At 38.1% G+C, this 71,076-nt stretch overlaps 3 protein-coding genes across 3 annotated transcripts in view; all 3 read left to right on the top strand.

Annotated features, from left to right (window-relative positions):
* Positions 1–32,688: 32,688 nt before the first annotated feature.
* On the top strand, positions 32,689–33,168 carry LOC143021847 (histone-lysine N-methyltransferase SETMAR-like). Its single transcript, XM_076179614.1, has one exon. The coding sequence runs from the start codon at positions 32,689–32,691 to the stop codon at positions 33,166–33,168; it is 480 nt and encodes a 159-aa protein (XP_076035729.1).
* Positions 33,169–33,234: 66 nt separating this feature from the next.
* LOC143021846 (histone-lysine N-methyltransferase SETMAR-like) lies at positions 33,235–33,717 on the top strand. The gene has a single exon (XM_076179612.1). It carries the CDS (start codon positions 33,235–33,237, stop codon positions 33,715–33,717), a length of 483 nt encoding a protein of 160 aa, XP_076035727.1.
* Positions 33,718–52,398: 18,681 nt separating this feature from the next.
* Vps24 (vacuolar protein sorting 24) overlaps positions 52,399–71,076 on the top strand; it is a 24,761-nt gene continuing 6,083 nt past the window's right edge. Inside the window, exons 1-3 of the mRNA XM_076179617.1 lie at positions 52,399–52,650; positions 57,662–57,722; positions 58,111–58,290. Of these exons, the coding sequence (XP_076035732.1) occupies positions 52,606–52,650; positions 57,662–57,722; positions 58,111–58,290 (286 nt within the window). The 5' untranslated portion in view covers positions 52,399–52,605. The remainder of the gene's footprint in view (positions 52,651–57,661; positions 57,723–58,110; positions 58,291–71,076) is intronic.

The raw sequence follows: 71,076 nt of genomic DNA, 5'->3' as shown, positions 1-71,076 counted from the left end.
ATAATCATTGAAGAAGAACATACAATAGGAGATAGCTACAAATATATTTCAGCTGATTTTGGTTCAACTGAGTTTCGAGACGACATTAGAATGTTCTCGAACATAGCGGGCGCACCGTAGCTCCGCCCACCCATGACGTCACTAACACATTCGGACAGAGGCGTAAACTAAGGCCATTAATTTTAAGAGTAATAGGAAAAATTCCCAACTTTCAGTTCAGGATTCCACTAGAGAAATAGTTTAGAGAGAGATTGTAGCAGCTAGGGGCTCTGTTGAGAAGCGAAATGAAGTTTTACGAAATAATACAACAGGGAGGTTAGTAGTTTACCCATAGATACGAACACATAGCCGTCTCGTTCTTTTTGTGCGCAGCTAAAATTTTAATCTGATGCCAAAAACGATTCCGATAACAGGTATGATACGTTCTGTAAGATTAATGAAAATAAATGTCAATATGTGAGTTAAATGATATAGTGCAGATATAGTAGGTAGATAGTTATTATTATTATTAAGTTTTGAATCTGATGCCAAAAACGATTCCGATAACAGATATGGAAAAAGGGGTTTAAGGGAGTGTACTTCACAAACACTTTGCGTATATACATTAGCTATGAGGGTGTAATCCTTAGAGTACAATTCTGTCTGTGATCGTTCTCTAATAAGAATACGGGGTTGAAGGTAGACACAGTGCTGGAAGTAGACACAATATTGTAAGTAGACTTATACAGTGACCGGAAGGTTGGAGCGTAAATAACTACGTTTTTCCACGTGCCTGTGACCTTACTTATGATGCCCATAAGCAAAAAAAACTGTGTTATTAAATGTCTCGCATACCCATATATTTTTCATATTGTAAGGATCAATAGATTGTCTAGTTGGAGAAAACCACAATATACTTTTGTATTTCCTTACTATATTTTTGCTTCAGTGTAATAATCAACACATAGCAGACCTTCACTTATATTCTTTTACTACCCCCCCACTTGGGCATAGGCCTTTTTGCTACCCAGAACCAACCCCGAACGACCTGAGGAAAGGGGACGGAGTCAGACGTGAATGACAAGGAGCAGTTTCCATTTATAGTCAGATATATCCATATAGACGATTGGGTGGTGGCAGCGTATACCTTGATTTTTTTATTTCCCAAATCGTTCTTATGTGGGTATCTCTGATCACTCCCATTGGAGGTGCTCTTGGTTAAACACTAATCAAATTGACGGCACCACACAAGGCAGGCGTGCCACCAGTGTACAAGCTGTGGTACAAGCAATGGTGGTTTTGCTAGCGAGATAAAGCCTCTGCCGGACTTTCTTAAATTTATTAAAAATATGATCTGGGTTTACAAAGACTACAAATAGGTCTTTTGACCAAATACTCTAAGTGCCGGACCTTGACCTCGACACTACCCTGGGCAGATGTCTGCCCTCTGACAGGTGCGCGACCTGGGCAGATCTGTCTGTCAGGCTTGTGATCTGACCAGCTCTGGCGCTCTTGGCGACACGTGTTAGTTAGTAATTATTGGCACAAATGTTAGTTCTGTATATAGGGGTTAGTCGTATGGTTGATGGGTGTGGTTAGACACGGTGTGTCTATTTTAAGTTGAGGAAATGTAATTGGGGTAGGTATAAGAAGGGGTTCAATGGGTCTGTCTGCTGACATTAGACATCTTGTCTGGCGACACTGTGGGACATACTGTTGTCTTACTTTGTGTTTAGTCAGGTGCTTTGGTCAGATGTTTTGGTTTGGGAAAGTGAATTCTGCAGGATACAGGCCTTGCTCAAGACAAGTGCCATGTCGCATGTCTGTGAATCACGTGCATGGTTGGTGATGGTTAGTAATGGTTTTACAGGATCTAACGTGCAAGGGACGCGTCATTGTCTCCGGACCTGAACAGTGACCAGAGGAGACGGCCTTTCGGTCAACACCCGAACACCTGCTACGACAAGAAATGTTGCCAACCGTTTCGACAAACCTTTTCCCGATCAGCATATGGCACTATTTGTAAATGTTGTATAAATTATATATTTTGGGAAATCCAAGAGTTTTCCTCGGAGCTTGCATGCACTTGTAAGATAGAAAAGACTAGCTTAAAGCAAAAACAACTCACAGAGTTTCTCTCACTAAACCCAGTATTTAAATGTAGAACTACAAATCTATTCTGGTGGCCAGCGGTGAAAGACGAAATTTCAACAACTCTACAATACTAATTCTTCCAAAGCAACAACTCTGCAACAGCGGCTAAGGATTAGCGGATTCCACGTGCTAAGAAAATACATCAGAGATCTACACCCCAGTTGAACATAACCAATTCCCATCCCTCCAGAAGTTTTACAACTTCTACACGGTTCACCTATTGCTGCACACCCTGGCACGGAGAAATGCGTTACACAAGCCAGATTGTACTACTTCTGATTAACCGTGAGGAAGGAAATACGCGCCCATATTGACGTTTGTCACCCTTGCGCGGTCATGTTCCAATTCTAACTTATCCTACACCTTGTAAACCATTCGACACAATCGCTGTTGATCTTAGGTATCACTTACACATAGCTGAAACCAATACCTCTTTGTCTGCGTCGACCATTTTTCACGATTCAGTATTCTTTCCCCCTACCAGACAAGACAGCACAACACGTAGCAAAGACCCTTATTGACAAACTCATATGCCCCTTCACTACACCCAAAACTCTGATTTCTGACAACGGGACTGAATTCAACAATGAGATTCTTTCGCACATTTGTAATTACTTTCAAATTAAAAAAGAAAGATCAACATTACTGCTTATCACCCTAGTTCAAATGGCTTAGTTGAACGCCAGAATAGAAAGATTCTCAATATTCTTAGACACCTTGCTTCTGATCTTCACCCTTCTTGGGATGAACATGTCCCCATGATTCAAGCTTGCATAAATAGTTCCATTAACAGGTCAATATCGGAATCACCTCATTTTGTTCTCTTTTGCTCGGAAAAAAGTCTCCCATGTGACCTTCTTCTTTCAGAATTACCTCCCACTTATAATTTCAATGATTATGTCAAGGTCAAAGTAACAAATTTCGATAGTCTTTTCAAAAGAATCCATAATACTCTTCATCTAAGGACGAAATGGTCCGTTTGTATAACAAATCACCCAGAGCTTGTACCTTTGAAAATGGAGACATTGTCTACACCCTTAATCACACCCCCATCTCGAAGCTCTCCCCTAAATGCTCTGGACATTATCGTATCATTGGACATGAGTCAAAGAACAAAGTCAAAGCACTCAGGTTTGCACGATCTTACAAAGTCCGTCTTGCACAAAGATCATATCAAAAGAGTCACCCGCAGCCTCGACATAGAGACTAGCCCTTCACAATCTCACACTACCCCTACAGTAGAGGACCATCACCAATCCTCTCTCCCAAAACCTTCAGTTCTCCTCCCCCGCTATAATCTTCAAAACTGAGCGATACCTTCATAAGAGCATATTTTCCCTAGGTGAGCCAAAATAATATTTATTTCCGCATGCTCATACAATTAAGTCAATTTCATTTTAATCACGAGTATTTCCCGATACCACCATTGTTCCAACATTATGTGTATGTGTCTTCATACTAAGGTTCAGCATAGGCCTTGTATCACTTCTTATTTTCCATAAGTTTCGATCTCACTGTGGACAGTGAGTGGTAGCTGAGCCGAGCATCTATTGCAAGCTACCTGCACACGCGCGCGCGCATGCATATGGAGTGAGTGTGAACTCTAATGTCTCTAGCCAACTCTCAATGGATTCTCCATTGTAAAACAAATCAACTACGAATCATATTCACACAGTCCGCCAACTAATAGAGAAATATTACGAACATGAGGCAAACTAAATTTCAGATAGGCATATGATAGTGTGCACAGACCATCAATGTGGCACCTAATGTCAGAATTAAGTATTTCCTCATCAAAACGTACTACATAGGAAGCAGGTGTACAGTAAGAGTTAGAAGGAAAGAGACAGAAAGTTTCAATATACACAGTGGTCTTAGGCAGGAATATATACTGTCACCTTTACTATCTAACCTTACACTGGAGAAAGCAGTCAGGCAGATCACCAAGCATCCAGGGGGGGCTAAGTTATCCAATGGTCAGAAAACCCACCTTGTTTACGCCGATAATGTGGGTGTGGTGGCCGAGACGGTGGAGGAAATTAACGAGACCTTTACAGTATTCCAGAAAACAGCAGAACAGACAGGCCTAAAATGCAATGAACAGAAAATGGAAATTATGAAACTAAGTAGAAATGGCAATTATACACCAGAACAAGAGCAAGTTGGATCACTAAGTGTGAAGAAAGTGGATAAGTTCAAGTACCTGGGATCCATTGTCAGTGAGAGAAATGAACTGGACATAGAAATAAACGAACGAATAACTGTAGGAAACAGATGTTACCATCCCCTGGCATCTGTAATGAAGAACTGGACCATTAGCAGAAGAGCTATGATAAGAACATATATCTTTGTAATAAAATCAGCAGTCCTGTACGGATGTGAGACATGGACACTGACAAAATAAAGGGAGAAGAGACTGAAAATCTTTGAAAACAATATCCTAAGAAGAATCCTCGGCCCAGTATACGATAAACAAGAAGGGAGATGGAGACGAAGACATAGCAGGGAAATTAGAGATCAAACCGGACAACCGTACATTTAGGATGAAGCACAGGGAAGAAGAGGAGGGCTGGACACTGCATCCGAATGAAAGCAGATAGACTACCAAAGAAAGTGATGGAAGGAGGAGTAAAGGGCAGACGGCCATCGGGGAGACTCAGGTATAGATGGAGGGCTAGAATAGAAAAGGACGTGGAGAAGGTGGCGCCAGGAGAGGACTGTAAAGAATTGGCAAAGGATAGAACCATCTGGAGAGGCATAGTGAAAGCGGTGAAGGGCCGTCCGGCCTGACAACCAACAGACCAGGACTGGATATATATATACATATATATATCTATATATATATATATATCTATATATATATACATATATATATATATATATGAGTGAAATTGATGGTCAAAAAAGGCGAGCTGAAATACAAATACTTCTTCATAAATAATGTTTACATATCACAAAATAAATTAATTTCATATTTCTCAAAAAATATTCCCTCTTTTTGTCAACGCTTCACTAGCTCCTTGTTTGAATTACGAACAAGAAAGAATTTTTTTTTTTGCTACAGGGAATGGTAGTGGATCCCCTGAGCATACAAAATTTTGAACACCTTTCTTTTGTTCTTCTCACAGAAAGTAAAACATTTGGGTTCAGTGGTCCATCTTGTATGAGGTCGACAATGTACAAGTCAATATATTCTATTCTTTTATTTATATTTGTTTATCTTGTTTATTTTTTCATCTGTTTATTGTGGTTTATCTATTTGCACTTCCATTTTTTTTTCTTTTTTTCGTCCATCTCTTTCTATCCATTTATTCTATTGTTGGGGAATTTCTAGAGCGACGCAGTCTCCTTTCTACCTAAATCTACCTACATCTACTTACATCTACCGGCTCTCACCCACAAGACGAGTACGCGCATACGTATGCACATGCATTGTGCCACAACGGGTGTAAGATGGTAGTCAAGACCTGACGTACACCGTCGCGATCAAGTCTATTGTCATGAGACTTCAAATTATCGAGTCATGACCTCGGACGCGCACAGCGGTCACCAAACCCTTGGTTTCTGCTAACGAAGAGATTGTCACTTCGACAATAAATTTCCACAAGGTTATTATTCGCACCAGTCTACATTCGGACACATATATATAAATAATACAAAGTGATGCATCATCATGACTTGTTGCCCCCATATGTAAATTAAATAATTTCGATGTCTAGTCTCGCTGGAAACAGCGACCATGTAAATATTTTTCCCTTGTCGGCAACCTTGCCGGATTGATATATATAATAAACCGTTCGGAGAGCGGGAGATATTCACTCGTTATAAGAACTAAGGATTGTTTTCCACGCCTCCAGAGAAGCCGCTTCACTCGAGCGCAACCATATGTTGTGAACAACACCATCCAACACTATCTTTGTTTATCTATGTACTCATTTATTCATTTATTTATTCATTTTGTTATTTATTTATTCACTTATCAGCTGACTGACTTATTTCTTTATTCTATTTTGTTTATCGATTTTATTTATTCCATTTATTAATTTATTCTATTTTCTTTTATATACTTGTTCAATTATTTATACTAATATTATTTATTTTATCTATTTATCTATCTTATTTTATTGTTATCATATTGTTATTATTTTCTCTTTCTTCTGGCTTTCTGGTTTGCCGCTAACGTATTGCCAAATGAAAATCTTAAGTTGGCTGCCACCTCTCTGGCAGCGTTTTCGTCGGCAACGAAATAAATCTTCTCCTGCAGAGGGGGAGGGAAAGAGAAGGAGGAAGAGGGAGAGGATGACATCATTCCCAGGCTACTTTGATCACTGTCATGGCACTCCAGGACTTTCTTTCCATCATTTTGTGTCTGTTTATTTGCCTGTGTACACACGTACACACACACACACACACATACACATACACGCACGCACACACACGCAAACACACACGCACACACACACACACACACACACACACACACACACACACACACACATACACACACACACACACACACGGACGCACACACAAGAATAGAGAAAAAAATGGAAATGGATGCCAACCTCCCCCGATTAGCAAGTCTAGAGGAAAAACTAGAGAAAATGATCGAACACTGGGAGGTTAGGTTCAGCCAACTTACACGGATTACGCAAAGAGTTGATAAACTGGAAGAACTAAAGAAGGAGAACCAAAACCTAACTAAAGAAATTGAAGAATTAAAAAGACAGTTAAAAAAAGTAAAAGATGAGAATGAGGAATTAAAAAAGAAGAATAAAGAGAATAAAGAGTCCATAGCAAAAGAATTACAGGGTTGGAAAAAAGTCCAAGAGAACAACAAAATTGCAGTTAGAGATATAGTGATACAACAGATGAAAGAACAAACCAAGGACACAGTTATTAAAGTGATGACAGAGAAGGAGAATATAGTAAGAGACTTAGTGGACAAAAAGAAATATATGATTATATTAGGGAGGGAAGAGAAGCATAATCCAAATAGGACTACAAGAATACAAGAGGAGAAGGAAAAAGTAAACAAGATATTAGAAGTAGTTCAAGAGGATGAACAAGAAACAGGGAAAGAAATTGAAGAAATATATAGAATAGGGAAATACAATACAGATAAGACCAGAACAATTAAGGTTAAATTCAGGTCACAAACGACAGTAGAAAATATCTTAGCAAAAACAGGGAAACTAGCAAAAAGTGACCAATATAAAAAGGTATGGATAAAAAGACAAATTAATAAAGAGGAAATAGAGGATGAGAAAACAAAAAGACTAGAAGCTAAGGGGAAAAAACGAGAAAAGAACAGAGTCAGAAAAAGAGAAATTATATTGGAAAGTAGTGAATATGAAAGTGAGGAAATGGTCCATATCAGAGAAAAACCGGAAAGGAAACAGAAAACACGATGGAAGTAGCAGAAAATTAAAAGTGTCGTACACAAACATAAATGGCTTAATAACAGTCTTGAACGAACTGAGTGATTACCTGAAGGAAAAAGAATCGGACATAATGGGAATTGTAGAGACAAAATTGAAAGGTCCACTACCACCCAACAGTATAGGACATGGTGCATTATTGGATTAGAAACAGAGAGGTAAAACAAGGGGGTGGAGTTATGTTCCTGACTAAGAAGGATTTAAATGAGAGGAATGTCATGTATGGAAAGAATAGAGTAGAAGTGATTATGATGGAAGTGGAGGTCAGGGATGGGAAGAGCAGGAAGTTTGTAGTAAATTATGTGCCACCTAAAACGGCCTCGTGGGAAGAGAGAGAACACAAAAATATGTTAGAAGACACAAGGATAACACTAAATAAGATCATGGAAGATGGAGGAGGAATGATTATAATGGGTGACTTTAATTGTAAAGAAATCTGCTGGGAAGAGATAACAGTGAAGGGTGGAGACGACCTATGGGGAAATGTACTACTTGATATGATTATAGAACATATAATGACGCAATGGTATAGAACGAGAAAGACCCAGCGAGACTGGACCTAATAATCACATCAGAACCTGAAATAGTGGACAAGATTCAATATAAGACACCAATAAGTAAAAGTGACCACATATTAGTTGAACTGGAACTAAATGAGGAAAAATACATGGAAAAAAACGAACAATATAGAAAGGGACGATTTATGCATGGAAAAACAAATTTTGATATAATAAGAAAATTCTTTCAAAAAGCAGAGTGGGAAAGGATACACAAGGAGGAAACAACAGTAGAAGAGAAATGGAATATTTTGACAAAAAAAAATAATAAAGGAGTGGAACAGTATGTTTCAAGACAAAAACAAGAAAAAGGATATGTAAAGTGTTGGTACAATAAAAGATGTAGGGAGTTAAAAGACAAAAGAGATAAAGCTTGGACCAAATGGAAGAAACACAAAAGACCTGAAAAATGGAATATATATACTTGTTATAGAAATGAATATGTACAAGTGTAAAGAGAAGAAAAGAGAAAATACGAAAAAGATGTCATAGAAAAATGTAAAGATCAACCAAAACTGTTTTATAGATTTGTAAATAACAAACTGAAAAACAAACAAGAATTAGAGAAACTACGACAATGAGGAGTTGAATACACAGAGGAAATAGAAATGGCAGAAATTATGAACAAGCCTTTTAAATCGGTGTTTACGAGGGAGAACATACAACCTAGAGATATCAAGTGGGAGGAGAAAGTCCCCCCCTGTGAAAGAGACAGAAGTAACAAGGAATGAAATAGTGAATCACATGAGTAATCTCGATGTCAGAAAATCGCATGGACCAGATGAAATGGCAAACTGGATTTTGAGAGAATGCAGGAATTAACTAACAGACAAAATACATAGTCTAATAAGCAGTTCATTGAAAGAAGGAAAAGTTCCAGAAGATTGGAAAAGAGCAAATATAGTACCAATATATAAAGGGGGAAACAAGGAAGACCCTACTAACTATAGACCGCTCTCTCTTACAAGTACGATAGCTAAAATTTGTGAAAGAATTATCAAAATTAGATGGGTAAGGCATTTGGAAATAGAATTTACTAAATCCAAAGCAATTTGGATTTAGACAAGGACAATCATGCATCTCAAACTTAATGTGTTTCTATTCAAGGCTAATAGATGTAATACAAGAAAGAGATGGATGGGGTGATTGTGTATTTCTAGACCTGAAGAAAAAACTTTTGATAAGGTGCCACATAAGAAATTGCAAAAGAAATTAGAAACTGCAGGAGGAATACAGGACAAGCTGCTGAAGTGGATGGAAGACTCCTTGCATGAAAGAAAAATGAGTGGTGATAAGAGACAAATACTCTAATTAGGATGAAGTGATTAGTGGTGTTCCACAAGGAACAGTTCTGGCCCCAATAGTGTTTGCTATATATATTAAAGATATGGATAAAGGAATTGAAAGTTACATGAGCTTCTTTGCGGACGATGCAAAATTGTTGAAAAAGTGAACACTGTAGAAGATTGTGAGTCGCTGCAGAGTGATCTCAATAAAGTATGGGAATGGAGTAGGAAGTGAGAGATGGAATTCAATATTAAGAAGTGTAGTATAATGGAATTTGGAAGAAGAAAAAAAGAATAGTGGGATCATATAAATTGGGAGAGGAAGAAATTAAAAAAGTAGAAAATGAGAAGGACCTGGAAGTCATTATTATGAATAATATGTCCCCTGAGAAACATATAAACAAAATTTTTGGAAAAACTTATAATCTAATAAGAACAATCAAAGTGGCATTTACATACCTGGACGAAGAAATGGTGAAGAAAATACTGGTCACTTTGATAATACCAAGATTGGAGTATGCAGCGACGACGTGGTCACCAAGTACGCCTACAAAAAAATGTATAACAAAACTTGAAAGAATACAAAGAGCAATTACGAAATTGGCACCAACACTCTCAGAACTATCATATGAAGAGAGACTAGCAAAACTTGAGCTACAGACATTAGAGCAAAGAAGAGGGAGAGGAGACTTGATAACTATTTATAGAATTATGAAAGGCATAGAAACTATTGAAAGAGAGGATCTAATAAAATTGGATAGTAGAGATACAAGAGGACACGGAAAGAAAATCAAGAAAGACAGTTATATAAGACCTGAAAAAGAACAGCTTTCCCCACAGGGTAATAGACGTTTGGAACAAGTTAGATGAAAATGTGGTGTGTGCAAAAACGATACACGAATTTAAAAACAGTCTAGATAAAACGAGGTATGAAGACGGGACACCACGAGCATAGCTCCCCTTCCCGTAAAATACAACTAGGTAAATACACACACACACTTGCTAAAATCAATAAAAGTGGCTTTTACTTACCTGGACGAAGAAATGGTAAAAAAAAAAGTACTAGTTACACTGATAACGCCAAAATTGGAGTACGCAGTGGCACTACGGTCACCCAGTACTAAAAAGAATATAAGGAAAATTGAGATAATCCAGAGAGCAACTATGAAGATGGCCCCAGCACTCTCAAAACTGTCATATGAAGGCAGATTGTCTAAACTAGAATTACCAACACTGGAACAAAAAAGAGAAAGAGGTGACTTAATGACCATCTACAGAATTATGAAAGGTATAGAAGTCCTGGATAGAGAAGATTTACTAAATTAGGATAAGAGAAACACAAGAGGACATGGAAGGAGGCTCAAAAAGGACAGTTATAGAAGACATATGAAAAAGAACAGCTTTCCCCCAAAGTGTTGTGGATGTATGGAACACACTTGACGCAACAATAGTGTGTGAAAAAACAATACATGAATTTAAGTACAAATTAGACATGGCCAGATACAGAGACGGGACACTACGAGCATAGCTCCTCTTCCCGTAAAATACAACTAGGTAAATACGCACATACACTTGCTAAGATCAATAAAAGTGGCTTTTACTTACTTGGACGAAGAAACAGACAAACAGACAGACAGAAAGGGAGGGAGAGATAGACAGACAGACAGACAGACAGAGAAAGGGAGGGGAGGAAAAAATATGCAAAAGAGGAAGAGGAAAAAATGTGAGGAGTGGAGGGGAATGAAGTAGGCAGAGAGAGAAAGAAGAGAGAAGGGGAGAGGCAGGTAGAGGGAAGGAGTGAGTGTGTGAGATACGAGAACAAATAATCTGATACCTATAGAAAAGAAAATTCTAGAGACTGGAATCAGTTTACGGCAAACGCTGGTAACTCAAAATAGGAAAGGGAAATACTGGATAAAGAAGGAAAATAGGAATAATGGAAGAAGAGGAAAGCAAAGAAAGGGAAGTAAAAAAAAAAGAAAATTGTGGAGACGTGGGAAGGTAGAAAATGAAGAAAATATATTTTTTTTAATGTGATAGAAGATGTGGAAAAGATTTCTTCTGCGCAAAATGAGAATGCACAGCTCTGTCAGGGTACTCTCGAGTTACGGCGTAAGGCTATTTTAGACGCAAGTCGGAATTACCATAGCCTAATTTACTTACCTAACCTAAAACTCCCTGAAGTCATACGTATATATCAAGAAACAGAATTAGGCTTTAGGAAAATTAAAAGGATAACATAACTCTAATACAGAAAAATGACAACAATTAAACTGTAATAAAATAACAAACATAAAAATTAAAACAATCCCCAAAATGACAAATAAAATTGTACATTCTGTATCGTCGTAAAGTCGAAATGACGCACGTCGAAGACGACGTAGGTCGAAGATTCCCTGTATATGGAAAAAATATTTTATATAACTAAGAAAAACGTTTTATACACCTAAATGTAGTCGCCACGTGAAACACATTCACAGGGTTCAAAGCACTTTACTCATATATTTCAATTACTGTCACTCTTGTTCGATTCTATATGAAAACTGAGAGTTTCAGCATAAACGCCTTGCACTGAGATTCGTGTGGAAGTGGTTGAAAGTCACACACACACACACACACACACACACACACACACACAAACAAACAAACAAACAAACAAACACACACATGACCGTGAGATGAGAAGACTTGTGGGGTAATGTACTATTGGACATGACCATGGAATATACAATGACTCAGTGGGTTAGTGAAAACACCAGATACAGAAATAACGAGGAGCCGTCGAAACTAGATTTAATATTTACAACAGAACCTGAAATTGTGGATAAAATCCAATACAAGACACCAATTGGAAAGAGTGACCATATACTCATTGAGACTGAACTAAAGGAAAAAATTTACATGAAAAGAAATGAAAAGCATAGGAAAGGAAGATTGACGTACAACAAAATGGACTTTGCAAAACTAAAGAAATTCTTCCAGAATGCAAACTGGGAAAAAAAATACATAGAAGAGACAAAAGTGGAAGAGAAATGGGATATCTTGGTGGATAATTACAATGAAGGGGTGAATAGGCACGTACCAAAACAGAAGTTAGAGAGAGTGCACATTAAATGTTGGTTCAACAAAAGATGCAGTGAGGCAAAAGATAGAAGGGACAGAGCTTGGAAAAGATGGAGAAAAATTCAAAAACCTGGAAAATGGCAAGTTTATATAAACCATAGAAATGAGTATGTTAAAGTGAGAAGAGAGGAAAAAGGAACAATGAAAAGGATATTATAGATAAATGCAAAGATCAACCCAAGTTATTCTATTGATATGTGAATGGTAAACTTAAAAACAAACTGTAAATGGTGAAACTACGCCAAGGGAATAAAGAATACACAGAAGAATTGGAAATGGCCGAAGTCATGAATAATCACTTCAAATCTGTCTTCACTAGAGAGAAAGCACAATAAAAGAATGCAAAGAAGAACTAATGGACAAAATACATAACATAATAAGTTGCTCACTTAAAAAAGGAAAAGTACCAAAAAACTGGAAAAATGCTAACATTGTACCAATATATAAAGAAGGAAACAAGGAAGAGCCAACTAACTACAGGCCAGTCTCACTAATAAGCACTATAGCCCAAATTTGTGAGAAAATTATCAAGAATAGATGGGTAAAACACCTGGAAGACAACAATATAATAGACCCAAGACAATTTGGGTTCAGACAAGAAAGATCATGTACCACAAACTTAATATGTTTCTACTCAAGATTAATAGACATAGTGCAAGAAAGGAATGGATTGGATGGGCTGATTGTGCCTTCCTGGACTTACAAAAAGCTTTTGGCAAAGTACCACACAAAAAATTATTTTAAAAACTGGAACATATAGGAGGGATACAAGGGAACCTACTAAAATGGATGGAGGACTTCCTGATTGGTAGAAAGATGAGAGTAGTGCTCAGAAAAAAATATTCAGGTTGGAAAGAGGTGATCAGTGGAGTACCGCAAGGATCTGTATTGGCTCCAATAATTTTTGCTATTTATGTGAATGACATGGATGATGATGTGAAATGTTACATGAGCTTCTTTGCAGGCGACGCCAAACTGTTAAGGAAAGTAAAAACTAAAAAGGAATGGAACTGGAGTCAGAAATGGGAAGTGAACTTCAATATTAACAAGTGTAGCATAATGGAGTTTGGAAAAAGCAAAAATAGAATATCAGGACAATATAAAATTGGAACCAAGGAGGTAAAGGAGGAGAGTTCCGAAAAAGATTTGGATGTAATTATCTCAAACTACTTGTCCTATGATAAACAGATAAACAAAATTGTCGGAGAATCCTACAACTTGCTAAAATCAATAAAAGTGGCATTTACATATTTGGACGAAGAAAGTATTAAAAAATATTGGTCACACTGATAAGGCCTAGACTAGAATATGCGGCGACATTGTGGTTACCCAGTACCAAAAAGAATATAAAGAAAATAGAAAGAATCCAGAGAGTAGCCACAAAAATGGCACCTGTATATCTTTGAGGAAAAATTCAAAGTTCATTTGGGAACCTGTACAACAAGAAGCTTATAACAATTTGAAAACTAAACTTACTTCTCATTTTTCCTAATTGTGATAGAGTTCATTCTTTGTACGGATTCGTCAGACGTAGGGTTAGGAGGCATACTGATGCAAGAGAGAGGTGAAAAATTGCCGCCGATAGCTTTCACATCGAGACTTTGTAAAAGTGCAGAAACTACTCCATTGCAGAAAGAAAAACATTGGCAGTGATACATTCACTGGAGAGTTCTATAGATATGATACTGGGATATCCAATCAGAGTGTGGACTGATCATACAGCTTTTCAGAACTTATTCAAGCATAAGAACCTAAGAGGTAGATTAGCCATGTGATTTACTACACTTCAATGTTACGAGGTTAAGTTTGAACACATTCCAGGTAGGAAGAACGTTACAACAGATACACTATTTTGGAATATTAGCCAACCAACGACAGGGTTAATAAATTTTATCTGCAGTATTAATGAACTAGTAACATTAGATTAGGAATTGATAATAAGGGAACAAAGAAGAAATCAAGCTTGGGAAAAAATAACCCAGAATTTGATGAGCCCACGAGGTATTCCTCCAAAACTACTAAAAGGGTATGAAATAGAGGAATTTCACTTGAGCAATTGACTTTTGTATAGAAAAACAGTCGTGAGTGGGAAGGACATTACTAGGGGGCCAGTGAATCAGTTGGTAATTCCACAAACTCTTGTACCAGATGTATTAAAATTACTTCATGATAGTGATTAAAATTCTCATCCAGGAAAAGATAAGACTTTTAGGTAAGCAGTTTAAATACTTTTGGTTTGGCATGAAGAGATATATTTACTCACATATTGATAATTGCTTGAAATGTGCTGAGATGCGAGGAAATACACATAAACCTACTCCTATCTATCATATCCCATAACACAGAAACCTTGGGGAAGAATTCACTAAGATACACTAGAGATATCTCTGTCTGAAAATGGATATAAATATGTATTTGTTGCCATTGATTATCTTTCAAGATTTTGTATTTTACAACCCATATCAAATAAAAGAGCTGAAACAATTACTTCAGTAATATATGAGAAAATCATCTGTAATTTCACTACTCCCAAGATTTTAGTTTGTCAATGGTACTGAATCTAACAAAATCTTGGAAGAATTATGTAGGTTATTTAAGATAAACAAAATTAATATTCAAGTGAATCATCCTCAGAGCAATGGAGTTGTAGAAAGGTTAAATAAGAAAAATTCTCAATTGTCTTAGAGTTTTGATAAGCCCACAGGTACAGGTGAAACTTCACACTATATTATCTACGAGGAATATAAAATTCTCCCATATGAAATCTTAATTGTAGAACTGAAGCCGATGTATAACAAAAATTATTATATCTCAAATAGGCTGCATACATTTCAAGCTATACACCAAAGAGGTAGGGAAGATTATACACAAGAGATGAAGAAGCAACAGCATAAAATAGTACACAAAATAGAATTACAAATATGAGACTTGGTCACGGCCAGAATGTATACAATCAGTAATAAAACTTTCACCAAGATACTCCGGTCCATATAGAATAATTGATTTTGCAGGTGGAAATAAATACAAGATCTTACTCTTAGAAATTAGGTAAGTGTCAGCTAGACATGTAGATGATTTAAAAAGGACTGTAATAGAACTTAATAATGATGATAATTGTGACAATAATAAATGTGAGACAATTCTTTTTTTTTTTTTTTTTAACAAGATACCCACTCTATACATTCTATTGGGGAAACATTGAGTTCTGAAGAGTATCAGGAATACATATATGAACTTAATACTAACAACAATTTTTTACAGATAAGACTGTATTTATAATATTGATATGTATGGTGCATGCCTGGGACTGGAAACCTGTATGACCTGGAGCCTTGGCAATGTATAAAAACAACGGCATTAAATATTGTGATATCATGTTTTTCTTCATGCGTTCCGTGAAGTATTGAGAAATTCTCGTGAAGCTTTACTATTTAAGAATATGTCTGTGATACAGAATTGCCACTACAAAATCAGAATATCTATTATCTGTCCTGAATTAGGTCCTAGATTAACATCAGTAGAAGGTCCTATCTCAGTTTCTGACAATTGTGAAATTCATGCAAGACACTCTCTAGTATTGCTAACACCCTGATAACATAACTCACAGATATCAGCATTGCCTTACCTTTAAAATTGAGAAAGCAACATCCCTTGAGATCGAATATAAACAACTCTTATAATAACTATGTTATTTCCTTAATTGTTCTTTTTCCTCCTTAGTTGTCGCTGCCTTAACATCATTTATTACAGTCAAAAGGATGAAGGCATCAAAAATCATTCGACACTTACCGGCATAAAATTATAGTACGCCAGAGCCTGTAAGAGGGTGGTAGAAAAGGGTTAGCGGGGACGACTAAGTGGTAGCTGTCGAGCCCTGTAAGAGGCTGGTAGAAAAGAGGATAGAAAGAGGGGTAGAAGGAGAGTGTGACATTTTATGGGTTAGGTGTTTATGAAACAATATAGCGAGCGAACTGCCTAAGTCCGCCTTTCCTCCTTGTTTATAAATTGATAGCTGAGCGAGCTGCCTCAGTCTGCTTCCCGTATTGTGTAGGTAATAAAATTATCATTTATAAATATTAGCCGGGGACTCGAGTGTATTGCTGATATGACGTTCCTTTGTAACCTAAATAAGAATTATGTAGAGACTCGAGATTATTTTAAGTAAACAGTATTGCCATATAGACTTGTGGCAACGAATCTGATTGGTGAAAGGGTGGAGGAAGAGAAATATTAATTGGTTCATGATTGTAAGATCATGCCCTTTGGCGAGAATCTTAAATATAAAGTTGAATATCATTGGATTAAAAAGATCACTACGTAACTGCAAAGCTCACTTAGGATCTTGCATACGCGCTCTCGGGAGATTCCTTTGGACCACGCTGTATAAGAATTAACGGAAGAAAGATACAGAAGAAAAATAAAATTCAATTCTCCTAGACAGAAAAAATGAGTTGTTATATCTATAAGTGAGTATCACATGGGCAACTACAGTGGCTAGTGTTGACAGGACTAACAGTGGCAAGAGGGGTGACAGTGGGTTACAGAGAGGTAACAGTGGGCAACACAGACAGTAATAACAAGGACAATGAGAGTCGACAGGGGCTACGAGCTAGTGAACGAAAGGGGTGACGTGGGGGGGGGGGCGACATACTATGAGATATATTAGGGGTTATATTAAAAAACATATTAGTGTCCTTAAATGTGGTATTTGCAAGGTTTCTACAGAATGATCCAATATTTGAAATGATACCTACCCCCAGTACCAGAAACACTTTTTTGTAATTTACATGATTGTAAACAGTGCGTGAAGTCAACAGCATCATATGTATGCGTTTGGGTAGAAAGAAGGAAACTTTGATTAGGAGTGGTGCTCGTGCCAGCAGCTGGCTACATTAAGCTGGCCATCATGTGTAAAGACATCTTCTTATGTGATTAACATTCAGTATTAAGAGTGAACATTAAACAAAGAAACAAATACACACACACATACACACACACACAAACGCACAGTCTGGCTAGAAACGTATTTTCTGCGCATGTGCAACGTAAGGCCGCCTAGAGGCGGTTTCTTCGACCTAAAGCCGCCATCTGTTTTATTCTTTTTTCTTTTCTTTTTTCTCTCTCTGATTAGCAGAGAGGAAAAAATGACTAGCGCTTAGCGCCCTTTTATGACCTTTTTTCTTTTCGGATGCTACTGAGAGGCAAGAAAAAAAATGGTAGGCAATGCAGTACGAAGGGTCGGTTGGAGGAATAGGACATTTCAAAGGTGGTGTTTTTTCAGGACACTTTTTCTAAGGGCTCATTGTCCTTATTCAGATAAATTGGTGGGATTTACGTTCATGCCTGTAGCCTCGCTGCTGTTATTCAAATGAACTGGGATTTTTTTCTCCTATTTCTTTTATTATCCTCGTGGAATTACGTGTGGGTATGGTAGTAAGTATTCGGTATGGAACAGTTTCTTACACGTCTGTGGCTGTTAGAAGAGAACTTCATGTGGATACGCTTTGCTTTCTTATGACCATATCAACATTACAGCCTCTTCATAGGCCCTAAGGTCTCCGTCGGGCCTCTTTGCCCATTGATTCACCGTCGGATACAAAAGTCTTGTACCTCGTTTATCTTTTGCCACAACGCCTTCGGTGGAGAGTATTTGGTGTGTTTTGTTACACTCAAAGGGTGACAAAACTAAAGAAAACAAGGAGGGAGTGCTCATGGCAGTTGGCAACGCCCCATCTTTCCCTCCCTCCCTCCCTACTCCCCCAAAGCCAAAAGCCAAAAGCCAAAATTGAAGCCCCTCCCATTTACAAATGAGCCCAAATTCAGGAACTAACAATAAAAAAAAAGTGTATGAATCTCCTTAAGCTGGCAACATTGCAAGAGCGGCCCAATGGAGCTATAAGCTATAGCAGTGTAGGTGGCCACCACCACCACCTGCGGCCTATGGCCAGAGCTCGGTGGTCTCTGCGAGGTATGACCTGCCACTACGGCTACCTCACAGCGCTCTCTCCCCGTCCCAAAGAGCAGGCAACGGACCCAAGGCAAGACCGTGGACCAACCTTTAAAAAAATCACGAGCTAACCCCTGTGAATCCATACAAATCTGCATTCCATATATACACATACACATACATACATACATACAGACATACATACATACACACACACACACACACACCATAGATATGAAGACGGGACACCAAGATATGAAGACGGGACACCACGAGCATAGCTCCCCTTCCCGTAAAATACAACTAGGTAAATACAACTAGGTATACACACACACACACACACACACATACACACACACACACACACACACACACACACACACACACACACACACTTTCGTCGAATGGACGGCGAGAATAGGAGTTCCGAAGAAAAAGGAAAATCTACGTGAATCTCAACGTCCAGGAAGTACCTTATTGTATTTATAGGGAAGGGGAAAGCTCGTGGCGTAGTGGGAAAGTGATAAAAAAGGAGAAGGGGAGGGATTATTGAGGGAAATGGAAGAAAATGAGGAAGAGGGGGACATGGTCCAGGAGGCCAGGCGTCTTGTAAACAAAAGACGGACCGACGATGACGATGATTTCGGTGATGACGGGATCAACAAAAAATGTAAAGATTAGAAATATAGATATGAGCAGCACAGTGGAAGGTGATGATGATAGTTTCCAGGGATTTAAAGAGGGTTGGGGGGGGGGATACCAACCTCCCCCGATTAGCAAGACTAGAGGAAAAACTTGATAAGATGACCGAGCATTAGGAAAACAGGTTTGGTAACGTAGCCAAGACTGCGCAGAAAGATGAAAGATTGGAAGAACTAGAGAAGGCGAACAAAAATTTAACTTTAGAAATAGAAGAATTAAAAAGACAGTTAAAAGAAGTTAAAGAAGAGAATGAGGAATTAAAGAGGAATAATAAAGACAATAAAGAGGCCATAGCAAAGGAAGCACAGGGCTGGGAAAAAATCCAAGAAAACAGTAAAGTTGCATTTACTGACATAATTAAGCAACAAATGAAAGAACAAACTGAAGACTCAGTTATTTAAGTGATGAGACAGAAGGAGAATATAGTAAGAGACTTAGCAGACAAAAAGAAATGCATAATTATATTAGGAATGGAAGAGAAATTTAACCATAATAGAACCACAAGAATTAAAGAGGAAAAAGAAAAAGTAAACAGTTTACTAGAATTAGTTCAGGAAGATGAAACTAAAAGCATGAAACAAATTGAAGAAATGTTTACACTCGGAAAATATAGTACAGATAAGACCAGACCAATTGAGATTAAATTCAGGTCACAAACAACAGCAGAGAATATCTTAGCAAAAACAGGGAAACTAGCAGCAAGTGAACAATATAAAAGGGTATGGATAAAAATAGAAATGAATAAAGAGGAAAGAGAAGAAGAAAAAATGAAAAGGCAAGAAGCTAAAGAAAAAAACAAGAACAGAACGGAGTCAGAAAAAGAAGAATTCTATTGGAGAGTAGTGAATATGAAAGTGAGGAAATGGACCATAACAGAGAGAAACAAAAAAGAAACAGAAAATACAATGGAAATAACAGAAAGTTAAGAGTGTCCTACACAAATATAGATGGATTAATAACAGGACTGAATGAACTGAACGAGTATCTGAAGGAAAAAGAACTGGACATAATGGGAATTGTAGAGACAAAACTAAAAGGTCCACTACCACCCAACAGCATAGGACGCAATGCATATAATTATTGGATTAGAAACAGAGATACAAAACAAGGGGGTGGAGTTATGTTCCTGACTAAGAAGGATATAAACGTGAAGAGTGTCACATATGGAAAGAATAGAGTAGAGATGATTATGATACAAGTAGAAGACAGAGATAAGAAGAGCAGAAAGTTTGTAATAAACTACGTGCCCCCAAAAACAGTCTCGTGGGAAGAGAGTGAACATAAAAGTATGTTAGAAGACACAAAAAAAACATTAAACAAGATAATGGAAGATGGAGGAAGAATAGTCATGATAGGCGACTTTAATTGCAAAGAAGTCTGCTGGGAAGAGATGACAGTAAAGGGTGGAGAAGACTCATGGGGAAATGTTCTACTTGAGATGATTATTGACCACATAATGACACAATGGATTCAGGAGAACACTAGGTATAGAAATGAAGAGGAACCATCGAGACTAGACCTAATAATCACATCAGAACCTGAAATAGTGGAAAAGATAGAGTACCAGGCACCAATAAGTAAAAGTGACCACATATTGATAGAACTAGAACTAAATGAGGAGAAACACATGAAAAGAAATGAACAATATAGAAAAGGAAGATTGATGTATGAAAAAGCAAATTTTGATAAAATAAGAGAATTCTTTCAAAATGAAAACTGGGAAAGAATACACAAAGAAGATACAACAGTAGATAAGAAATGGAATATTTTGACAAAAATTAAAAAAAAAAAAAAAAAAAAAAAAAGGAGTGGAAAAGTATGTCCCAAGACAAAAACAAGAAAAAGAATATGTAAAGTGCTGGTACAACAAAAGTTGTAAGGAGTTGAAAGACAAAAGAGATAAAGCTTGGACCAAATGGAAGAAATACAAAAGACCTGAAAATGGAAAATATATACTAGTTATGGAAATGAATATGTACAAGTGTGCATTGACGAAAAAAGAAAATATGACAAATATGTCATAGAAAAATGTAAAGATCAACCAAAACTATTTTACAGATTTGTAAACAACAAACTGAAAAACAAACAAGAATTAGAGAAATTACGACAAGGAGGAGTTGAATACACAGAGGAAATAGAAATAGCAGAAATTATGAACAAGCATTTTAAATCGGTGTTTACAAGGGAGAACATACAACCTGGAGAGATCGAATGGGAAGAGAAAGTCCCCCTATAAAAGAAATAGAAGTAACAAAGAACGAAATAATGAAACACTTGAGTAATCTTGATGTCAGAAAATCGTATGGACCAGATGAAATAGCAAACTGGATTTTAAAAGAATGCAAGAATGAACTGGCAGACAAAATACAAAGCATAATAAACAGTTCCTTGGAAGAAGGAAAAGTTCCAAAAGATTGGAAAAAAGCAAATATAGTACCTATATACAAAGGAGGAAACAAAGAGGAACCTACAAACTATAGACCAGTCTCTCTAACAAGTACAATAGCAAAAATCTGTGAAAGAATTATCAAAAGTAGATGGGCAAAGTATTTAGAAAAAAAAAACAACGTACTAAATCTAAGGCAGTTTGGAATCAGACAAGGACGATCATGCGTCACCAATTTAATATCTTTCTATTCAAGGCTAATAGATATAATACAAGAAAGAGATGGATGGGCTGATTGTGTATTTCTAGACCTAAGAAAAGCTTTTGACAAAGTACCACATAAGAAGTTACTTAAGAAATTAGAAACTGAAGGAGGAATACAGGGCAAACTGCTTAAATGGGTGGAAGACTTTTTGCAAGAAAGAAAAATGAGAGTAGTGATAAGAGACAAACACTCTAACTGGGATGAAGTAATAAGCGGTGTTCCCCAAGGAACAGTTTTGGCACTAATAATGTTTACTATATACATCAATGATATGGATAAATAAATTGAAAGTTACATGAGCTTTTTTGCAGATGACGCAAAACTATTAAAAAAAAAAAGTGAACACGGAAGAAGATTGTGAGTCGTTGCAGAGTGATCTCAATAAAGTATGGGAATGGAGTAGGAAGTGGGAGATGGGGTTCAATACCAAAAAGTGTAGAATAATTGAATTTGGAAAAAGCAAAAAAAGAATAGAAGGATCATAGAAATTGGGAGAAGAAGGAATAAAAAAAGTAGATAATGAGAAGGACTTGGGAGTCATTATTATGAATAATATGTCACCTGAGAAACATATAAACAAGATTTTTGGAGAAACCTATAATTTAATAAGAACAATCAAAGTGGCATTTACATACCTGGATGAAAAAATGGTGAAGAAAATATTAATCACTTTGATAAGACCAAGATTGGAATATGCAGCAACGATGTGGTCACCAAGTACAAAAAAAAATGTATAACAAAACTTGAAAGAATACAAAGAGCAATTACAAAATTGGCACCAACACTCTCAAAACTATCATATGAAGAGAGACTAGCAAAACTTGAGCTATAGACACTAGAGTAGAGAAGAGAGAGAGCAGATTTGATAACTATTTACAGAATCATGAAAGGCATAGAAATTATTGATAGAGAGGATCTAATAAAATGGGATGAAAGAAATACAAGAGGACACGGAAAGAAAATCAAGAAAGACAGCTATAGAAGAGATCTGAAAAAGAATAGCTTTCCTCACAGAGTAATAGACATTTGGAACAAGTTAGATGAGAAAGTGGTGTGTGCAAAAACAATACATGAATTTAAAAATAGTTGAGATAAAATGAGATATGAAGACGGGACACCACGAGCATAGCTCCCCTTCCCGTAAAATACAACTAGGTAAATACACACACACACAGTGCACCAACATTCCTAGGGATACGAAGAATAAACATTTCGGTATTCATAGAAAAATCGAAGCAACAAATTCCTACATCATACCTACCAACACTCTGGTAGTCTACGAGGCGATCCCTCTTCGCGGCATTGCCCAGCATCCACGACAAGAGAACCCCTCTCCACTGTATCGTCCAGCATCAGCTGATCAAACAACTACCTAATTTTCATACTTCAAAAGGACAATGGTCCCCCGACGCCATTACCAGTTTGGTCGCCAACAATAGTATACGTCAAGTTATCCGCCCAAACCTAAGCCTAACACCTGTCGCACAAATATTTGACCAGGGGTCAGTTTGACCTGGGGGTCCTCACGACTTCAGCTCAAGCGGACCACGCACTAGTATATTTACTTCCCCATGTCACCCTTATGTATCTCCTCTTAGTATATTTAAGTTAACCCATCCTCTGTAAAACCACGTTGAAGTGGATCACAATTACTGATCGCAATATACGTATCTTCAAATATCTTTCTTTTCTTCGATAGTGGAATATTCAGTCAATATCATATTATATTATATTATAGTATATTATATTATATTATATTATATTATATTATATTATATTATATTATATTATGTTATATTATATTATATTATGTTATATTATATTATATTATATTATGTTATATTATATTATATATTTATGTTACATTATATTATATATTATATCATACTACATTATATATTATATTTATATTACATTATATTATATTATATTATATTATATTATATTATATTATATTATATCATATTATATCATATATTATATCATATTATATCACATGATATTATATTATATTATATTATATTATACTAATATTACATTATATTATATATTATATTATATTATCATGTTATATCATATTATATATTATATCATATTGTATTATACAGTATTATATCATATTATATATTGTATTATATTATATTATATTATATTATATCATATTATATTATATTATATCATATTATATCATATTACAATATGTTACATCATATCATACTATATCATATTATATTATATTATATTATTGGAAATTGGTATGTTATAGCACATTTGTAAAGGTCCACTATAAACCCGCTATTGGAGAAATAATAACGGAAAGTACAGGGAAACTGTATATTTCGACTACTATCTGTAGTCCTCATTCTGCTAAAGAGGACTACAGATAGTATTCGAAATGTACAGTTTCCCTGTACTTTCCGTTATTATTTCTCCGATAGTGGGTTTATAGTGAATATTATATTATATTATATCATATTATATTATATTATACTATATTATATCATATTATATTATATTATATTTATATTATATTATATTATGTTATATTATGTTATACTACATTATAGTATATTATATTATATTGTATGATATTACATTATGTTATATTATGAGACATTATGTTATATTATATTATATTATAGTATATTATATTATATTGTATTATATTATATTATATTATATTATATTATATCATACTATAGCATATTGTATTATGTTATATCATGTTATATTATATCATATCATACTATATCATATTGTATTATGGTATATTATATTATGTTATATATTATTATATATCATATTATATTATATTATATTATATTATATTATATTATATTATATCATATTATATATTATATTATATTATACTATATTATATTATATTATATTATATTATATTATGTTATATCATATTATATCATATCATACTATATTATATTATACTATGTTATTATATTACATTATTATATATCATATCACATCATATCCTATTGTGGGAAAGGAGATGTGAGTTTTTGTAAGTGCATATGGGCCTGGTAGTAAGAAGAGTGTAGAAGAAAGGGAGGCTTTTTGGATAGATTTAAATGAGTGCATAAAGGGATTAGGGAGCAACGCCAATGTTGTAGTATTGGGAGACCTTAATGCTAGGGTAGGAAATGAACCAATAGACGGAGCGGTTGGGAAGTGTGGAGTTCCAGGAAAGAATCGTAGTGGAGAGTTAATGGAGATGTGTCTAGAAAGAGAGTTGATAATAGCAAATACAGTGTTTAGGAAGAAAGTTAAGCATAAGTACAAATTGGTGAGGGTGGTGGATGGAAGGGTGGCATATAGAGCGTTAATGGACCATGTAGTAGTAGATAGGAGTGTAATAGGAAGAGTTAAGGATGTACATGTTCTAAGGGGAGAGAATGTGGGATATCAGATCATTTCTTGGTGGAAGGTAAGTTTAGAGTGGAGGATAGATGGAGAAAGAGAAAAAAGAACAAAAGGTAGGGAGGTGCTTAGAGTGAACTGCTTAAAAGATAAAGAAAAGGAGGAGTAAAAGAAGCTGAGAGAGAAGTGGGAGGGAGTGAAGGATAGAGTGGAACTAGGACTGGAGGAGGAATGGGGATGGCTCAAGGAAGACGTCACAAGATGTGTAAAGATGGTGTGTAGAACAAGGAGGACAGGAGAAAATAGAGGGAAGGGTAGTGAATGGTGGAATGAGGAAACAAAGAAGTCTGTAGACGAGAAGAAGCGAGCTTTCACAGATTGGTTACAAAATAGGACGAGGGAATCATATGAGAGGTACAAAGAAAAGAGAAGAAAAGTAAAGCATAAGATAAAGGAGGCAAAGAGGAGAGCAGATGTGAAATGGGGTAAGAGTATGACAGAAAATTTTGAAAGTAATAAAAAGATGTTTCGGAAGGAAATTAAGAGAGGAAGAGAAGGTGAATCAGGTAGAGAAGAAAAAGTAAAAAGTACAGATGGAGAGATGATAATGGAAGAGAAGGAAGTAAGGGGAAGATAGTGTTTTAGGGAGTTGCTAAATGTGAAGGAGGATAGGGAGGGAAAGGTAGTTGCAGTGGGAAGTACTAAGAAAATGAAAGTGATGAGTGAGGAAAATGGAGGAGAAATAAGGAAAGATGAAGTGAAGGTAGTTGTTAAGATGATGAGAGCAGGTAAGGCACCTGGTCTGGATGGATGTCATGCAGAATGTCTGAAAAAAGGAGGTACAGTGATGGTGGACTGGCTGGTGAGGTTATTTAATGTCTGTTTAGGAGAGGGTAGAGTGCCAGAGGACTGGAGGAGTGCATGTATAGTTCCACTGTACAAGAGAAAAGGGGACAAGTGTGAGTATAGTAGTTTCAGAGGTATTTGCTTGTTAAGTGTAGTTGGGAAAGCTTAGGGGAGGGTCCTTATTGAGAGGATTAGGAGAGGAACAGAGGGAGTAATTGTTGAGAAATAGTGTGGGTTTAGGACTGGTAGAGGTTGCGTAGATCAGATTTTTGTGGTAAGACAGATATGTGAGAAAGCTATAGGAAAGGGGAAGGATGTTTTGGGGGGTTTTATGGATTTGGAAAAGGCTTATGATAGGGTAGACAGGAAGGCATTGTAGAAGGTATTGCAGATATACGGAATAGGAGGACAGCTTTAAGGAGCTGTCAAGAGTTTTTACGAGAGTAGTAGAGTATGTGTCGGGATTAGAAATGGAGAGAGTGAGTGGTTTGAGGTAAAGGTGGGACTTCGTCAGGGATGTGTTATGTCCCCATGGCTGTTCAATCTTTACATGGATGGGGTGGTGCGAGAGGTAAATGCAAGGGTAGTGGGTCAGGGATTGGAGATGGTTAAAGAAAATGGAGAAATGTGGGAGATAAGCCAGTTTTTGTCTGCGGACGACACTGCGCTTGTGGCAGGGTCAGGGGAGGGATTGAGGAAGTTAGTGGCAGAGTTTGGGAGAGTGTGTGAAAGAAGGAAATTGAAGATGAATGTGGGTAAAAGTAAGGTGATGAGATGTACAAGAGGTGAAAATGGCAGCAGAGTGGAAGTGAGTATTACGGGAGAGAGAGTGGAGGAAGTGGATAGTCTTAGATACTTGGGTGCGAACGTGGCAGAAAAAGGGAAGAGTGGAAGTGGAGGTAGAATGTAGATTGAGAGAAGCAAGTAAATGCCTTGGTGGGTTAAAAAGTGTAATGAGAAATAGACATTTGGGAATGGATGCTAAGAGGAGATTATATGAAGGAGTGATTGTGCCTCCAGCACTGTATGGGGCAGAAACATGGAACATAAGGGAGGAAGAGAGAAGGAGTTTGAATTTGTTTGAGATGAAGTGTCTGAGAAGTATGATGGGGGTTACTAGGCTGGATAGAGTGAGAAATGAGGAGGTAAGGAGGAAAACTGGGGTGGAACGGGAGTTGGGAGATAGGGTGGATGAAAGAGTATTGGGATGGTTTGAACACATGGAAAGAATGAGTGAAGAAAAATTAGACTAGAGGGGAATGTCTGTTGAAGAAGGGCGGGAGAGGACAGAAGACAGGGGTGAATGAAGAATGGTTGTATATAGATGATGTTGTGAGGTATGAGGTGGAATGGGTGGGGGTTGGGGGGAGTGGGAGTATGTGTGAGAAAAAATTGACGCCACCGAAGGGATTTCTCCCCGTCTTCTTTCCTGCATGGTATGAGGGGACGGGGAGGGGGGTCGCCGATTTAATGAAGCGACCTTGTTGTAGATGTGCTGTGTCTTGCGACACTGCTTCTGGCCCAGGGCAGTGGACAAGATGCAGGGATGACCCGTTATTCAGGAAGTGCTAAAATAAGAGGGAGGGAAGAGGGTGGACGGGGGTGGAGTGTGATAGGGATGGATTGGGCGGGAGTGGTTTTTATGTCTTTGGTTTTTTGGCTACCTCCCTTGTAAGGAGGAAAAAGCCTTTGGTATATATATATATGTATGTATATTATATTATACTATATTATATTATATATATATTGTATATTATATTATACTATATTATATTATATTATATTATATTATATTATATTATATTATATTATATTATATTATATTATATTATATTATATTATATTATATCATATTATATTATATTATATTATGTTATATTTTATCATATTATATTATGTCATATTAAAGTTAGGAACTATTGGACAACGCAAGTTTCATATAGAATATCCGTGCTTGAGTGATTCTAGAATTTTAGCAAAGATGCCTGTGACCTGTGACATCACCTCGACACGACGATTGATGAATTGACCTCACCTGACCTGGGGACAGAGGTCACATCAGGAAGATTCGAAGGGAAGGTTAAGTTTTCCAGATGATGCATTTTGTAATGCGAAATCAGTTAAGTACTTCACATTTTCATCAATTGTAATACCAGTGATTTGATTTGAATGAAATGAGAAATAGATTTGATCAGATTTTTTATCTATATCATATCATTGTTAATAAATAAACCAAGGAAATATAATCATTACTGAACACAAGAACAAAGTCCAATATTTTGATTAAACCTATAAGATAATACACTTGTAGAAGAATGTTGGTAGATAGCTTGACTGAGAATATAAGGCACTGTCATGAAAATGTAGGTTTATACATAAGTGGGTCGTTATGCTATAGTGTGATCCACCGGTCGTAATACAAGCAAGAACCTTCTATAATTACAATACATACGCAAATTGGCAATAACTATCTTTCTAAGTTTAAATTCCTATCGTCTTGTGAGCGACGGAGGCCTCACCCAGTGACAAAAAGCATTAGTATAGTGGCAGAAATATATACACCACATCATTAAGGGTGTATTAAGTCTTACTTTTGCCCTATATTCTGAAAAAAGTGAGAACATATATCTTAATATATATTAAAAATCTTTGTATTCGTGCTACAGAGTACATCTCTTTAAAAGCGTCATCTATATATACAAAATTCAGATAACACCCCCTCAGAGCGTCTACATTTACAAAATTCAGGTTAGCCACACACACCCAATTTTGATACTGGATCCGCCACTGGCCACACCTTATTATTTCTTCTTCTATTATCGTTAACCTATATTTGTGATAATGTATTATGTTTAAGGACGCCTGGCATGATCAATCTGTATTGACCTAAGTCTCGTCTTAGAGATCGATTTCGAACATTTGTAAAAATTAATAAATTCACCAGTTCCCCACCAAAATCACGAGACTACTATCTAAAAGCATTTCAAGATGGATTTCCACTGAACCTCCCTGAGAGACGTGCTTCCTTTTTACTTCACCACAGCGGTTTAATCCTGGTTGGTAAGGTTGTATATATTATAAGAAGTGCATGTACCGTGTTTTGGTATGTTGGAATGGCTATGGTTGTGAATGAAGTCTGAAATTAGCTCAATCATACTGATTAGATCCTAGCATATATATCCGACACTGATCTACCGTAACTGATATCCGCCTTTGTGGATAGACAGGGGTTGGAAAGCCATACTGTATGTCTATTAGGATATCTTAGGTTATGTATTATGTAAGGTGATTATTTGTATATGAGGAGAGGATGGCAGCAAATTGGAAGTGAGTATTAAGGAAGAAAGACTGGAGGAAGTGGATAGCTTTAAATACTTGGGGGCGAATATGGTGGGAAAGTGAGGAGTGGAGGTGGAGGTAGAACGTAGATTAAGAGAAGTAAATGCCTTGTAATAAGGAATGGACTTTTGGGAATGGATGCTAAGAGGAGGTTGTACCAAGGGGTGATTGCACCAATAGCACTGTATGGGGCAGAAACATGGATCATAAGAGAGGAAGAGAGGAAGAGTTTGATTGTGTTTGAGATGAATTGTCTTTGAAGTATGGTAGGGGTTATTAGGTTAGATAGAGTAAGAAACGAGGAGGTGAGGAGGAGAGTGGAGGTGGAAAGGAAGTTGGGAGATAGGGTTGATGAAAGAATATTGGGATGGTTTGGACACATGGAAACAATGGGTGAACATAGACTAGTAAAAGAAGTGTGGATGGCAGAGGTGGGTGGAGTGGGCATAAGGGGGCGACCAAGGATGAGATTGATAGATGGGGTAAAAGGGGTATTAGAAGAGAGGGGAATTCCTGTTGAGGAAGAAAGGTTGTGTATGGATGATGTTGTGACACATGGATGGGAGTGGGTGGCAAACGGGGGTGAAAGAGTATGTGTGAATGATATTTTGACGCAGCTCGAAGGGATTTCTCCCTTTTTTTTCTACATGATGGAACGGAGAGAGGGGGTCACTGATTAAATGAAGCAGCCTTGCTGTGGATGTGGTGTGTCTTGCTGCATTGCTTATGACCCAGGGCAATTGTCGAGATAAAGGGATGACCCGTCATCGAGAAGGAGCCAAGAAAAGAGGGAGGGGGGATAGTGAATGGAAGTGGAGTAAATGAGGTGGTGAAATGGGCGGGGGTGGATTTATACCTTTGACTTTGGCTACCTCCCTTGTAAGGGAAAAAAGCCCTTGATATGTGTATTCACATATGTATGTTTTTATTTTTATCTTTACAGATGTAGGTATTTGTTTTGTTTTATTCTTATTGTTATTTTTAGTATACAGTCATTTGGTAAACAATTCAAGTCAATACTTAGTACAATCGATTGATTCACTATCCATATTGTGGAGAATATTATGACTTCCGACAGATTTCCCATCTCTATTAATATGAAATGTTGACGGTGTAAGTTAATCTAGGTAACCGTCCCACCGAGTTAATATTGGAATACTCTGTGTGAACTTGTATACAGCTTTCAGCAACAACAAAACTACATACCTGTGATCGGCAGGGACTCATCGAACCCTGAAAAGTACAATGGCATCACAAAGCATCATGTATTTTTGTGAATAGGTAATCATTTCAATCATTCAGGTCGGACTTGATTTGTATTCAACTACTGCGTTATAGGGGTGGCAGGGGCCTCCCCTGGTCCCGAACGCCTAGTGACCTTTGACCTCTCGTTGCCAAGGGTCTATGGGAGGTGCAACTTCACCTTAACTGAAGGGAAGATCTTGCCTCCCAAAAAAGTGGTCACCCCCCCATATTGCCCCCCCCCCAACTGAAATTAGCAAATTGAAAATTTAAAACACTTATTAAAATAATTTTATTTAGTGGAATTTTTTATGGCCAGGTCTAAAAAATTGTCAGCCATCAGCGCTAGCCCTACTATTATCAGCGCTAGCCCTACTATTATCCCCCTCCCCATCTGAAATGAGGACAATATATGCGTATTATTGCGGCGTTATGCAAGTTCAACTGCTTTCATTATATATGACTCACGCCTCAAATCACCTGTAACCCGTTGTAGAAATGTCACACATTACAGATAGTCTATCTGTAATGTGTGACATATATATGCATAGCCTATTTGAGATAGACTATGCAACGAATCAGGGCATGGTCAGGCGACAATAGTATTCCCAAAGTATATAGACCAGGGGTTCTCAAAGTGGTCGATATCGACCCCGCAGGGGTCGATCGGAACATCCAAGGGGTCAATGAATAGCCGAGGGGTCAAAAGGGGGTCGATGAATAATCAGGGGGTCGGTGAATGTTTACTGCTGGAGTACAAACTACAAAATTACACTATATCAATGATTATGCTAACAAACATTTTAGTTAATACCAATCATTGCTTTAATACCGATAATATAAAAATACTTTATAATAGGTTACAATACATTATTGTAGTGGAATTTATATTATATATATATATATATATATATATATATATATATATATACAGACACAAATTCGACGCACCCAAGTTATATCACATTTGACCTCTGTCACACTCCAAACTTCATAATTCTTAACTCTTCTTAAACTTTTCTTTGCATTCATTCTTATCTTCTACCCACTTTGATTTTTTCTCTGTCATATTTGAGATGGTGCCGATATGTATGGATCGTATTTATATGGAAAACCAGATATAACTGATATCAATGACTAATGAGGCAGTAATTTCTTAAAGACGCAATAGATGATGAAATCAATTCAAACTAATCAAATGAAATCAATTGAAGTTTCAATTTTACAGCCTTCGTTGTCCGTGCAAGTTTGGTATGTAGTGTTTATAAGCAAGATGCATATTTTAGGCGAAATTACGTTCTTGGCAACTATAAACTTCAATCAGTTTGATTGGAAACACTGTGAGGAATTTCGTGGTTGTTATTCATGCAGTTTCAGTTTGGTTGGTTGTGGGTTTGTTTGTGATTTTGTACATGCTGAGGTTTTTCAACTTGCTATTTCAATCTTGCAAATCGTTTTCCCCACATGGAGATGATTTCACTTCATGTATCTGTTTTTATATTGTGGTGCTGCTATTGATATATGGGCATTTTTTTTGCATAATTATACAAAAAATTGTATATGTACTTTCCACTGTTCTTGTTTCGTTGTGAAGCACATGCTTTTTCTTAATTTCACAGTTCCACTAATAACTATACAGGCTTTTGTTTCTTAAGGATCTTTTCTATTCGTTTAGTGGTTGTTGCTCGCAGCACATTAGTGCAGGGGGACCCGCTCGGTTTCGAGTCCAATATTACCAATATTGGATTTTAAACGAATCCAGCGACCCTATCAAGATGACACTGTTACTATACTATAAATGTTATTTGATAATAGTGATATTCAGAACGCCAATAATGTTTTATATGAATTTTGTGTTAAAAGACAAAGAGGAAAAAAAGTTCTGTCCGTTTTTTGATTAGCCGTTGAATGAAGTTGAAATGTGTACGCAATGCGTGTAGCAATTGTTTTCAAATTCGAACAGCCGAAAGTAGGAACATCAGACGTTATGAAAACACGGTCACCGTGCCCACCCATCAGTTTTACACCGGATAACAGCAGAGAAGGATGGAAGTGTCTACAGATCTCGTTTGGAGCTGTTTGCTTTACGACTTCAAAGTGGGCTTATCAGCAGCTGCATCAAGTCGCCGCATATGTCAAGCGTTTGGGGATAGTGCTGTGAATGAACGTACTGCAAGGCGTTGTTTTAAAAATTTCAAGTCGGGAGATTTGTCCTTCCGTGATGAGCCTCGCAGTGGACGACCACAGGTCTTGAATGACGGAGTCCTGAAGGCGGCCATGGAAGAGGACAGTAGTCTAACGTGTGGTGAACTTGCAAGACAGTTCAACGTTTCCGATGAAACAGTTAGACTTCACCTGCACCGCCTAGGTAAGACGTTTAAACTGAGCAAGTGGGTTCCGCACACGCTGTTGGAGGTCCACAAGAGACAAAGAGTGGCAGCCTACATATCGCTGCTTTCTCGCCACCGTACCGCATCCTTATTCAATCGAGTGCTTACCAGTGATGAAAAGTGGGTTCTGTACTAAACTCCCAAGCGTTCCAGACATTGGTTGTCACCTCAGGATGCTGTCCCTCACACCGCAAGACCGCCTATGCACCCACGCAAGATTATGCTTTGTGTCTGGTGGACAAGTCGTCAAGTGGTTCATTATGAGCTGCTACCAACGGGCCAAACAGTCACTGGAGACCTATACTCGCAGCAATTGAAACGTGTGCAACAGGCATTGAGCCAGAAGGAGCCAGCACTGGTGAATTGCAAAGGTGTGCCTTTCCTCCATGACAACGCCAGACCGCATGTCGGGCGAGTGGTCAGGGATGCCATACAGCAACTTGGGTGGGAGACTTTGTGCCATCCACCTTATTCACCTGACCTTGCGTCATCCGATTACCACCTCTTCCACTCCCTGGATAATCATCTCCGTGGGAAATCCTTTACCAATGAAGCAGACATGCACCAAGCCCTCACGGACTTCTTTGCGTCCAAAACCCCCGAGTTTTACCGCAAAGGGATTGAACAGCTGGAGACACGTTGGCAGAAGGTGCTGGATACCGATGGCGATTACTTCGAAGACTAAATATAAGTTACACGTACTGTAAAGCGTTTTCTTTTTTTTTCTTTAAAAACGGACAGAACTTTTTTGGTTACCTTGTAGAAATGTTAAAAAAGAAATATTAATCTCTTCTTAGAGAATTAGAATCAATGTAAAAATTAATAAGCTTAACATATTTTTGTAACAAGTCATCAAAAGAATGCAATATTTATACAAATATTTAACCTAAGCCAACCTAACCGAACCTAATTCAGTTAAAACCTAACCTAAACTAAACCTAACATACCTAATGTATTTCCCAATTGTGACAATTGACGAATGAGTCACAAAGTCTATTAGTGGTCCGAATCAACCATTGCTAGCGAGTGCTGAATGAACCACGAAAACTAACACAATCTCTGATTGTTAGTGTGTTATGTATAGGGCCTATAGTACTTAAAGAAAAGTTCGTCCCACCCCCATTTTTAATCATGTGTTCTATTTTTCTGTATAGGTCATGGATCGCTTCCTAATTCCCCACAAGAGGCAACAAGTTAATGACGACGATAAAGAACCATATACTTCTAGTTCTACTGAAAATCTGGAGTTGGAAGAGAAGGTGGATGATGACAGTACCCAGAAAAACACAAGACGTCCTCCAGGGCCAAACAACATCAGCCTGCTGCCATATAGTGGGTCTACATGTCCTGATTTGAAGAAATATCCTTCACACATGCAAGGTGGTCAAACAAGATCATTCAATAAAAGATGGCACCAACAATATTCTTGGCTTGAATATTCCGTGATCAAAGATGCAGCTTACTGTTTTGCGTGTCGTCATTTTACAACTTCCCATCTTGGTCGAGCTGAACAATCATTCACCCACAACGGATTCAAGAATTGGAAGAAAGCAACCATGTCTCTGAAGGCTCATGATACTTCAGCTTGTCATAAATTTGCGATGCAAGCTTGGGGAGAATTAAAATTGCAGAAAGTTACAGGGGCAACAATTTATCAAGCCATTGATGCCGGGCATGCCAAGACAGTGGTGGATAATCGGCGGTACATTAAAACAGTTATTGATGTACTTCTCTATACAGCATCTCAAAATGTTGCCCAGAGAGGGCACAGAGAAGGGGATGAATCCGACAATCGAGGAAACTTTTTGGAATTACTTAATGTGCTAGCCAAGTATGATCATACAGTTGCAAAAAAAGTTGACGATCCGGGGAATGCAAAATATACTAACCACGATATACAGAATGAATTATTTGAAATAATGGCAGATATAATGAGAAAGGAGATAAGTGATGAGGTGAAACAAGCAGTGCACTTTGCCATCATGGTGGACGAAACGAAGGATATAGCGAAGAAGGAGCAGATCTCTATTGTTGTGAGGTATCTCCATGATCAGGAGCTTCATGAAGAATTCTTGGATTTCACACCGGCTGAAGGCCTTGATGCAGAATCGTTACTCCAGAAGATAAAAGAAATTTTAGCCAAATGTAAAATTGACCACAATACCTGTGTCGGTCAGTGCTATGATGGAGCGGCAGTTATGTCGGGTTGCACCAATGGGGTCCAAGAAAGATTCAGAAGAGATGTTTCACAGGCTGTATACATCCACTGCTATGCTCATAGGCTAAACCTCGTTTTAGTTGACTGTGTAAACAATTTAAGGTCAATCTCTGGGTTTTTCGTCACAATCCAATCACTGTACAATTTTTTCTCATCGGCGGTGGTGTATCAGGAATTTCTAAAATTCCGAAAGGAGCTAAACCCAGAAAGACCACATATAGAACTCATACGGTTATCGGACACCAGGTGGGCATGCCAACACTCAGCCTGCCAAGCTGTTAAGAGGACCTTGCCTGGCATCGTTGCAACCCTAAAACATTTAATGGAAGGGGCAAATGTGGACAGGGGCAGTGGAGCAAGGTCATTCATTGCCCTTCTGGATCACCATTTTGTGACGAATCTGGTGTTCATTGAGAGTTTGCTGCATTTGACGAAAACCTTGTCAGACCAACTCCAGTCCCCCGATCTCCAGCTTGCCTCAGCAGTTGATTTGGTTGAAGCAGTGATGTCTAGTCTCACAGAGGTGAGAAACGAAGAGAGCTGGGAGCAACTACGAAATCATGCTGAAGAATTGTGCCAGACTGTAGGGATTCGCAGACAACTTGCACGTCAGAGGCAAAGGGCAGCCCCACGATACTTAGATGAGTTTGTCATAACATCCGGCATAGGACAAGATGATGATTCGAATGACTCCGATGTTACCAAGAGACGGATTTACTACTCCGTGGTAGACAAGTTTCTCAGTGGGTTGAGAAGAAGGTTTTCCGGCGATGCATGTCAGGTACTTATTGGAGTATCTGCCCTCAACCCTAATCATCCAACCTTTTTGAACAAGGAAAAGCTATCAGGAATGGCTGCAAATTACGGGGTGGAGGAGATCTATCCGTAGAGCTGCACCAACTAAGAAGGTTGATTGCCAGAAAGCAGGAGCAGGGAATGGAAGTGGACACACTTATGCAACTTGCCATCATGCTCCAACCGTACAAAGATGCATTCATAGATTTGTATAAGCTAGTGGATATTAGTGTTACTCTTCCAGTTAACTCAGCATCATGTGAAAGAAGCTTTTCGTGCCTAAAGCAACTGAAAACCTACTTGTGTAACAGTAGCGGTGACAAACGTACCAGTAATCTTGGAGTATTAAACATCAATTCCCAAAAAGCAAAGATGTTGGACAGGGATATGATTATCGATGCATTTGCTGCCAACCATAGGAATAGGCGTATCATTTTAAAGTAGGTGGAACGCTGTATTTCCTGAGATATATCATCGTGAGTTTCTCTTCTTTTTTCAACTTTATCTGTTTATGGTTGAAATCCATGAAATGTCAAAACATCAAGGATTTACTGGCTTTTTTCATATGAAGGACACTGAATGAAGAAAACATGTATTTCTATCTGTTTTTAAAACTATTCTAAAGGAACAACTTGCAATTAAGTCTAGCAAGAGGATTACATTTGTGTTATCGAAAAATGTAAATAGTTTCTAGGGAAGTGCTTATGTTTCAAAAGTGTTTGTTCAGCTATATATGAATTTCATTTTCATTCATATAAATGTTTTACAAACCGTAATATCTTTTTGTTTTGTTTTTATTTCAATTTTTGCTTATTCGACAATTGAAGAAATATAGCCTACTTCAAGTAATGTTTCATGAAGCAATTTACACAGACGTATATGCTACATGGGTTAAAAGGGTGATTAGATGCCAGGGCCCACAATACTATATAAGAAGCTTTTGAATTTCCACATTGGCCCTGAATTTCCTATGACATGTACTGTATGATGAATTGGTCACGGTAAATATATACACTTGATTTCCTTCCTTGCCCAATTACACAATTTGATGATTGACAGACAATAGTACCACATTCACAGACATTTAATCCAGCTCAAGAAACCCTAGTCACAGCATGCAGAGCATGTAGAGGGGGTTTTGATTACAATCCTGCCCAAAGTACTGTGTCGTTTTTTGCAACCTAAGTGGAATAGCAGCTCGGTGAAGTGATAACAATAGACCTCGAGCAATGGGTTTGGGAACTCGATATACCTCACTCGAACAATAGATAAGTGAGGTTAGAAAATAAACTTTTTTACCGGGATCAAAACAGCATGGTATGCCTTCCATGTTCAGATGTTCGTGAATGATCATCATCTGAGTTTATTTTCTGAGACTACCCCCTCGTCAACATGTTGAGTCCCTCATCAGCCCCTAACAAAAAAATCCTAGCGGAGCTCCCGTCAGGGCGGTGCCCCTGGACCCCACCAAGGACCCAAGGCCGGCCCCTTTGACCCTATGCCGTACCTTGGACTACGCCTTTCGGATTGCCGCTGACGCGGAAATTATAGTATAATAAGACACCCCCAAAAATTTGCTCAGCCCACCCCTCACCCCCTAGCCTACCCAACTAAAAATTCCTGGCGCCGCCGCTGCCTGAGAGTGGTAAGACAACCGGCTTGGTGTATCTAGGGGTGTCGAGTCCTTTACATAACGCTTTATATAATGTTTTCGTATATATAAACAAAAATTGTAGGCCACCTATCTAAATGGAAAAAGTAAGACTGTACGATTTTTCATGCACGCTTTCATATAAAGTTTCTAGAATACAAATTTCATACAGCTTGATATGCTTAACTGTTGTATTCCAACCTTAATCCTAATTCTACTGCTATCAATTCACTAAATTAACTGAGGACGTAACCACAGATGTCTACATCAATTGGTAATGATAGTTAATTTACTCTAAAAAATGCCTCTGTCGGGATTTATTCCCGACACATATTACGTATATATTATTTTTTGGTGTGCCACAAAAAAATGGATTACATTTCTTATTCCAATCCTCCTTTCCATTAGTTATTATGCGTGTTTTGGATTACTTAGCCTTTGTTGATTATGTATTGAATGACACTACGAACATAAGAAATAAATAATAGTTACCCATACACTTATTATTTTTCTATAAACATACTTAACACGTTTTCTATCTTTAACTTCGGAAATTAGTATTTGATTTCATTTGATTTGTATCATTATGAAAAAAATAACAACATTTCAAACTAATTGCAAATACAAATAAATTAATCAACAGATCTAAAGAATATAGAGTGAGTCACAGGTAAGGTCAGAATATGATAATATACTAATAACTGAAAAAAAAAACAATAAGTGGCTTATTTCCATGGAGTTACACACATTTGTAAATTACGCGTATTCCATGCAGAAAACTAGTTTGCCATTCATTATACAATAAATATAAAACTAACTTTCAGAAATATTTATTACGATTCGCAAGGAGCTTCCTGGAAACACACACACACACACACACACACACACACACACACACACACACACACACACACACACACAGTTGGAACAAGATAGATGAGAAAGTAGTGTGTGCAAAAGCAATACATGGATTTAAAAATAGTTTAGATAAAATGAGATATGAAGACGGGACACCACAAGCATAGCTCCCCATCCCGTAAAATACAACTAGGTAAATACAACTAGGTAAACACCCACACACACCCACACACTCACACCCACACACACACACACACACACACACACACACACACACACACACACACACACACACACACACATATATATATATATATATATATATATATATATATATATATGTATATATATATATATATATATATACAAATATTATATATATACATACACACATACACACACACACACGCGCGCGCGCTCGGTGGCGCTGTTGGTAGAGTCCCCGACTGTCATTACGGCGGTCCGGGCTCTAATCCTGCCCAGGGCTGAAATAATTTCAGTATCGCTACGCTTGGAGTCGTTACTCTAACTTTCATGGGCGGGGAGTTGTGTGTGTGTGTGCGTGTAAGGTCACAGTATTACCCATAAATCGGTCATACGAGCTCAGAGTTCTTTTCCGGGAGGGAAATAGCTGTCGATCACGAGTTGAGCACGTGATCCAAAGACCATGGTGAACACACACACACACACACACGCGCGCGCGCGCGCGCGGTTGGTAGTCTCCGACTGTCACTACGGCGGTCCGGGTTCGAATCATGCCCAGGGCTGAAATTATTTCAGTATCGCTGTGCTTCGAGTCGTTACTCCAACTCTCGTGGGCGGGGAGTTGGGTGTGTGTGTACGTGTAAGGTCAAAGCATTACCCATACATCGGTCATACGAACTCTGAGCTTTCTTCCGGGAGGGAGGTAGCTGTCGATCACGAGTTGAGCACGTGATCGATCCATATACCAATGTGAATACACACACACACATTATATATATACAGTATATATGCTTTGTTCATTAGTAAATGGGTTTTAGCAACTTTTTTTTATTGATTTCCCCGAAGAAAATGGCATATTAAGTTGATCTATTATAATTTACAAAATTAATAATTAATTTTCTGTTGCTATATCGCGTAGGTGTGCAAAACTAGAATTTACCGTATATGTACCTACATGCATACATACATGCACATATATATATGTATACATATATATATATATATATATATATATATATACATACATACATACATATATATATATATATATATATATATATATATATATAATACTGATGACCCACTTTCGGAGAAGAATAAGCGAAGATATAGAGATCTGTATATTTCGATCACTTACTGTGATCCTCTTCGGCAGATATGAGTTACAAAGTACAGAACAATGTGTATTTATAGTAAAGCAGTGAGGTAGCATGAGGGGACGAGGCTCAGGTCAACACGCCCGGCACGCATGCTCGCATCTTGGTGGCTCAGGTCACATGACCGGCGTTGCATGGGCCTTGGTGATTTTTGTCCACCGCTAATGAATGGGGATCATTCCAAGAATTTCACAACCAGCTCAATCACCTAACGAACAACATTAAATTCAAGGTGGAATGGGAATTAGATCACAAATTACCTTTTCTAGATATTTTAATAATAAGAAATGCGGAGTCACTGTCCTTCACAGTTTATAGGAAGCCCACCCACACAGGGAGCTACCTACATTTCTTTAGCCACCATCCTGACAAAATAAAATATAGTGTAGCTTCAGGCCTATTCTTACGGGCTTTGAGAATTTGTAGCTCCCAATACTTAGATTTGGAACTAAATTCAGTGAAAAATCAACTAACAAAATTAGGATACCCGCCGTGGTTTTTACAAAAAGCTCTTAGCAAGGCCAAAATTAGTTTTCACAAAACAGATTCCCATTCCGCCATGAATCATCATTGGGATAATAGAAGCATAAAATTGCCTTTTAACAAATCAATCCAAGAATTGTGTCACATGTTACCAAAGGAAAAGGTAAATTTCATCTTTCATTATCCTAATAATTTGTTCAGTAAAGTTGTCAATATACATCATAGATCCAAGAGTAATACAACTCCTGGAGTTTATAAATTACCTTGTTTAGATTGCAATGATGTATATTGGGGACAGACGGGTCGAGATCTCAATACCAGGGTTAAGGAGCACAAGAACTCTGTTAAATACGGACAGGAAAATTCCGCAGTATTTCAGCACGTCGCCAATAAAAACCACCGAATAAATTGGGACGATGCTGAAATAATTTATAAATCCAAATGTAGTTTCAGAAGAAAAATAGTAGAATCCTCCTTAATAAATAATTTCCCAAATTATAACATTTCCCATGGTCAATGGTCACCAGACTGTATTTCTTCTTTTGCCATAAATAAAATGTTACCATCAACATTAGCGGTGGACAAAAATCACCAAGGCCCATGCAACGCCGGTCATGTGACCTGAGCCACCAAGATGCGAGCATGCGTGCCGGGCGTGTTGACCTGAGCCTCGTCCCCTTATGCTACCTCACTGCTTTACTATAAATACACATTGTTCTGTACATTGTAACTCATATCTGCCGAAGAGGATCACAGTAAGTGATCGAAATATACAGATCTCTATATCTTCGCTTATTCTTCTCCGAAAGTGGGTCATCAGTATTATTTTACATATGTGCTACGACATATCTTTGTTGTGATATATATATATATATATATATATATGTTAGCATCTAGACCTCCTAGAAGACGTAATCTACCACCAAAATCTCCTAGACATTCATCTACCACCTCTGCTTATACTATCAGCACTGCACATATGCTTTCGGTGCATACATCAGTAGCCTGGTAGTCGACCTGACGCCTTCACGCACCTGGTCACTCCGGGTCAGGTCGCTATTGTCCAGGAGGACACCTCACCCGCAGCTGGTGGCCAAATATCAACGCCTCACCAACCCAAAGGATTGCCACCAAGCCAAGCAATTACCATTTGATACAAATTGTTTTTTCCTACGGGATATGTCCATCCTGTCCAACCTCGGACAACTGTATTTCATTGTATATATGTTTATGCAAAGTATAAGGTAGTTAAAACCTATCCTGATCTCTAATATTTGCTAAAACTGCATCTTGTAAATAGATATTATCTCGTCGGCAACCTAGCCACGAGCCATGTATATAAACACCTCCTGTCACCAAATAAAATAGAGAAAGACCACAGAGAGACAGAGCTACACGGCTCCGCTACATTTTATTCTAAAGCCTCCGAACACCGCTCAACTACGACCACGTACTACCACACCTCATATGTTGAGATACCATCCAACATATATATATATATATATATATATATATATATATATATTGTCACGTTACCACCTCTAACCCTAAAGCAATTGGTTAGTAAATAAAGGATATAGGAGGACAACAACAGATCTTGCCTCATCCCTTAAAAGGTGGGTGACAATAACGGATATCAATTTCAATTCTTACTACACAATTCCTTTTCTATCAAACATATCTCATCATCTCCTTCAGTTAGGAAAAAATCCTCATTTCACATTATCATCATAAGTGGAGGATATAAAAAGATAGTAGGTAATTGTATCTATACCTATATTGGATAAACCTAACAATACAGAACTAAATATTATGCATTGCATTTCAAATCTATGGATATCCTTATCATATGAGGTAGGTGTTTCAGTATCTCACCTCTCCACTTATCTAATATAGATTAAAAGCATTATTACTCAATTCATATTCATCTGTAGATTCCACAAACATGCTCAAACTATATAACCTTCATCTAGCCTCTTAACGAGGCTCTGCTCCTACCAACATTAGGGCTAAATTGATCCTTAATAATCTCTTCAAACTATAGACATCAATACGAACTTCCATCTGTACATACCTTCAAATATTATTGCTACTCTTCCCCTGTGTATCTTATCATTACATATCCCCCTTAATTCTCCCTATTTATATTTCCCGAACATTTTATACCCACAAAAGGACTCACACGTCCACCTCAAGCCATACACAGAAGAAGAGAGAGCAAACAAGGCTCCCATTGTTTTGAATTTTGGGTTGGCACCACGGTTCCAACAACCTTGGCTTCCCCCTAACGATACATTTAATATCGTAAAAGACACACCTTACATGGATCATACACCAAAAGCAATTACAATAAGTATTTCTATAATTCTTGCATAACTAGAGCACCGTAAATCTCACAAGTATAAACATATCTCTAGATACATTATAATTAAAGCACTTTGATTTCAGAGTGCGAATCCGCCCCTATGTAAACACTGGTAGACCCGCGCTAGCAGGCCAACACACAGAAAAAATAGAGGATGTAATTAGCACTAGGGGGTGACTATGGTAACAATATAAATATATATATACATATACATATATATATATATATATATATATGTATATGTATATATATATGTATATATATACTGTATATACATATATATGTATATATATACATATATATACACACACATACACACACATATACACACACATTCACACACGACTCGGTGGCGTGGTTGGTAGAGTCCCAAACTGTGAGTACGGCGGTACTGGCGGTACCTGGTTCGAATCCTGCCCAGGGCTGAAATTATTTCAGTATCGCTGTGCTTCGAGTCGTTACTCCAACTCTCGTGGGCGAGGAGTTGGGTGTGTGTGTGCGTGTAAGGTCATAGCATTGCCCATAGATCGGTCATACTATCTCTGAGCTCTCTTCCGGGAGGGAAATAGCTGTCGATCACGAGTCCAACACATGATCCAAAGACCAAGGTGAATCACACACACACACACACACACACACACACACACACACACACACACACACACACACACACACACACACACACACACACACACACACACACGTCGGTCGAAGTGACAACGAAGTTTGGAACTCCAGGAAAACTTCAAGTTTCATCGATGTCAACCACGAGGGCGTACCTTTGTTGTATTAATAGGGAAGGGGAATGCTCGTGGTGTAGTGGGAAGGTAAAGAAAAAGGAGAAAGAGAGAGATTACTGAGGAAAACGGAAGAAAATGAGGAAGGGGACGAACGGGCCCCGGATGCTAGAAGAGGTGTAAACAAAAGAGGTGCAGAACACACAGACGAGGACAAACAAGGAAGCAGAAGTGTCAAAACCAGAAATATAGATACTAAAAACTCAATGGAAAGAGAAGATAACTGCTTTTGTGGATTTAATGAGAGAGGAGGTGACAACCTCCCCCGACTAGTAAATCTAGAGAAGAAAATAAAAAAATGAACGAAGCATGGGAGGTTATGTTTAACCAATTAACACTAGTTACCCAAAGAGTTGATAAACTGGAAGAACTAAAAAAGGAGAATTAAAACCTAACTAAAGAAATAGAAGAATTAAAAAGACAGTTAAAAAAAGTAAAAGATGAGAATGAGGAATTAAAGAAGAAGAATAAAGAGAATAAAGAGTCCATAGCAAAAGAAGTACATGCTTGGAAAAAAGTCCAAGAGAACAACAACATTATAGTTAGAGATATAGTGACACAACAGATGAAAAAACAAACCAAGGACACAGTTATGACAGAGAAGGAGAATATAGTAAGAGACTTAGTGGACAAAAAGAAATATATAATTATATTAGGAATGGAAGAGAACCATAATCTAAATATGACCACAGGAGTAAAAGAGGAGAAGGAAAGGGTAAACAAGATATTAGAAGTAGTTCAAGAGGATGGACAAGAAACAGGGAAAGAAATTTAAGAAATATGCACACTATGGAAATACAATACAGATAAGACCAGACCAATTATGATCAAATCCAGGTCACAAACGACAGCAGACAATATCTTAGCAAAAACCAGGAAACTAGCAGACAGTGAACAATATAAAAAGGTATGGATAAAAAGACAAATGAATAAAGAGGAAATAGAGGATGAGAAAACAAAAAAGACTAGAAGCTAAGGAAAAAACGAGAAAAGAATAGAATCAAACAAAGAGAAATTATACTGGAGAGTAGTGGATATGGAAGTGAGGAAATGGTTCATAGCAGAGAAAAACCGGAAAGGAAACAGAAAACACGATGGAAGTAGCAGAAAATTAAAAGTGTCTTACACAAACATAAATGGCTTAATAACAGGCTTGAACGGACTGAATGACTACCTGAAGGAAAAAGAATCGGACATAATGGGAACTGTAGAGACAAAATTGAAAGGTCCACTACCACCCAACACTGTAGGACAAGGTGCATTATTGGAATACGAACAGATATGTAAAACAAGGGGGTGAAGTTATGTTCCTGACTAGGAAGGATATAAATGTGAGGAATGTCACATATGGAAAGAATAGACTATAGGTGATTATGATGGAAGTGGAGGACAGGGATGGGAAGAACAGGAAGATTGTAGTAAATTATGTGCCTCCTAAAACGGCCTCGTGGGAAGAGAGAGAACACAAAAATATGTTAGAAGACACAAGGATAACGCTAAATAAGATCATGGAAAATTGAGAAAGAATAGTTATAATGGGTGACTTTAAATTGTAAAGAAATCTGCTGGGAAGAGATGACAGTGAAAGGTGGAGGCGACCTATGGGGAAATGTACTACATGATATGATTATAGAACATACAATGACGCAAAGGATACAAGAGAATACTAGGTATATAAATGAGGAAGAACCATCGAGACTGGACCTAATTATCACATCAGAACTCGAAATAGTGGACAAGATTGAATATAAGACACCAATAAGTAAAAGTGACCACATATTGGTTGAACTGGAACTAAATGAGGAAAAATATATAGAAAAAACGAACAATATAGTAAGGGAAGATTGATGTATGGAAAAACATACATACATACATATACCAAGGCTTTTCCCCCTTACAAGGGAGGTAGCCAAAAAGATAAAGGCATAAAACCATTCCCACCCATTCCATTCCTAAATACACTCTACTCCCCTCCACCCTCCCTCTTATCTTAGCACCTCCCGGATGACGGGTCATCCCTGCACATTGTCCACTGCCCTGGGTCAGAAGCAGTGTCGCAAGACAGCACATCCACAGCAAGACCGCTTCATTAAATCGGCAACCCTTCCTCTCCCCCCCCCCATGCAGAAAACGAGAAGATGGGGAGAAATCCCTTTGGGCTGCGTCAAATTTTGCTCACACATACTACCTCACCCCCCATCCCCCCGCCCATTCCACCTTATGTATCACAACATCATCCATATACAACCATTCTCCATTCACCCCTGTCTTCTGTCCTCTCCCGTCCTTCCTCAACAGACATTCCCCTCTTCCCCAAAGCCCCCTTCACCCCATCCATCCACCTCATCCTAGGACGTCCCCTCATGTTCACTCTCGCCACATCTGCCTTCCATACCTCTTTTACTAGTCTTTCTTCACTCATTCTTTCCATGTGTCCAAACCATCCTAATATTCTTTCATCAACCCTATCTCCCAACTCCCTTTCCACCCCTGTTCTCCTCACCTCCTCATTTCTCACTCTATCTAGCCTAGTAACCCCCATCATACTTCTCAGACACCTCATCTCAAACACATTCAAACTCCTCTTTTCCTCTCTTATGTTCCATGTTTCTGCCCCATACAGTGCTGTTGGCACAATCACTCCTTCGTACAGTCTCCTCTTAGCATCCATTCCCAAATGTCTATTCCTCATTACACTCTTTAATCCACCAAGGCATTTACTCGCTTCTCTCAATCTACATTCTACCTCCACCTTCACTCCACCTTTCCTGCCACATTTGCACCCAAGTATCTAAAACTATCCACTTCCTCCAGTCGCTCTCCCTTAATGCTCACTTCCAGTCTACTGCCACTTTCACCCCTTGTACATCTCATCACCTTACTTTTACCCACATTTATCTTTAGCTTTCTTATATCACATACTCTCCCAAACTCTGCCACCAACTTCCTCAATCCCTCCTCCGATCCTGCCACAAGCGCAGTGTCGTTCCGCCCGCAAACAATAGCTGGCTCACCTCCCCCTTTTCTCCATTTTCTTTAACCATCTCCAATCCCTGACCCACTACCCTTGCATTTACCTCTCGCACTACCCCATCCATGTATAAGTTGAACAGCCAGGGCGACATAACGCATCCTTGACGAAGTCCCACCTTTACCTCGAACCACTCACTCTCTCCATTTCTAATCCTGACATAAGCTCTACTACTCACATAAAAACTCTTGACAGCTCCGAGAAGCTTTCCTCCTATCCTGTATATCTGCGTAACCTCCCACAGTGCCTTTCTGTCTACCCTATCATAAGCCTTTTCCAGATCCATAAAAGCCCCAAAAACATCCTTCTCCTTTCCTATTAGTCCAGTCAAAATACGGTTTGACCCTGAACAAATTTCAAGAAAGCTTTTTATGATTTTTGTTATTACTATTATATGTGGGGAGCAAACTAAAAGTTTACCAAAAATTGATCACCACAAAGGTCCTAACTATGACGTCATAAAACGATGACAGCCATCGCACTAAAAATAACCAATATTTCCATATTTCAAAGCTGTAGCTGTTGCTTACAGAAGAGTTTGCATTTTTTATACTATATATTTTGATATAACAATTTTTATACAAAGTTTTATACTAACTACATGGACAGGCGAGGTCATGACGTCATCAATGACGTCATGACATACATGTACATTTCTAAAGATTATAGAATACACAGTGCATTTTAAGACATACCTCATCACTGAATAACCGTGTCAGTTCAGTAGTCACTATTTTCATCATCAGACACTGCTTCCTCACTCTTTCATCAATCCTATTTCCCAACTCCCTCACCACCCCTGTTCTCCTCCTCACTTCCTTATTTCTCACTCTATCCAGCCTAGTAACCCCATCATACTTCTCAGACACCTCATCTCAAACACATTCAAACTCCTTCTCTCTTCCTCTCTTATGTTCCATATTTCTGCCCCATACAGTGCTGTTGGCACAATCACTCCTTCATACAGTCTCCTCTTAGCATCCATTCCCAAATGTCTATTCCTCATTACACTTTTTAATCCACCAAGGCATTTACTCGCTTCTCTCAATCTACATTCTACCTTTTCCTGCCACATTTGCACCCAAGTATCTAAAACTATCCACTTCCTCCAGTCGCTCTCCCTTAATGCTCACTTCCAGTCTGCTGCCACTTTCACCCCTTGTACATCTCATCACCTTACTTTTACCCACATTTATCTTCAGCTTTCTTCTCTCCCGTACTCTGTCACCAACTTCCTCAATATGTAAAGTGTTGGTACAACAAAAGATGTAGGGAGTTAAAAGACAAAAGGGATAAAGCTTGGATGAAATGGAAAAAAGACAAAAGACCTGAAAAATGGAAAATATTATACTAGTTATAGAAATGAATATGTACAAGTGTGCAGAGCAGAAAAGAGAAAATATGACAAATATGTCATAGAAAAATGTAAAGATCAACCAAAACTATTTTACAGATTTGTAAATAACAAACTGAAAAACAAGCAAGAATTAGAGAAACTACGACAAGGAGAGGTTGAATACACAGAAAAAATAGATATGGCAGATATTATGAACAAGCATTTTAAATCTGTGTTTACGAGGGAGAACATACAACCTAGAGATATAGAGTGGGAAGAGAAAGTCCCCCTTATGAAAGAGATAGAAGTAACAAGGAATGAAATGATGAATCACATGAGTAATTTCGATGTCAGAAAATTGCATGGACCAGATGAAATGGTAAACTGGATTTTAAGAGAATGCAGGAATTAACTAACAGACAAAATACATAGTCTAATAAGCAGTTCATTGAAAGAAGGAAAAGTTCCAGAAGATTGGAAAAGAACAAATATAGTACCAATATATAAAGGGGGAAACAAGGAAGACCCTAATAACTATAGACCGGTCTGTCTTACAAGTACGCTAGCTAAAATTTGAGAAAGACTTATCTAAATTAGATGTGTAAGGCATTTGGAAATAAACAACATACTAAATCCAAGGCAATTTGGATTTAGGCAAGGACGATCATGCCTCACAAACTTAATGTGTTTCTATTCAAGGCTAATAGATGTAATTCAAGAAAGAGATGGATGGGCTGATTGTGCATTTCTAGACCTGAAAAGGGCGTTTGATTGATAAGGTGCCACATAAGAAATTGCTAAAGAAATTAGAAACTGCAGGAGGAATACAGGGCAAACTACTGAACTGGATGGAAGACTTCTTACATGAAAGAAAAATGACAGTTGTGATAAAAGACAAACACTCTAATTGGGATGAGGTGATTAGTGGAGTTTCACAAGGAACAATTTTGGCCCCAATAATGTTTGCTATATATATTAATGATATGGATTAAGGAATTGAAAGTTATATGAGCTTCTTTGAGGACGATGTAAAATTGTTGAAAAAAGGAAACACTAGAAGATAGTGAGTCGCTACAGAGTGATCTCAATAAAGTATGGGAATGGAGTAGGAAGTGAGAGATGGAATTCAATATTAAGAAGTGTAGTATAATGGAATCTGGAAGAAGCAAGAAAAAAAAGAACAGTAGTATCATATAAATTGGGAGAGGAAGAAATTGAAAAAGTAGAAAATGAGAAGGACCTGGAAGTCATTATCATGAATAATATGTCCCCTGAGAAACATATAAAAAAAGAATTGAGAAACTTATAATTTGATAAGAACAATCAATGTGGCATTTACATACATGGACGAAGAAATGGTGAAGAAAATACTGGTCACCTTGATAAGACCAAGATTGGAGTATGCAACGACGCCGTGGTCACCGAGTAGGCCTACAAAAAAATGTAAAAAATAACTTGAAAGAATACAAAGAGCAATTACGAAATTGGCACCAACACTCAGAACTATCATATGAAGAGAGACTAGCAAAACTTGAGCTACAGACATTAGAGCAAAGAAGAGGGAGAGGAGACTTGATAAATATTTATAGAATCATGAAAGGCATAGAAACTATTGATAGAGAGGATCTAATAAAATTGGATAGTAGAGATACAAGAGGACACGGAAAGAAAATCAAGAAAGACAGTTATATAAGACCTGAAAAAGAACAGCTTTCCCCACAGGGTAATAGACGTTTGGAACAAGTTAGATGAAAATGTGGTGTGTGCAAAAACGATACACGAATTTAAAGACAGTCTGGATAAAACGAGATATGAAGACGGTACACCACGAGCATAAAAGCATAAGAATAAAGGAGACTACAAGAGACCATAAGGCCTACACTAGGCAGCTCTGTATCCATCACCACCTGTCATCCCCATCCATAAAGTTGTCTAATCGTTTTAAAATAACTGATAGTTTCAGTGGTTACTAAGTTTATTCCATTCATCGACCACCCTATTAGTAAACCAATTCTTGCCTATTTCCTTGTTAAATCTAAATTTGTCCAGTTTATACCCATTACTGCGAGTCCTGCCCTGTTGTTTTATCATAATGACCTTGTTTGGATCACCCTTGTTATAGCCTTTGATCCACTTGAACACTTCTATTAGATCACCCCGCACTCTGCGTCTTTCCAGAAAGTGTAAGTTAAGATGCCTAAGCCTCTCTTCGTAGGACAAGTTTCTGAGTCCATGTATCATTTTGGTTATTCTTCTCTGTACTGATTCTAGTGAATTTATGTCCATTCTGTAGGACGGAGACCAAAACTGTACCGCATAGTCAAGGATGGGTCTAACTATCGCTAGATAGAGTTTAATAATTACCTCTGCATTTCTATTCGTTACCGTCCTAGCAATGAAACCTAATGCCTTGTTAGCTTTATTTCTGGCGCTAATGCACTGCTTCCTGGTTTTAAGGTCCGGACTCACTAGAACTCCTAAGTCCCTCTTGCACTCAGATTTGTCTAAAAACGTGTTATCTAAGCTATATCTATTTTCGGGGTTGAGTAGTCCTACGTTTAACACGCTACACTTAGAGATATTGAAGTTCATTTGCCATTTCACCGACTATGTTAACAGTTTATTAAGATCATCCTGCAGAATCTCTGCGTTGTCTCCTGACCTAATTAGACGTCCTATTTTAGTGTCGTCCGCAAACTTACTAACATCACTATTTATCCCATCGTCTAAGTCGTTTATGTACATAATGAACAACAAGGGACCCAAAACCGAGCCCTGGGGGACCCCGCTAGTAACATTGCCCCACCTAGATTTTACTCCATTTATGGTGACCCGCTGTTTTCTGTTACTAATCCAAGCTCTAATCCATTCTAACACTTTTCCTCCTATGCCATGGGCTTTGATTTTATTTAGTAGTCTCTGGTGTGGCACCTTGTCGAACGCTTTGCTAAAGTCAAGGTAAATAACATCGTAATTATCATTGTTATCTGACGCCTTATATACTTTAGTGTAAAAGGATAGAAGATTAGTCACACATGACTTACCCTTGGAGAAACCATGCTGTGAATCACGAATTAAATTATGTCCTTCGATATCTCTAAGTGTAGCGTGTTAAACGTAGGGCTACACAACCCCGAAAATAGATACAGCTTAGATAACACGTTTTTAGAAAAATCTGAGTGCGAGAGGGACTTGGGAGTTCTGGTGAGTCCGGACCTTAAAACCAGGAAGCAGTGCATTAGCGCCAGAAATAAAGCTAACAGCGCATTAGGTTTCATTGCTAGGACGGTAACGAATAGAAGTGCAGAGGTAATTATTAAACTCTATCTAGCGATAGTTAGACCCATCCTTGACTATGCGGTACAGTTTTGGTCTCCGTCCTACAGAATGGACATAAATTCACTAGAATCAGTACAGAGAAGAATGACCAAAATGATACATGGACTCGGAAATTTGCCTTACGAAGAGAGGCTTAGGCACCTAAACTTACACTCTCTGGAAAGACGCAGAGTGCGGGGTGATCTAATAGAAGTGTTCAAGTGGATCAAAGGCTATAACAAGGGTGATGCAAACAAGGTCATCATAATAAAACAACAGGGCAGGACTCGCAGTAATGGGTATAAGCTGAACAAATTTAGATTTAACAAGGAAATAGGCAAGAATTGGTTTACTAATAGGGTGGTCGATGAATGGAATAAACTTAGGGTTGTGTATGGATGATGCTGTGATGCATGAGGAAGAATGTACGAGAAAAAAAAAATTGACGCAGCCCGAAGGGATTTCTCCCCGTAGGAGAGAGGCCAAACGCAGTATGGGATCCAACATATTTGACGTTTCGCCCAGCAGGGCTTCTTCAGAAATAACCCTGCTAGGCGAAACGTTAAATATATTGGATCCCATACTCTGCGTTTGGCCTCTCTCCTTCAGTGCTGTTGCAGTCGTTGCTGCTTTTACTGATTTCTCCCCGTCTTCTCCTTTTCTGCATGAGGGAGGGGATCGCCGAATTTATGAAGCGATCTTGCTGTGGATGTGCTGTCTTAGGACACTGCTTCTGAACCAGGGCAGTGGACAGGATGCAGGGATGAACCATCATCCAAGAGATGCCAAGATAAGAGGGAAGGAGGAGGGTGGAGGGGAGTAGGATTTATTTATTATTATTTTTTTTTTTTGGGTGGGGGAGTGAAGTATCACTCCCACGGGCTTTGAGCCCGTGCGAGTGGGATATGTAGGGAATAAAGTGCGTGGGAGTGGTTTCTATGCCCTTTTTCTTTTTTTGTTACGCCCCGTGTAAGGGGGAAAAAGCCTTTGGTATATGTATGTATGTATGTACGAGTTTATGCTATTCAAATTCATATGAAATGTTTTACCTTATCATTTCACATTTTGTATTGTACATCAACTTATGAAAGATGCTAATTTTGTTGACAAGTTACGTCCGATTTTGATACATATATTGTGAATGTGTAGAATTTGACAACTTATTGCCTTTATTTTTTTCATCTTACATTATAACTAAAGTCTCTTGTTTACATATAAAATATCTACATAGATTACACTAATTGTGAGTACTAGATAATATAAATAGTGGAGAATATATATATATATACGTATATATCTATTTTTTCTTGAAGCCAGTGGACATGATTCAGACGGAAGTTAAACTCGCAACCAAAATAAGATGGGTCTCTTTTCCAAAACAACATCAAAAAGCCCCAAAGAGCAGGTATGAAAATCCGAATTAAGTCTGACATGTACTCAAGCAATGTTAGAACAAAATGTGTGTATTTTACGCAATCATACAATGTGATATGAGTGTTCCTATAGTTGTAATAGAGGTAATCTTCACAAGTTTTAGAAATAAGGTTGGACTTACCTTACCCTACTTGTCGGATGATTATTGTTTCATTTACCTTATTACAAATGACAGGGCCCGTGGTGGTATATAATATAAAATATATTGAATGCTGGAAGTCGCTATTGAGACCAAAGAAAGAGTCATGTCATTCATTTTTTTTCCCAAGGAAAGTGTTCAAGTATATGTTACGTATCATTTCTGTTAGTCATTGTTAGAGGTGACTGATAAAATATTGCTTATCTTTACACATATTTCTGTAGATAGAAATAGAATAATGTTAATTTCATTATCCACTAGAAAATACAGTGTGGAAATTAATGCAAATGTGATGAATAACTTAAGTTTCACTAAAGTAGGAAATGGAATAGATTTTGTAGAAAGTAGATCAGAGCCAATTGGAATGAAATGGGAAGCCCAACAAAATGCTTTTAAAAACAACTTTACCTTAGCATAGCTTAGTTTTTATTTTAACAAGTCCATTTTCAAGTAACAACCATAACTGTCTGGCAAAATAGAAAACATTTGGTACAAAACAAAGGATGAAATGAAGTCATCTTTTGAGCACTAGAATACCAGAACATTTGAAAAAAGAAAAAAAATCCAGAAACACAAAGTAACATGAAACTTGCACTGTTCAATAGGTCCCGAACTAACCTAGCCATTCAATAAAAAGAATAGATATTTTGAATGTAAAAAAAAGAAGTGAAAAGTGCATTTGCATGTTACTGGTACAGAACTCAAAAAACTTGCCAAGCATATAGTATTGTACAATACTTCAAACAATAACCTCTAATTCCCAGATTTCCTTCAGTATTATATGGAAGAAGGGGGAAGGGGATTATAGCACAGCTCTTATCTGTGTGACATGGAAAAGTTTACTAATCAGTAGAACAAATGGTTGATATTATCAGATCAGTTACCCAGTATGATATTCACTATCAATTCACTTTTGCTGCTTGTTTCATTCCATTGAAATGACAAAAATTTAAATTTAGTGTCGCAGTGATACTCTATATTTACCTAACATTTAGGTCTGTGGAACCTTTATATAGCTGAGATACCTGTTGTATGATGGTAATCTCAAAGTGCATTTCAAGTAGAACTACAGTGCTTGCACAATCTAGAGATAAGTATACTCTAACATCAGGTGACATAAAAATGGCAACTTCTTGATTTTTGCTTAATCTTTGGCACTTAGCACACAAGAAACTAAGGTGATTACACTAATATTTGATCCTGAATATTTAGGGCAAAAGTTCTCAACCTGGAGATCGCAAGCCCGCAGGGGTTCATGGGACAGTTTACTGAGGTACATAGATGACTAATGAAAGATTACTTAAACATTTAAATCTGCAGTGAATTTTTAGAAATGCACATCTATGCAATATAGCAATAGAAAATTAATTATTAATTTTGTAAATTATAATATGTTAACATGAGATTTAGTTGGTGGAAATCAATAACAAAAAAGTTGCTAAAATCAATTTACTAACTAATGAAGTCATGGCGATTGAATGATACGCCATCTTTGTTTTGGTAGAGGCGGAGGCTGAAGGAATTAAAGTATAATAAATTCGTTTATTCTAACCCAACCTACCTAACCTAATCTAACCTAACCTATCTACCCAACCTAACTTGTAGTTAGTCATGCAGTACCTGTAATTCTAGAGGTCATCAGGGTCATTATCGTTGTCTCCAACCTCTGAATCTATCAAAACAAAGATGATGTCTAAAGGAGTTGAAACAACTTCATTCATTTCTGTATAGGCTTTAGCAATGTTTTCTGATATTGATATCTGCCAAGAAAAATATTTATTACATTGATATGTTGTAATTTACAAAAATAATATTTAATTTTATAATGTTATACTGCTTAGGTGTGCACTTCTTAAAAAAATACCAAATCTGCAGAAAGAGAAAACTAAACATCGAGTATAGCTTAATGTGGAACATGACCTTCAATTATACCTTTTTAATATTGTTCCTAGAATTGAGAAACGTGTTTGCACAAAACAGGAAGAGCCTTCACATACGTATACCAAGGACTTTTTCCCCCTTTCATGGGAAGTAGCCAAAGTTAAAAGGCATAAATCCACTCCCACCCATTTCATTCCCCCGTACTCCACTCCCATTCACCACCCCTCCCTCTTTTCTTGGCTCCTCCTGGATGACAGATCATCTCTGTATCGCACCCACTGCCATGGGTCAGAAGCAATGCAGCAAGACACACCACATCCACAGCAAGGCTGCTTCATTTAATCAGTGACCCCCCCCTCTCTATCCCATCATGCAGAAAAAGAGAAGATGGGGAGAAATCCCTTCGAGCTGTGTCAAAATATCATTTACTCATTCTCCCTAACCTCCCATCCCCCACCCACTCCCTTCTATATATGACAGCATCATCCATACACAATCATTCTCCACTCATGCCTATCTTCTGTCTTCTCCCTTCCTTCCTTAACAGACATCCCCCCCATTCCCAATTCCCCTTTCACCCCATCCATCCATCTCGTCCTTGGTCACCCCCTCATGTCCACTCCATCCACCTCTGCCTTCCCCACTTCTTTTACTAATCTTTCTTCACTCATTGTTTCCATGTGTCCAAACCATCCCAATACTCTCTCATCAACCCTATCTCCCAACTCATTTTCCATCCCCCACTCTCTTCCTCACCTCATTTCTCACTCTATCCAACCTAATAATCCCTTCCACACTTTTGAGACATTTCCTCTCAAACACATTTAAATTCTTTCTCTCTTCCTCTCTTATGTTCCATGTTTCTGCCCCATACAGTGCTGTTTGTACAATCACCCCATCATACAATCTCCTCTTAGCATCCATTCCCAAATGTCATTTTCTCATCTCCCAAGGCATTTACTTACGTCTCTCAATCTACATTCTACCCCCCCCCCCCACCTCCACTCCCTTTCCTGCTACATTCACCCCCAAATATCTAAAACTATCCACTTCCTTCAGCCTCTCTCCCTTAATTATCACTTCCAATTTGCTGTCATCCTTTCCCCTTGTGGATCTCATCACACACATTTATCTTCAACTTCCCTCTTTTGCACACCTTCCCAAACTCTGTCGTTAACTTCCTTAATCCATCCCTTGATCATGCTACAAGTGCAGCATTGTCAGCAAACAATAACTGGCATAGCTCCCATTTTTCTCCATTTTCTTTAACCATATCCAATCCCCAGCCCATTAACAATTTAACTCTTACATCACCCCATCTATTTATACAGTGAACAGCCATGTCAATGTGACACATCCCTGGTGAATTCCCACCTTTACCTCAAACCACTCACTCTCTCCATTTCTAATTTTGACACAGACTCTACTACTCTTGTAAAACTGCTTGACTGCTCTTAACAGCTTGACTGCTATCCCATATATCTGCAATACCTCCCACAGTGTCTTCCTATGTACCCTGTCATAAGCTTTTTCCAAATCCATAAAAGCCCCAAGAAACATCCTTACACTTAACTTTAATAATGGTTGATAATAGAGTAACTGCAGTTTCACTTCTGCATGCATAGTATCACTGTACATTGTTTTTTATGTTAATGCTTAACTGATGGATAAAGTCATTGCAATTTGAACCATTTGTTATCCATTGCATTACCATTGTATATTAAATTATTCTTAATATATCACTATTCTATATTCCATGTCAGATTAATGGGATTATGAGTCGATGGTCTGATGACTCTTGGGATATGTAACAGGAAAAGGTTGAGAACCCCTGATTTAGGGCCTTACATTCATATATGTTTTTCAATTTTTTCTTTGAACCTTACAATTGTATTTTCAAACCTTTCACCAGCCCTGATAGATTATTTCTACAATTAGGAAGTAGAACTTGCCTTGGTTTTCTAATTAATTTATCTGGCTCATTTAATCTCTAAAATCTACCAGTAATTTTCATAAGCACAGCCTATGAAATTTGTAATATTTCACTTTCTAATGATAGAAGGCATTCAACAGAGTGGAAAATTTTAAAAGTACAACCATCCATACACCATACCAGTCTGAGTAAAAGTTAGGTTGACTTGATGTACACAATAGTTCCCAATTTTTATCTTTGTAGTATAGAATTAGTATCAAAGTTACATGCAAAAGGAGCTTCATTTTTCTATTTATCTACAATCACTTCATCAAACATCTTAATGATTTGAGAATGGTATGGGACTGAGTTGAATTAGGCAAGTTTACAGCATAGTCTCATTCACCATACCCCCCTTCACTTCACACCTCACAGTTCAACTGTGGCCTCCTTGCTCATCTCAGACCAAGGTGGTTTGACTATATATATCTATTAAGGTCTTTCATTCCAACACCAATTTGTATCTGTTTTAGGTGAGTCATGCAATATATTGCACAAAGTGAAGTGGATATCTTGGGGTTTGGGAGAATGGACTGCATAACATTTCTTCTCTAAGCTTTTCCAAATCATGTTGATAACTGAGAATATTTAGTGTATAATTTAGAGAATATGAATGTATTTTGCAGAATGTAAGACTTTATTTTTTCCATATTAAAATGTAAGATGGCATTGACTAATCATTTGGTTCCAGTGCTTAACCTTTAGGCTTCAGTCTAACAATAGCAATCGTTCAGTTTGTTTCCTCACTTCTCTCTTGCAAGAGACCAATTGCTCCCAGGCCATTGGTTCAACCCATGGGTCACTCACTGAAGAGCTCTTATAGAGTTGTCAGGGGTGAATACATGTAGAACAGTGTATGATAATGTACACTGTCTATTGTGCTGTGATTGCAACTTTGGTTTTTGGTGTCTGGTAATAGGAATGATGATAATGATTACCTCAGAAGTTTTGCTTATCTAACTTTTTTTTTTTTTTCTTTTTTTTTGAAAGGTGAATGAATGGTGCAGTAGGGTGAGGAAAGAAGGCTATCAACTGGATCGCCAAATCAGAGGTATTCATGATAATTTATTTCTGGGCTCAATTTTTTTTTTTCTTTCTTTTGCTTTCTCATGATATCACAACACACTCATCAGCATATTGCATAGAAAATATGACATTAGATTAAAGATACAGAGATGACTAAATCCTGTTATGGGACATCTATGCAGCATGATTACAGGCAAATGGAATACCAATAAGCATAAAGTAGTTCATTACAAAAGATTGACATAATACATAGTGGGAAAAACTTACCATAGGAAAGAAAAAAAAATCAGGGGAGGGGCTCTTCTCTTGAGTTCCTATATGTTTAGACAATTTCAGTCAACTGAGGGGATATCACTGAAGTTAAGAGGTTAGATAGTAATACACCTATAACTTACCCCTTACAATGCTCATAGCGATACAGCGGGAGGAAGAGAAAGTGAAGCGGTCCCTGAAGGATGCAGCCAAAAAAGGAGATAAGGACACATGCAAGATCCTGGCAGTGGAGGTGGTGAGGGCACGAAAAGCCATCACTCGAATCTACACCAGCAAGGCCCACCTCAATTCCATCCAGTGCCAGATGAAGGCACAGCTGGGTGAGTATCATAGTTCTTTGTTTATGTATTTCAAGATTATATATATATATATATATATATATATATATATATATATATTTATATATATATATATATATATATCTATATATATATATATATATATATATACACACACGTACATACACATAACATGCACACAATATCACCACAGGAGAAGAGAAACTTGTAGAGAGTAAGTACTTTCATGTATTCACAACTTCAAACTAAATAAAGACAGATAAAAGTGTGGTTAAATATATAAAAAGAAAGGAACAAGGGCATAGGGGGAAACAGCAGGGGAGAGGGGAGGAATGTATATAGAGGTGCATGACCTTACTGTCCTCATTTAGACCTGACTGCATTGGTTCAATCCAGCGGATACTTCTTAATCAACTCAGTCAACAATTGATCACATTTGAAATGCCCATAGCTATAGATTACATTCCAGTCATATGTACCTCAGATTAATTAATGACTCAACCACATTTCTCTCTGGTAAATTCCTTGACTTTTATAAGACTGGTAGAAGATGGGTGTTGCATTTTTATGAGTTAAGAATTTACAAACATAATACCTGAAGGTGAGTGAGTTGCATAAGTTCACTCCACCTTGAGTTTATAAACAATGGCTGGGGGCCTGTATCCATTGTTGACTCGTATTATTTGTAACCTAAGTGAGATATGCAGATATCGAAATTGCTTAAGTAAACAATATTCCCAATAGACTTGTAGCAATGAGTACACAGCATCACTTTGGACATCCAGTACCAAAAAGAATATTAAGAAACTAGAAAGAATACAAAGAGCGACAACCAAACTAGCACCAACTCTCGCCGAACTAACATATGAGCAAAGACTGTCCAAATTGAATCTACCAACTTTGGAACAAAGAAGAGAAAGAGGAGATTTGCTGACTATCTACAGAATAATGAAAGGAATGGAAGTTTTAGATGGGAATGACTTGTTAGTGTGGGACAACGGTAAAACGAGAGGACACGGAAAAAAACTGAAAAAGGACAGTTATAGAAAAAACTTGAAAAGGAACAGCCTCCCACACAGAGCGATGAATACATGGAACAAATTAGACAACGAAACAGTATGTGCAAACACTATACAAGATTTTAAGATAAAACTTGATGTGGAGAGATACAAAGATGGGTCACCACAAGCATAGCTCCCTTCCCGTATATTACATCTAGGTAAATACACTATGGGCTTCTTCCCCCATATGAGAAAGGTAGCCACTCCCACCCATTCCACCCTTGTTTCCCTCTCATCTTAGCTCCTCATGGATGAAGGGTTTTCCCAGTCTTCTGCCTACTGCCAGGGTCAGAAGCAATGCAACAAGACACAGGGCCACTTCACTCACATGGCAACCATCCCTCCTCATCCCCTCATGCAGCGATGGCTACCGTATTGAGAAAATATTCGGTTAATGCGATTATTCGGTTAAAACGCGTTCGGATAAGCGCGAGTTTACTGTAACATTAATTTCAAATAAATTAAATTCAAGCAACATAAATTGAGATGGTGGAGGAGGAGGAGGCAAGGCACGTTCAGTCTGTCGTTTGTATCATGTAAACAATGGACACAGCATCATGCGAAAGTATCGTTTGAACTACGGAGAGCGCGCTAAACTAAAATAATTCACTCAAAAAAAAATTACCATTTTTTTTACAGTCAGTTCAAACGTATAATCGAAAAAATGTAAAACGAATGAACGTAAGTAGAGGAGCGTCTGTATATGGCAAACATTAAAGGAGCCAAAACAGAGCCTTGTGGGATGCCACTTTTCACATCTTCCCAGTTTGAATTTTTGTCTCTAAGTACCAGTTTCATTTTTCTCCCAGTAAATCCTTCATCCATTCCAACAGTTTACCTTGAATTCCTCCTACTATTTCAATTTTTCTTATTAATTTTTTGTGTTGTACTTTGTCGAATGCCTTCTGCAAATCCAAGAAGGCGCAATCTGCCCATCCATCTCTTGTATTATCTCAATTAATCTTGAGTAAAAGCAGATTAGGTTTGTGGTGCACGATCTTCCACTTCTAAAGCCAAATTGTTTGGGGTTTATTATTTTGTTTTCTTCCAAGTGTTTGGTCCATTTGTTTCTGATTACCTTTTTGCATATTTTTGCTACTGTGCTTGTAAGGGATACTGGTCTGAAGTTTGTAGGATCTTCCGTATTTCCTCCTTTATATATTGGTACTATGTTTGCATCTTTCCAATCTTGTGGCACCTTTCCCTCTTTGAGTGAGAAGTCAATTATCTTGTATAGTTTATCTGTCAGTTCGTCTATACACTTTTTCAGTATCCAATTTGCTACCTCCCTTGGAAGGGGGAAAAAGCCTTGGTATATGTATGTATGTATGTAATTTGCAATTCCATTTGGTCCATGCGATTTCCTGACATCCAGGTTTTTTATTTGGTCTCTTATTTCTTTTTGTGTTACCTGTATTTCTTTCATCATGGGTGAACTTTCTTGTTGTCCATCTTCCCAAGATTGTGAGCTTTCAATTGTAAAAACAGACCTGAAATGTCTGATCATAACTTCTGCCATCTCTGTGTCATTTATATATTACAAAGGATTACAAAGGCGGAGCATGGCGACAGGAGACCTTTTGATCCATATCTAGGTCGGATGCAAAAAAAAAAAAAAAAAAAAAAATCATATTAATACTATTCTTTACCTCCATGCAATTTCACTATTTCATGCTTATCCTTTAGTTTGTCATTTATATATCTGTATCCCTTTCATACTCTCTTTTTTCTTTCCTGCATACATACATACATACATATAACAAGGCTTTTTCCCCCTTACCAGGGAGGTAGCCAAATAGGGGAAGGCATAAAATCATTTCCACCCATTCCATCCCTGAATACACTCCACACCCCTCCACCCTCCCTCTTATCTGTGCACCTCCTGGATGACGGGTCATCCCTGCACCTTGTCCACTGCCCTGGGTCAGAAGCAGTGTCGCAAGACACAGCACATCCACAGCAAGGCCGCTTCATTAAATTGGCGACCCCCCTCTCCGTCCCCCCATTGCATAAAAGGAGAGGACGGGGAGAAATCCCTTCAGGCTGCATCAAATTTTGCTCACACACACTACCTCCACCCTCCACCCCCCGCCCGTTCCATCTCATGCAATCACAACATCATCCATATACAACCATTCTCCATTCACCCCTGTCTTCTGTCCTCTCCCGTCCTTCCTCAACAGACATTCCCCTCTTCCCCAAAGCCCCCTTCACCCCATCCATCCACCTCATCCTAGGACGTCCCCCTCATGTTCACTCCCTCCACATCTGCCTTCCATACCTCTTTTACTAGTCTTTCTTCACTCATTCTTTCCATGTGTCCAAACCATCCTAATACTCTTTCATTAACCCCATCTCCCAACTCCCTCACCACCCCTGTTCTCCTCCTCACCTCCTCATTTCTCACTCTATCCAGCCTAGTAACCCCCATCATACTTCTCAGACATCTCATCTCAAACACATTCAAACTCCTTCTCTCTTCTTCTCTTATGTTCCATGTTTCTGCCCCATACAGTGCTGTTGGCACAATCACTCCTTCATACAGTCTCCTCTTAGCATCCATTCCCACATGTCTATTCCTCATTACACTCTTTAATCCACCAAGGCATTTACTCGCTTCTCTCAATCTACATTCTACCTCCACCCCCACTCCACCCTTTCCTGCCACATTTGCACCCAAGTATCTAAAACTATCCACTTCCTCCAGTCGCTCTCCCTTAATGCTCACTTCCAGTCTACTGCCACTTTCACCCCTTGTACATCTCATCACCTTACTTTTACCCACATTTATCTTTAGCTTTCTTCTATCACATACTCTCCCAAACTCTGCCACCAACTTCCTCAATCCCTCCTCCAATCCTGCCACAAGCGCAGTGTCGTCCGCAAACAACAGCTGGCTCACCTCCCACTTTTCTCCATTTTCTTTAACCATCTCCAATCCCTGACCCACTACCCTTGCATTTACCTCTCGCACCACCCCATCCATGTATAAGTTGAACAGCCAGGGTGACATAACGCATCCTTGACAAAGTCCCACCTTTACCTCGAACCACTCACTCTCTCCATTTCCAATCCTGACACAAGCTCTACTACTCTCATAAAAACTCTTGACAGCTCCCAGAAGCTTTCCTCCTATCCCATAAATCTGCATAACCTCCCACAGTGCCTTTCTGTCTACCCTATCATAAGCCTTTTCCAAATCCATTAAAGCCCAAAAAACATCCTTCCCCTTTCCTATAGCTTTCTCACATATCTGTCTTACCACAAAGATCTGATCTACACAACCTCTACCTGTCCTAAATCCACACTGTTCCTCACCAATTACTCCTTCTGTTCCTCTCCTAATCCTCTCAATCAAGATCCTCCCATAAGCCTTCCCAACTACACTTACCAAGCTAATCCCTCTGAAACTACTACATTCACACTTGTCCCCTTTTCCCTTGTAAAGAGGAACTATACAGGCACTCCTCCAGTCCTCCGGCACTCTACCCTCTCTCCAGCAAACATTAAATAACCTCACCAACCAGTCCACCATCACTGTACCTCCCTTTTTCAGACATTCTGCATGGCATCCATCCAGACCAGGTGCCTTACCTGCTTTCATCATCTTAACAACTGCCTTCACCTCATCCTTCCTTTTTTCTCCTCCATTCTCCTCACTCATCACGGTCATTTTCTTCGCATTTCCCACTGCATCTATCTTTCCTTCCCTATCCTCCTTCACATTTAGCAACTCCCTAAAATATTCTGCCCATCTTCCCCTTACTGCCTTCTCTTCCATTATCATCTCTCCATCTGCACCTTTTACCTTTTCTTCTCTACTTGATTCGCCTCCTCTTCCTCTCTTAATTTTTTTCCAAAACATCTTTTTATTACTTTCAAAATTTTCTGTCATACTCTTACCCCACTTCACATCTGCTCTCCTCTCTGCAACCTTTACCTTTTGCTTTACTTCTCTTTTCTTTTCTTTGTACCTCTCATATGACTCCCTCGTCCTATTTAGTAACCAATCAGTGAAAGCTTGCTTCTTCTCTTCTACAACCTTCTTTGTTTCCTCATCCCACCATTCACTACCCTTTCTTCTATTTCCCCCTGTCCTTCTTGTTCCACACACCATCCTTGCACACTTTAAGACTCCCTCCTTGAACCATCCCCATTCCTCCTCCACACCCAGCTCTACTCTATCCTTTACTCCCTCCCATTCCTCCTTCAGCTTCTTTTCGTACTCCTTCTCCTTTTCCTTTTCATTCAAAGAGTTCACTCTAAGAACCTCCCTACCTTTTGTCCCTTTCCTCTTTCTCCATCTATCCTCCACTCTCAACTTACCTTCCACCAAAAAATGATCTGATATTCCCCCACCCTCTCCCCTTAGCACATGTACATCCTTAATTCTTCCTATCATAATCCTATTTACCACTACATAATCCATTAGCATTCTACCACCCTTCTCTCCACCACCCTCTTCCATGTGTACTTATGCTTGACTTTCTTCCGAAACACTGTATTTGCTATCATCAACTCTCTTTCTAGACACATTTCCACCATCAACTCTCCACTACAATTCTTTCCTGGAACTCCACACTTCCCAACCACTCCATCGATTGGACCATTTCCTACCCTAGCATTAAGGTCTCCCAGTACTATTACATTGACATTTCTTCCTAAATCCTCTATGCACTCATTTAGATCAATCCAAAAGGCCTCCCTTTCTTCTACACTCTTCTCACTGCCAGGCCCATATGCACTTACAAAGACCCACATCTCCTGCATATATACAACATATTCATTCCTAAGTTTTATGTTATGTTTGCCATTTGGATGTTTTTCTATCTTTTTTACATTTTTTCCAGGCTTTGTCTCTCTTGTCTCTAGCCTCAGTACACCTTTTGTTAAACCAACATTTTATGTAAATCTCTTTTTGTTTCTTTTTTTGGTACATATTTGTTAATTCCTTCCTTGTACTTTTCTTTGAATATGTTCCCTTTGTCTTCCATCTTTGTTTCCTCTTTAGAGAATTTATCCCAATTTGTGTTTTGGAAAAATGTTCTTAGTTTTACAAAATCCATTTTGTTGTACATAAATCTTCCTTCTCTATGTTTATCATTCCTATCAACATTGTTCTTTTCTTTTAATTCAAACTCCATTAGTATATGGTCACTCTTTCCAATTGGTGTTTTATGCACCATTTTGTTCACAATATCTGGTTCAGAAGTTAATATTAAGTCTAGTTTCGATGGCTCCTCGTTGGTTCTATATTTAGTATTTTCCTTAACCCATTGTGTTAGGGTGTATTCAATGGTCATATCCAGTAGAATGTTGCTCCAAAGTTCGTCTCTCCCTTTAACTATCATTTCTTCCCAGATTATGTCTTTTGCATTAAAATTGCCCATGATTACTATGTTTCCACCCTGTTTCAGTAACTCATTTAGCACATTCATTGTTTCTTCCAGTAATTTAGAATGTTCACTGTCCGACCACGCATGTGTTTTTGGTGGTACATACACTGCTACAAATTTTCTGCTTTTCATCTTTTTGTTTGCAATTTTGATCATACTTACTTCTACATTGCCTTGGCCTTCAATAATCATTGTCACATTTAGACCCTTTTTGGTCAATATCATGACACCTCCTTGCTTGTCTGTTCTATTTTTCACCCAGTGGTTGTATAGACCTTGTCCTACTATGCTTGTTGATAGAGGTCCTTTCAATTTTGTCTCTACTATTCCCATGATATCAGGTTTTTCTGTTTCTAGATAGTCATTTAGTTCATTGATTCCAGAGATCATGCCATCAATATTTGTGTATGCCACTTTTATTTTCATATTTTCTTTTCTTTTTTGGTTTAAGTTTATATTTTTTATGTGCCATTTTTTCAATCTCAAGTTCAGCACTCTCCAAATCTTTTCTTTTTTTTTCTTTCCGTCTCTGTTCTCTTCTCATTTCAATCATTGGCTTCAATTCTGAGAGCTTTGTCTTTCTACTTTTCCTCATCACTCATTTCATTTTGTATCCATATATGTTTGAATTTCTCGCTGTTTGCCAGTTTAACCACCTTCAATAATACCTCCTCTGCTATCATTTGAGTTCTTAGTTGTTGTCTTTAGATATCTATGTTGTTTTTCTTTTGAAATGTTTGCCTATCCTATGGATTCTGTTGATTTCTTTATCGAGATTTTGTCCTTCATCCTCTATTTCTTTCAGAATCCCTTAGCTAATTCTATCTCCTCCTTTTCTCTCTGGTATCTATACATATCATGTTTTTCCTGGATACCATGGACCACAATGCACTTACCTTTGTCAACTATATCTCCCACCCAATTTTCCTTTTCTTTAATTACTTTCATAACTGTTTCTTTTGTATTTTCCTCCATCTGCTTTTGTAATATTTCTCTAAAATATGTTTCTTGATTTTCCTGTTCTTTTTTCCATTGTTTTTTTTTTTTTTTATTTCAATGAGGTCTGTTTCTTTGATTGACTCTGCCACTTTTCTTGACACTACTTGCAACTGCTCTTTGACCTCCTTTTTCAGTTCATCATTTTTATTTTTTTTTTCTCATTTTTCATTCTCTTGTTTTGTCTCTTTAAGAATTTCAATTTCATTCTTTAGGTCACTTAATTCTTTAATCATTTGTTTATTACTCTTGCGCAATGTAATCAATCCCCTGTGTACAGCTCGGTAATCCAGTTTTAGATCTATGATTTCTTTCATCAAGTCATTTACTTTGTGATTTCTTAATGCATTACTCTATCAAATTTCTCTGTCTATATCTAAACTTTTACCTACTTCACCTGGGTTTCTTTGAAACCCTGAAAAGACATGATTTTCCCACCTTTGGTTTTTTCTAGGAGTATCTATCAAACAATGGCATTTGGGGATGACACCTCTAGGGCTTTCTACTATACTTACATCTAATCCTCTCTTAGTTGGTTCATTTGTTATCTTTTCTTCTTTATCTTTCTCCATTTTGCCAGAACTATACTTATTTCAAGAACTGGAAAAACTTTTACTGGTCACAATGAGTACCATAGCGTACCCATCCTGCACAATAACAATTGGTTTCCTTTGAAATTGGATAGATAGGCATGCTCACAATGCAGCACTTCCTTTCGCTTTGGTGTCTGGATGGTGTGGGTATTTTTGTGTGTGTGGATGTGATACAGATGAAAGTAAAATTGAAGAGATAGGCAATATGTTTATGAGAAGAAAGATGGATGTGTTACCATTGAGTGCAACTAAGTTGAAAGGGAGGGGTGAGTAGGAGTTTGGGAGTGCAGTGGGGAGGGTGTTGAGACTAAAGAGAAGGGGTGGCTATACTAGTAAGTGAAGATATAGGTAAACATGTGGTGGAGTGGAAGAAGGTTTCTTCAATGTTAATGTGGATGAAGGTGAAAGGGAGATATGGGTCTTTGTAAGTGCATAGGGCAGTGGTGGTGCCAGGGGGGGCTTGGGGGGGCCTAACCCCCCCCAAAAAAAGTGGCCAGCCCCCCCATTAGCCCCCCCAACTGAAATGAGTGAATTGAAAATTTAAAACACTCATTGAAATAATTTTATTAAGTGGAATTTTTAATTGCCATGGCTAAAGATTTGTCAGCCATCAGTGCTAGCCCTACCATTAACCCCCTCCCCTTCTGAAATGAGGATAATATATGTGTATTATCATATTACTATTAGCCCCCCAAAAATTTGTGCAGCCCCCCCTTAGCCTCCCCAACTAAAAATTCCTGGCACCGCCCGCTGGCATAGGGGCCTCATAGTGAGAAGAGTGTAAAGGAAAGAGAGGCTTTTTGGATAGATTTAAATGAGTGTATAGTGGGTTTGGGGAGAAATGTCAATGTAGTGGTATTAGTAGATCTCAATGCTAGAGTAGGAGATGGACCAATAGACAGAATGGTTGGGAAGTGTGGAGTGCCAGGAAAAATTCGTTGTGGAGAGTTGATGGTGGAGGTGTGTTTAAAAAGAAAGTCGATAGCTAACACACTGTTTAGGAAGAAAGTCAAACATAAGTACACATGATAGAGGGTGGTGGATAGAAGAGTGGTAGATAGAGTAATGGACTATATAAGGGTACCTAGGAGAAGAATAGGAAGAACTTTGGATGTACATATTCTTAGGGGAATATCAGATAATTTTTTGGTGGAAGGTAAGTTGAGAGTGGAGGATAGATGGAAAAAAGGAAAAGGACAGAATGTAGGGAGGTGCTTAGAGTAAACTGCCTTTTTGTTTTGTTTATATAAATTTATTATGCTCATAGAGTAACAAACAAACCTAGTACAGTGAACTTCAACATCAAGAAATGTAGTATATTGGAGTTTGGAAAAAGTAGAAATAGAAAATCAGGGCAATATAAAATTGGTACAAAGGAAATAAGAAAAAGTTAGCTCGGAAAAGGACCTAGGAGTAATTATTAACACATGTCACCAGACAAGCATATTAACAAAATAGTCGAAGAAACCTACAATTTACTGAGATCAATAAAGGTGGCCTTTAACTACTTGGATGAGGCAATAGTAAAGATAATATTAGTCACACTGATAAGACCAAGATTGGAGTATGCTGTGACACTATGGAAACCCAGCATAAAAAAGAATGTAAAGAAATTAGAAAGAATCCAAAGAGCAATGGCAAAGATGGCACCAACTACTTTCAAAATTGACATACGAACAAAGATTGTCCAAACTGGAACTACCAACCCTGGAACAAAGAAAAGAAAGGAGATCTACTGGCCATTTACAGAATCATGAAAGGTTTGGAAGTCCTTGACAGAGAAGATTTATTAAAGTGTGATAAAAGAAAAAAAAGAGGACATGAAAAGAAACTCAAAAAAGGATAGTTATAGAAGAGATCTGAAAAAGAATATTTTCCCACACAGAGTGGTGGATGTCTGGAACAAATTGGATGAAACAATAGTATATGCAAAAACCATACAAGAATTTAAGAACAAACTTGATGCTGAAAGATACAAAGATGGGTCACTACAAGCATAGCTTCCTTCCCGTATAATATTACTAGGTAAAAAAAAAGTAGGTATTTTCTGTTCATATATAGCATGCATGATATGCAGGACACGTTACTATGTATAGTGAAGCTGTACAACAGTAATAAGAACATAAGAATGCAAGAAAGAAGGGGACTGCAAGAGACCACAAGACCAATACTAGATAGTGCCATTACATCCTGTAAGGTGAAATATATTGGTAATCAAGGTGAGGTAAGCTCATCCACCAAAGTGTGGATGTCAAATTAGAACAGTGTCTGAATTATTGTAAGTTAAGAGAAAGTGGCACATGCATTAAGTCTTGGCTATGGGGCAATAGGTCTCTTATTGAGGGACATTTGAGGCAATTGTGGTGGAGAATGTTGGCATTAGGACAGTCACACAGCTTGTAGGTGGAGTAGTGTGGTATGTCCCCCCCACCTCAAAGACTTGCCATAGTGATTGATATGTAACCCAGGGAAAGCAGTGCAGTCATGATAATGTGTCTGTGAATGAAGAATCCATGCTTGTGATGCCTTGGGAGAGATAGAAATGGTCTTAGTGTTGTATTGATACACTTTGTGTGTACTAAGCATTCATGCAATGGAGAGTGGTGAGAAGAGTGGCAGAGTGTATGATCATCATGTAGCAAAGGGAGGAGGGTGTGGCATCATTGGGCAATGGCAGTTCATAGGCATTTTTGGCATGGAAATCTGTCTTTTTATTGGCAGCGATTGCAGCATGGGAGAGAATCCACATAAATCTTATGGTGAAAGAGTGTTCTTGAGCTGCGACTGTTGTAAAATGTTATGGATGAGGGGGCAATGTGTGTGCTGTGGAAATGAGATGGCCTGTAGGGCAGAATGGGAGTCATATATTACCACACCATTCAATTGCTGCTGACAAAGTAGGTTAACAGCCAGCAGGACTACCTGTAGTTCACAGTACATAGAGCTGGATGAGTTGGGTAACCTGTGACCAACCCAGCCTCCCTCAGGTGGCTCCACATCTGGTGAGTAGGTGGCATAGCCTGTGCTACTGTCTGGTTGCAAGGACCTGTCTACATAGAGACAGTGTGCAGCAGGAATGGAGGAGGACACTGCAGCAGTGTGTTCCAGGGCTAGTTGTTTCTGGAGGAGTGGTGGATCTATTTTTGAAGTGGGTGTGAAGGTGACACTAGGCTGTGGAATCCTCCACGGAGGCAGTCCATGATCAACCTCAGCCATAGTAACTTTGATGTGAAGATGCTGCAAGGCGGAGCACACTGTGTTAATGAGCGTGCAGATGCCAAGACCCAGTGGAAGTTGGGATGCGGTGGGGTCAAGTGAAGTTCTTAGGACGTAGGAATAGTGTGGGGCTAGATGGGTTGAATGGAGGTTCTTGACACTGAAGGAGGAGATGTTGGTATGTATTTCAATAAATTAAGGGGACCGGCTGGTCAAGAATCGATGAAAATTGGGGGAAAAAAATGAAAAACTGGGAAAAATTTTCTACATCTGTGTATGGCAATCGACAGTCTGTATGCGGAATATTTAATCAAAATTCGCCTTATTTTCGTAGTTATGGCTAATAAACCCCCTCCTCCCCCCAACTCGACCCCATCTCGGCCCTATGATATGTATTGGTTAGTACAATATATATATTATTGCAACAAATAACAATAATTTGTAATGATTGAGTGCTATTGCTAGTGACTTCTGGCAACTCTGTCTCTGTACCAGAGGTTATATATAGACCCCAGCATGGAGGAGTGGAACAAGAAGGAGCTACAAGAATGTTTGCATGGTCTGAGTCTCTAGGATTCCGATACGTCAACTTTGTTGGAGATAGGGATTCCAGCGCCTACAATGCAGTTTGTGCACTGAACAATGACCGTGGCCCCTACGAAAACATCAAGGTCAACAAATTAGAATGTATCAATCATGTATAGAAGAGGATGGGGACAAGACTGAAGAATGAGTGGAGACTGTGACGAAGAGAGCTCAAAAGACCAAGTTTGCTGGGGCATCAAGACTGCAGTTTGTGTGCCAAGCAACAATTTTGGATCACAATTTTGGGTACCAGCAGGCAAGTTTATTGAAAGCCCTGAAATTAGGCTCTGCATCCCTTGACCACTCCCTAATGATGCAGGAAGATCAAAGACAGTTGATGAGTCTGAGAAAGAAGAAACCCAAAACTGTAAAAAAAAAAAAAAGAAAAGTGTAAAAGAATATGCTCCTGGAACATTCAACTGAAAACCTGGCAACAATGAGTAGTGATGGCAACTATGACACCCTAATGTAATAACCTGCCTAAAATGCAGGTGGGGACCAGGAGCCAGAAGACAGAAGATTATATGACTGGACATCAACATATATGACTGAATATGAATAAATTTTATTCTAAATATTATCAACATTCAAGCCTAAAAAACTGAATAAGGAAATGCCATGATATCCCTTATTTATATTAGTATGTAGGGGTTCAAAGTTAGTGAAAACTTTGACGGCCCGTATCTCAAAACCTAAGTTTTATACCTTCAAACTTCTACTCCTCCATAACATCTTAATCAATTTCAATGAAAATTCACACATAATATGTCTAAATCTGCCTGATTGATGAAATAGAATGTTTTTTTTTAATGTCTGAAAGGGTTAATTTTTGCAAAAAAAAATTCCCTATTTGAAGGGGGATGGGGTGGGAAAAAATATAAAAATTAAAATTCCACAAACTAATTACTTTAACTAAAATTTCTCTCTATTAGTTTGAAGGTCTGGATGAGGTCCTTCCAC

This window comes from Oratosquilla oratoria, chromosome 43, assembly GCF_046742065.1.
Source record: "Oratosquilla oratoria isolate Oo_2021 chromosome 43, ASM4674206v1, whole genome shotgun sequence".
Lineage (NCBI taxonomy): Eukaryota > Metazoa > Arthropoda > Malacostraca > Stomatopoda > Squillidae > Oratosquilla > Oratosquilla oratoria.
This window is presented reverse-complemented; position numbering and strand designations above follow the sequence as displayed.

Excerpts from the sequence above, each read along its gene's own strand:
- LOC143021846 (XM_076179612.1), top strand. The coding sequence starts at position 33,235 with ATGCACCCACGCAAGATTATGCTTTGTGTCTGGTGGACAAGTCGTCAA.
- LOC143021847 (XM_076179614.1), top strand. The coding sequence starts at position 32,689 with ATGGAAGTGTCTACAGATCTCGTTTGGAGCTGTTTGCTTTACGACTTC.